The 68,307-nt window shown below is 35.3% G+C and overlaps 1 protein-coding gene across 3 annotated transcripts; it reads left to right on the top strand.

Moving 5' to 3' along the window:
* Positions 1 to 21,604: 21,604 nt before the first annotated feature.
* PSMD14 (proteasome 26S subunit, non-ATPase 14) lies at positions 21,605 to 68,012 on the top strand. Of its 3 annotated transcripts, XM_014880887.2 has the most exons (13): positions 21,605 to 21,826; positions 24,988 to 25,037; positions 26,624 to 26,711; positions 29,524 to 29,575; positions 43,905 to 43,976; positions 44,302 to 44,421; positions 45,494 to 45,564; positions 46,542 to 46,692; positions 58,489 to 58,596; positions 61,726 to 61,800; positions 64,108 to 64,233; positions 65,373 to 65,435; positions 67,582 to 68,012. In XM_014880887.2, exons 4-13 carry the CDS (start codon positions 29,528 to 29,530, stop codon positions 67,678 to 67,680), a joined length of 933 nt encoding a protein of 310 aa, XP_014736373.1. In that variant the 5' UTR covers positions 21,605 to 21,826; positions 24,988 to 25,037; positions 26,624 to 26,711; positions 29,524 to 29,527; the 3' UTR covers positions 67,681 to 68,012. The 3 variants fall into 3 exon arrangements, with proteins under 3 accessions (XP_014736373.1, XP_014736374.1, XP_088024271.1); XM_014880888.2 differs by lacking the exon at positions 24,988 to 25,037 and having other exon boundaries at positions 21,710 to 21,826; XM_088168145.1 differs by lacking the exons at positions 21,605 to 21,826; positions 24,988 to 25,037; positions 26,624 to 26,711; positions 29,524 to 29,575 and adding an exon at positions 43,551 to 43,573.
* Positions 68,013 to 68,307: the final 295 nt, after the last annotated feature.

Raw genomic sequence — 68,307 nt, 5'->3', positions numbered from 1 at the left:
CCGAGTTTTTCTCCATCATGAAAGTTAACTTCAGGGGATTTAAAAAGAAAAGGGGGATACCTTGTAGCTGCAGCTCTCGAAAGTAGGGAATCGTGGCGATTCGCGCTTGCCTCCGCCCCCCACCAAATGTCCAAAAAGCCCTCCCAAAAAGTTAGGTCATTTTGGTTTTTGTTTAGGACGCTTGTCCCATTCCCTGAAAAGATGTTCCGTGCTACATGGGACTCTTGCATTTGTTATGGATACTCTAATCAGCGACAAAGTAATTGAAGGATTAGTTTTATATATTTTCCCCAGGCTGCCGCAGAAAACCAGCTTGCTTTATTTAGCCCAGCATGTATGAATACAAGACTCCCAATTAATGCAGTTGCTTGCTTAAGTCAGAACATTGCCTTTCAAAGGATCCTCACATGATCCTTTTCTTGTAATAGCAAGCTGGAGCTGGAAAGACTTTGCAAGGCTGCTGCATTTCACACCAGCCCGTCCCCAGCGCTTTCCCCAACGTCTGTCTGTCTCTTCTAGGACAGGCGTGGGGTGATTAACTGATGTTTTCGATAATCTGTGAATTCTTAATAGTCTTATTTTCACTATTAAATATCTCAATGTCTTTAGGATTAGGATTCTCCACGAAGGCAGGCCAGAAAGTTTGCTCCTCTCTAGAGGCAGGCGCCTCAGGAAGGGATGGATTTTCGTGGCGCGGTTTGCGCGGCGCCTGCCGTGCGGCGGGAACCTGCCTCCGACCACCGCCACTTCTACCGCCCTTTCCCGCGGCCATGAGCTCTGCCGTGCTGATCCCTCTCCATTCCCCTGCTCAGTAATTCCCGTGGCAGCGGGAACTGGCCGCTCCGCTCCGCCGGCTCCCGGCGCTGGCTCGGCGGCCGCTGCCGACGGACCCGCAGCCGGCGCCGCTCGAGCCGCTCGGAGCCCGGCGCCAGGGGCGCGCCCGGCTGCTCCTCCATCCCTCCATCCCTCCATCCCTCCATCCCTCCATGCCTCCATCCCTCCATCCCTCCATGCCTCCTTTTCCCCAGCCTGCTCCTCCGCAGCTTTCCAAGCAGCGGCCGGGCATTCCGACAAATACACGTTTAGATTTAGACACTAATTCTTCACCGTTCTGTTCCATTATCAAATCAACATCGCACACAGAGGAAAGCGGGGATATAGAAAGATGCACACGTTCTGTTTTTCAGCAGGAACTGGAAAATATACTAATTTAAATTCACAGATTCTTAAAGAGTCAGATCTTTGAGAAGGACAATTTGCCCTGAAATACCAGGGTTCCAAAGGAAGAACGATACAAATCCTCACCTGAAGTTGACTACAGCAAAAGGAAGACTAGTTTGACTAAAATATCTATTCAATCGGACACAGACAGGAAAATCAGTTTCTAGGTTATTCATCAAGCAATTTTTACATTCAGATAGGTTACCATCTCCGTGCTTGTTTGGATTATTATTTGTGATGCCTTTTTCCAGATTGCAACACTTTTGTCATTTCACTCCTTTATTTTCTCCAGTGTCTCACAAAGATATAGAACATAGTCATCCTTCAAAAGTGCTTTAGCTTGTTTTAAAGCTTCCTACTATTAATCCACACCAATATGCCATACTTTGTATAAAACTTAATAGGACCTATTAGTTTCTCCCTTGAAATAATTTGCTTTTCAAGTTTTAGCTGAACAAAGAATGGCCTTCAACTTTTCTCATGAATATATATGTTTATGTATATATAAATAAAATATTTTGCCTTCACACAAATCCTTTGCTTCTTTTGTTTTAATGATGACATAAATGCCATTAATCGGCTAAATTTAAAGAACAAGGCATAGATAATATTGAAAACATAATTACAAACCATGTAAGGCATAACCTAATCAAAATAATTCTGATGTTTACAGTGACATGTTAATCTACTGTATCCAGGAAATTCAGAATAAAAATAATGTGGTTATTTTCATTATTAAGGAAAAGAGGGTTTGGACCTTCATCCTGAGTTCACTTAACTAAAACAGCATACTGGAAAACATGTGGTGCTGCACAACTGCATGCACTGCTTTGAGAGTTTGGTGATATCTGGACTTGAAGACCACAACCTCTCTCTTTCAACTTTGGGTTTGGTTTCCACAAAACTGGTATCTGGGAACACTTACATCAGATATATACACACACACAATTGTACAAACAGCAATTAAAAAAAAATTCTGAATACTCTGCTCATACACTTTCATGTGTTCGTTTACTCACTTTAAGAGACAATGTTGTGGTGTTTTTTTAAATTCTCATCTCCAGATAAAAAAAAGAAAAAGTGGGTTTATGGCCTATTGCCTGATAATTTTTAAATTTGTTAGCAAAGTTCAACCGATTTGACTGAAAAATACACATGAAAGTACTGATTTTCCCCCCATTTTTGTAAATAAGAACAACTTATTGTTACTACTATGTGAAAGGTATAAAGAAGTCAACCCTTATCAAAAAACCGGCATAAAGTCCTGGATTTGTCTCACCAAGTGATGCCTCTTACCTAGCTAGTAGGCCAGAATTCAAAACTAGAGGTTAAGTGAAAAGTCAGAAATATTCTGGAGATGTTCCATTAAAGGAACAGAGAGTGTCTAGGAGGTCTTAACATGTAGATAAGGATAACTTGGGATACTGAAGAGATGGGAGTAGGTGGGGCAATACAGGAAACCGAACTATAACAAATCAGTTTAAATGTTAATTGAACAGCTTTTCATTTGAAGTATTCTAATATTTCATCATTGGACTGTTTTCCATGGTTCTGAGACAACAAGTAAGGAAGACATTCACAGTGAATTTCAGAACTTTATCCATCAAATCAGTATTAATTTTTGTGTTGCAGAAAGCAATCCTTCAACTTTTACAGCAGTTCATTGGGGCAGAAGAAAATTTGATGCACTTTTACAAGTACATTCTCCACACATTACCAAAGAGAAGCTGTGAACAGCAAAAATTGAAGAAGAAAGTAAGTTCATAAAATGTGATGGTAAAAGAAGAGTCACAAAGCCAGCAGGCTCCTATGTTGGCTATTTCCATTCAATTTGAGAGACCAATGCAAAAGTCTTTGTTTTCTTCCTTTTGTTTTTCTTACAATATTTAACCATTTTTGTAATATAGTCTTCTAATGTTAAAGGGTGATGCTATATTGTTGCACTTGAAGGATGTGATTTGAACACTGTAGACTAAATTGCTTATTCAAGTTAAAATAAGAGAAAAAATATGGGAGAATTCTGTGAAAGGCAAAGTTGCTCTTCAGTGAGACAGAGTAAACTTCAGAATAAGAAGGAAAGAAGGAAGGAAGGAAGGAAGGAAGGAAGGAAGGAAGGAAGGAAGGAAGGAAGGAAGGAAGGAAGGAAGGAAGGAAGGAAGGAAGGAAGGAAGGAAGGAAGGAAGGAAGGAAGGAAGGAAGGAAGGAAGGAAGGAAGGAAGGAGGGAAGGAAGGAAGGAAGGAAGGAAGGAAGGAAGGAAGGAAGGAAGGAAGGAAGGAAGGAAGGAAGGAAGGAAGGAAGGAAGGAAGGAAGGAAGGAAGGAAGGAAGGAAGGAAGGAAGAAAGAAAGAAAGGAAGGAAGAAAGAAAGAAAGAAAGAAAGAAAGAAAGAAAGAAAGAAAGAAAGAAAGAAAGAAAGAAAGAAAGAAAGAAAGAAAGAAAGAAAGAAAGAAAGAAAGAAAGAAAGAAAGAAAGAAAGAAAGAAAGAAAGAAAGAAAGAAAGAGAACTGAGAACTGTACAGGAAAGTAATTAAGGTGGGACAGAACTAACATTTCTAAATAATATTTGCAAAACTTACTTTGGCTAATCCGTGGCTCTTCCAGCAACTATAGCTATTTCACTGAAGATGTTTTTGCAGAAAGTAAAGACATTGCAGTAGAGATTGATAACTTCCATATTTGAGAGACGAAGAAAGTAATGTGCCTATAGATATAAACCACTACAAGGGGAAAAAACCGCCCTCAGAATACTAAGCAAATTAGATAATATAATATTAAAACATTAAAATTAATTCACTTGGTTTGTATAAGCGATTTGCAGTATTATTCACTGATATAGAACTTTTTCAGCAATAATTCTAAGAAAATTTTGAATGTACAATTCAATATATAACCCACATCCTCCATACATAACTGACAATGAATCAACCTTCCAAGAATAAGTAATGGGAAATTAGGTAAAGGAATAATACAACATACAGTACTCAGTAACTGAAAGGCAAGAACAATATTGTATTAGTTGTAGGACTGCTACTGTTTCTCTCTGCCAGATTTAAAGGGACAGTTCCATAGATGGTATGAGAAAAAAAGTATTATAAACATTTCATCTCAGAGAGACCTTAACAGATCGGGAAAGGTCACAGCAGGAAAAATCCACTTTTGTATGATCTGAATACTGGAGCTGGTCAGATGTTCACAATATATTGCTCACCAAGAAACGGAGCCCAAGAACTATTAAGTTTTTGGTGAATAACTTTGAATAATTAATCCTTCTGAGAAAATCACAATCTGTTCACCAAGAGTTCATGAAAAAAACAAGGTGAATAATTCATTATGAATTATTTGACCAGTTTTAGCAATGAGATTCCAAATCTGTCTTCTTATGGATATTAACCTCTAATACTATTTAGATACAATCCTTAAGGACAATTTAAATTATGAAATACTGCACATCTAATATGATACAATTTAAGCTAGTGACTTTCTTTTCTATTTCTTGTAAATACTTTGGAAATAAGTCTCTATTTATTAAATTTTTAAAAGGCTCTGTGTATCACCTTAGAAGCACCGTTAATTGTGGAACAATTTATGCAATAACAGGACATTCTTAAGTAAGAAGACAGCCTTGATGGAAGACAGATCTAAATGTTTAAAATCTGAGGGGGTATGCTGCTATAACATATAGTTAGGCATCTATAGTAAGATGGTGTCAGTCATGAGTTTTAGGGAATTTGTCAGTATGTCTAATCCTGCTCTGGGAAACAGAACTTCCATGGATTTTAAGGAAAACAGGTTCAGATTCCCATTCTTAAATTTTTACAAAACATTTAATTATAATAATAGCAATTATTGTACCATAATTTAAAAACTGAATAATGTTACAACTGACTTTGAATTGTTTTAATGTGCCATCCTAAATTAACACATTTAAACATTACTACACTATTTCTGTTTAATTATAAACATGATATTGTTTTAAATTAAAAGCTAACATATCCTGAGCCATAATATAATATGTAGCCAACTATACGATTTCATTAGATAAAGCTGCAGTTTCATAACACTTTGAACTGCTCTACATTGGAGCTGCTGCTGTGCTTTGTGCCAAGTGTTTCTGCCTTCTCTCTTGCATCAGAGTATGGAGGCCACTGTCCCTCCACTGCCTTCCCACAGAGTTGAGTTGTTTTATGGCAGAATTCTATTCAGGGTGAAGTTTGACAATGCAGCTATGCTGGTCTAAAATCAATCCCCTATAAAAAGAAATTATCCAGCTTCTGTTTTGTTCCCAAACCTGGCTCCATCCTCCCTGGCATAGGTAATGAGCTGACCCCACAGAGAGGTCAAAGAGACATTAAAAAAACCTTATAAAATATACTTTTCTATACTAGAAGAAGGCCCCTGAGCTAGAAGACATTCAGTTTAAAGTCAGATGAATGAAGGTGCCAGTGAAAATGCTGGAGAAGAGCACAGCAAAGAGAGCTCAAGGGAAAGCGGTGGTAACATATGGCCAAAAGTAGGGTTTGCAGCAATCAACATTTAGATTGGCTTCAGCTTCAGTGGAACCACAGGCTTGGATTTACTGTAAATAAGATCTAATTCTGAAGGAACTTCCTCAAAACAAACATAAGGCGAGTCATTTCATACTCCTCCTCCAAGGAAAAGAAACCCAACAAGCACATCAATTACAGTGATAGTAATAGTAATAGTAACTTACTCCATATAATGTATTTTCAGCCACTTGGCATACAACATGTGAGTCTACCAGTTGATTATACTTGAAGCTGAACTGAGTTTTTCCTATGCAAGATTTAATCTGACCCTTCAAAGAATATTTTAAAAACATTTAAATGTAAATGCAAAGGTATGCATTTTAAAAGTTTTTTACTCTTTACTATGCGCAAACATGTATCACATTACTTTGAAATGTCAGTAAAAGCCTGTTAAAAGAATAGCTCTCTGGAATAAATTTTCCATTTAAACAATTCTGAAAGTAATCCTCTATTGGGTGGTATGATATTAAAATTAGTTTATACATTATGAAACTATTTACTTCATACTATTTATATACTTCATTAATATTTTTAGTACGACTGTTTAATTTTAATATAAAATTTGAAATTATCTAAAGAGATAAAACTTTAAAGCAGTTTTCTTCTTTACATTGCATCAAAATATATGCCACAAAAATATATATAGTAAATATGAAAAACAATCCACTCTTTTACACTTAAAAATTATGCTAAAATGTTTTAATATTAATAAATAAAGCAAAAGTGTCATAGCAGCGTTGGCAGAAGGTAAAAATGTGTACAGGTGGGATTTGGCTATATTGTTCCTATTTACACCAATCATTCAATTGCATATCAGTTCTAGGAATTTTCTTCTTATTAGCTGAGAATTACATTTATCTATCTCTGTGCATTTTAAACTGAAATTAAAGAGTGACTGATCTCTGCCAGTTCCCTCAGATGTGGTATTCAGAAATAGAATCTTCCCAATTTAATTTTTTTATCCTCTGTATAGAAACAGAACTATTACAAGACAGGACTGCAACGATTTAATACTAACGTCTATGCAATTATAGTTACTATTTCAGCTGTACTAATGTTTTAGTCTAATGTTCATTCATATGAACTATAATCATTTAGGAATTTAGAAAGAAAAATTTATTAATTCATAAATCAGAAAATTATGGATTGAATTGACAAAATTTCATAGTAACAAAATTTTAGAGGAAAATGTAGTAAAAAACCTACTACTAGAAAAATGTTTATGGAAGAAACATGAGCAGTATTTGTGTTCATCACTTCTTGCTAACTAATTGTCATACGATCTGGGAAAAACATCGAGCAGATCTCTCATAACTACATTGCAGTACTGATCCTTGCAGTACTGATGTGTTGCCTGATGGAGCTCTATTGCTCTGCCCGACCAAAGAATGAACTTTTCATCTTTGAGGATATGTAGCTCTTTTGAAAGTTTAATTATTTCTTGCTGGTGGATGGGTTTCCTGGCCATGAATAGAGAGTGAGATGAAAGGTCCACAGAAATAAGTAGCAAGTCTAGATGAGCATATCTTGTTGCCTTTCAGCAGGAAAGAAAGGAATTCTAAATGTCAAAAACAAAACCAAACAAACAACCAAAAAACCCTTGCTACAACAATAGATTATCAATTTATTTAGGTAAGAGTGTGAGATGAGACCTCCCACCACCTACGAAGTCATTCCACTTCAGCTTTAGTTCACTAAGCCTTCAGCTGTTTGCTAATCCTCATGGTTTTACTGAATATTTCCCAATATTGTGTGATGGATTTCATGGAGAATCTCAGCTTCCACTAAATCCAATCAAAACATGATTTTTTCACACAAATAACTTAAAGCTTACCTTTAAAAAATACGTGATTTAATAGCACAAGTGTGACAGCAGTAAGAATGAAAATGTATCCCTTTTTGTCTCTTTCTCTAATATCTCTCTGATATTCTGTGAACGATCTAAAGGGGTAAATGAAAATATTTCAGTTTCAGACTTACTTAATTGCCTTAAGCAGACTGATTTTTAATTTTTTTTCAAAGCTTTGTGGTATCTTTCCAGATCTTGTGGTTGAATTAGAGTCTTCTGATTATTATTTTTCCAAAATGATCACATTAGTTATAAGGATAAGCAATTATTATATTTAGTCTCCCCCAGATAGTAATTTCAAATGCTCCAAATACATATATATCAAATCTCAGAAGTTCTTTAAGTGCAGGTACACAGTCTTCTTCCACTCTATCTAACCAGACTTGTACTAAGAACTAAGATGTTATGTAATTTCCATAAAGTGTAGACAGTTCACAACAAAGCCTGTGGTATGTTTTTTTCCAGTACTGTGTTGTTCCCTCTAACATACTTTTTTTTTTAAGGATCAGATAAATATGGGCACTGTGTGCTAAGTAATCAAACTTGCTGCTAAAAAATGGATTTATGGCTTTTGAGATATTATTGATATTATGTCTGCATTTTATTATTTTTAAGGTTTAAATTTTCAATTAATTTATAAAGGAACTATTTTAGTATCTTATTAGCATTGGATTAGTGGTATTTAGTATTAGATTTAACTAGTAGTGCTTTAGACTGTCTACTATGGAGGAAAGAAAACACATAGCATGTAAAAGAGTGAGCTCAGAAATGTTGTTGTTAATACAATGTGCTAATACGAGAGCAGGACTGAAAATTAGGCCATGCTGTTTTCACACTGGGAAAAGCTATTGAATTGTTTATATTTTAGAAGGAGATTATGTTCCTTCTGAAGACAACAGTCTCCCTTTTGTTCTTGTCTCTCTTCTGTTCCTTAAGGCCATGACTTGATCGTGCGTTCCAGCATCCTGTTTTCTCAAAACAGCAATCTAACTCTTTTTTTCAGCAATACTCTTCTTCTTGGAGGAGCAGGCAAGAGAAAGTGGCTGCAAATGTCCAGTAAGGAAGGCCTGTCAACTTCAGATAGCCACAAATATGAGATTTTGATAAAGATTAATGGCAACAGCTGATCTGTAAGCAGCAAAACCAAGTCTTCTCCAGATAAAAGCTTTGTTCAGGAACTCTAGCTTTAATTAAATAATACCACTGCATTGATTTATATAAAAAAGTTTAGGGACTTACTTGCAGGCATATTTAAATTAAGCAACAAATAACATGAAGAAGTTCTGAGAGATAATCAATTGAGTATTTAGTCTCCTCAGTTTACCCATCAAGTGCTCTATGTTTTAAGAGTTTATATTCAAATGTGCATCTTAGATTCTGCAAATTTAAAGACAGTCACTTTGGTCTCACCACATTATTTTTAACAATGTCTTTAGTGTATAGTTTAATATCAAGTAAGATGATTCACTAGTTAGTTCAGCAAAGAATTCCATAAATGGTAATAACTGTGTGATCATTCTTGCCCACCCTCCACTGAAGCAATCAGGACTCCCTGTAAGACAGTTTGTAAGTCGTTGTCCAGTTTAAATCATGCATTTAAGTCATGCATTAGCGCTTTCATCCATCATCTTTCAAGTCCGAATGCGTAGTTTAGAATTAATGAAACTAGGCCTTAGTCTCTTAAAACAACCGAACATTTCATTTTGAAAAGCAGATACATTTTGCAAGCAGCCTGACTTAAAAATACAAGGAAATTCTGGATCCATAATTCACCCTCCACCTTCTGACCCCACCAACCGCCATATTAGTGTGCCCCCACCAAAATACCAGCTTGTGTTTACAGTTTCATTCCTCCTGATGGTGGATGGGCGCGTGTACACGCACTCGCTCTATGTGCACTCAATAGGATCATGATCTGGAGAGCTGAAAATGTAAACACAAGCTGGTATTGTGGTGTGACTAGCGGTTTGTGGTTTCTTTGTTTGAATATTTCAAAAATGGCACACTGGCCAGAACTTAAGAAGAGAAAAGCAGAGCTGCTACTTATACAAAAATTGGATGGTTCCAATGCTCAGATTCAGATAGATATAGCAGGCTGCACAATACTTTATTTTTTATATAGTTGACTACGCTTGAGGGCAGGAATTTTGTTTTTAGGGGTAGATAACATACACTTTTGCCTTTCATTTCGCATAAGGAGGAATATCCTGCTTGTTCAAGTGCCCACCAAGTGAGTTCTTTAGATTAGGAATGCTCTATTCATCCAAAGCTGTCTGTAATCATGTGACTGAAGTAGAGAATGTGGTCAAGCATTAACAGGATTAGCACATTTTAGGTGAGTACAGCTCATTTTCTTTTCATAAAAAGTTATTGCATCATCGAGATGGCCATTTTCTATTATTTAAGCTCAAACATGGATCCATATGTGGACCCCATGGAGAGCTCCAAAATTACATACCTATAGTTACAAGATTAAGCTGGTGTAATTTCAGAATTTTTCTTTCTTTTTGCTTCACTGAAAGTAAGCGAAGCAGAATTACTTTATGAAATCACCATGAGTCCAACAGCTCCTCTATTTCTTTCTAAGTATATCAGCCAGTCTCAATAAAACCTCATAATATCATTTTGCTACTGTTCTGAACATGGAGGGGAGGGAAGAGGGAGGCCTAAAATTCATTTTATAAAGTACTGGATTATATCTAGCTACATTATACTATTTTTGTACATTAAAAAAATTTAATAAGCTTATCAGAAGTAGATATTTGAAGTAATTTTTCCCCCAATAATTTACTTTCATCAGTTGCAGGCTGGTTATAATACCTGTTACACATACCGTAGAAACCCATTGCTGAAAATTTAAACAACAATTGAAAGCAAAATTTAAGAAAAGATGGAAAAAAGTAGCATGGTCTTCTCAAAATAGTGGGAAAAATCTAGAAATTTCACCAGTACTAACGCAACATCTCTTTATTTAAGAGAGAGGCAGTTCTAACATCTATGTTTTCTATAAGAATGGTGGTGTTATTCTTGTAGTACTCACAACTCATGAAAAGAGCATCTAGTTTATAAATACTTATCAGTTCATTTGATTGGAACATATCTGTCCCATTAAAAGCAGGAAATTATTTCTTAAATTATGAAGTATTATATTACACACAAAAACATATAATAATATTAATCAATTTTCCTCTTCAAATACTTTTCATGTGTATTTTAGAAATACTTGATTCTTTACACAAACTGCACAACTGCAATGCCATCATAAGGTAGAACATCTTGACTCTTTTTAATACATTACTCTATATAAGCACCCTCACAAAGACAGCTTGTGAGCTTTTCACAAATTATAATAATGGAACCACCTACATGTATATCAGTGCTGACAGATCTGGATCATCTTATTTTCACCTGCAGTAAGTTCAGAGTCAGCTAAAAACGAAATTATACAATGAACAGCTTTGTTGTAGGAATATGCATGGCCTTATTTTCCACCAACATTTGCAGAACAAACTCATATAGCTAGCATAGATATTTAATGTAAATGGTAATAAATACTAATGAATTTGCAATGTCTTTTTTTCCATGCAAATTGAAGATAAAGTCCATTGCTTAGGGGGTTTTACATGCTGCTTCTATAGATGGATGGTTTTGTCTATGCAGATGCACACCTGTCCAACAGCCATTATCTGCAATAGTTTAATGTACAAAAAGGAGAATGAATACAAAAATATCTTCTTGCTGTTAGTTGAAATGAGTAATAAGAATATAATGAATTAGATGAAGAATTAACTAAAGCAGAATTTTGTGTTCAGCTACTATACAAAATGCCATAAAATTTTGATGACTATGTGCAGTCAAGACCTTTACTATGTGCTCATCTGAAAGGCAGTGGCACTTCTGGTGTAAAATAATAGGACTGCCAGCTGAGATGATCATGCCACTCTGGAATGCCTAGGTTTTAAATACCAAGAGTGAGCAAATACAGACCAATAAGACCAAACACTGATCTCATGTTATGAGATCAAGGAAGGTTTAAACTGGCTATTAGGAAAATATTAGGAAAAATGTCATCACTGAAACTGTGGCCAAGCACTGAAATAGGATGCCCAAGGCATTGGTGGAATCACTGATCAAAAATCATGTTGATGTAGCACTTAAGGACATGGTTTAGGGGTGAAGATGTAAGGTTAACTGGTGGACTTAATATCAGGGTTCTTCTCCAACCTAAATGATTCTATGATTCTGTGATTCTATGATTGATTCTTGTTCCTTGGGCATTGTAGAATGGTTTATGCATGGATGGCTTTAGTCACATAGAACACTTTTGTAACTCAGAAGGGAAAGACAGCATTATTCACAGTGTTTCCTTATGTTTGAAGATGTACCTGAACTATTTTTTCTAAAGAAATAGAAATAGAAATATATACTTAATGAAAGCATGAAATAAATCTGGGTGCAATACTTCATAATAATACATGCTTTCCTCTCTTACTGGCATCAGTCAACGTAAAAATAAAATAAAACTATTGTTCTTCAGTAAGCTCTATGAGAGAGTATATTTAGCACTCTCAGCTTCTGGGGGAAAAAGAGCACCTTCTTCAACTACTAACATGACAAAGACCTCATGAGGCAAAATACTTGAATGTCCAAATTTAGGTAGAGTGCATCTTCCTCCATAAAAATACCACTTCATTCAAGATATAAGAGATAGTTCCTTTTTCTGTCACAAGAAAGACTTGATATTAAGGTTTTTTTCTATTTACGCAGTAAAAATGCTAGAACCAATGAGAAACAAAACTTAACTACATCATAACAGCACATGATTGTAACAACGTAAGCAGAGTAAAAAAACCCTTACACTATTTTACTGATGTTATGAATATAATCCACATCAGCCCAGTATATCTGAAACCATGTTTCAATTACTACAGAAGTATCTAAACTAGCTAGAACTTTACTGGTAAGCAGTGAAGAAAGTTTAACAAATGTTCAGGAAATGAAGACTTGAAAGAAGTACCAAAAAATGAAAAGGCCTACGCCATGTTAATGATGTATGTAGCTCACCAAATTTAAATATAATGGTATATTGAAAACTAATATATCAATATGCAATATCAAAAGTATTTTCAAAGAATTCAAACCACAATTACTTTTCACACAGTAGGCAGCTTATTCTTATGCTTCAAGACAGTTACAGTGGCTTGCATTTACAAATTGTTCCCTAAATATTTGTGTGCATAACAATATCAGTCACATAAAAGTACAGCTCTAGACTGGACAATTTCCATATTGTCAGCAGAATTAAAAACTTAAAACAGCTTCAAACTGTTTTCTCAAAAATTAAAAGTAGAAAGCATTTCCTTAAAGATTGTGTCCCACACAGGTGGTCAGAAGAAATGGTTTAAAATACCTGGGCTTTAGACCAAATTTTTTGCTTATTTGAACACATTATTAGATAGTCTACATGTGATGATCACTACTGGTAATTATTTTTCTCTTACTTATTTGAGAAATAAAAACATAAAAGATTGCATGAAGAAAATTTGAATGAACTGGATTTGCATGTTTTTCAGAGGGATGGAGATCTTAAAAGGTTACTGCTTATGTACACCATTTACAGTATATTTTGCTGTCTTTCATTACAAAGGAACAGAGCTGGTTTACCTACCACTTATTTAAACAATATTAACTATTTGTGTATTACTTCTCTTACAAAATCCCAGATCTATTACCAAGAACAAAGTCAATGGGTAAAGTGAAGCACAACATTTGACCTTTAAAAATATTTGTAAAGTTTTCCTCTTTTTTAGAGGGAGAGAGATATTTTGCTGAGTGGTTAATGAATTCAGACACTGACCATTTGACCTGGGTTTTTGAAAGTAATTAGCAGCTCCGATTACCTGAAAGATGGAGCTAAGATGAGCAGGCAGTTTTAAATCAGCGCATTTCTAATTAAAAATGATGTTATTTACAGTCACTCGATAGACGTTGTAAGCATCTGTGCTCATAAAGAAATATGCAACAAAGGATTGATGATTTTTTAGAGGCTATCCACAGTTCCTGAAAATACCAAGTGAAGGATGTTGAATATAAAAGGTAATTGTTAGCAAGATGAGATTATAGCTCTTGCTTAAACATATTTTTCAGGTAAACTGGAAATGTGTAATTTAATTAATTTTTATACCCAAGTCTTGTGGAGAAAGGAAAGGTTCTCAATAAGAGTATAAAATTAAGCTGAAATGAGCAAATAATTGTATTGACTTGAACTAATACTGAGAAGGGTATCACAAAAGGACAACAGTGTAAGATTTAAGTATACAAACACTATTCAAAAATTCAAGGATCCTGAAGTACACAAAAATAGTATAAGGTTCCGTGGTATGAAGCAGTTACTAGGAAGTATAATTGCTGTTAGAAGATTATTGACATCATCACCGTTGCATTTATTCCACCCCAAATCCCCTATTGCAAATATGCCATATGAATAATTATATTTCAGATATATTAAAACATATATATGAAAACTAGTCAAATAGTCCAAAGTACTTTTAAAGTGCTGACGTTAACTTTGTGACCTGTAGACTATGGTAAAAAAGTGTCTGTGGAGCATTCTTTGTCCTCAAACTATGTTTCTAATGCAATTCCGTGTCCACTGAAATTTTTATGACTTCCCAACTCAAAAGAGTTTAAAAACTACTGCCATACATAATTGGAAAGAAAACAAAATCCAAGGTTTAAGGTTTGAGCTAGTATCAAGTTTGCATACGACCAAAACTAGGTAGCAAATACTGAAGTACTTTCTTGGACTTCAGTAACTGGCCATTTAAGTTACTGCATTAAGTTATTTGGGGTATTAAACCATTTACATTGACTTAATCAGGTAGGTAGAAAAATCAGTGGTCTCAAGACAATTTAAGATATTTCTCTACTATAATAATTCAAATTCACTTTCTTCAGAAGACTGCATACTGGAATTAAAGAATTTGTATTGTATTGCATTTTAACAACCCAGCAACTTATATACCAGCAATACAACCGTTTATAAGATCTAATGAATATTCCTTTTTCATTATTTGGTTTCAATATTTTTATTAAATTACAAAAAGATTTTGTATTTACTTTTGCCTTGAATATTTTTCTTACCTGGATTAAGACTAATTTTTATCCATGAAACAACATATAATAACTTAGTGCTGTGGAGATTAATAGTTAAACAGCAAGAATAAACAAGGGAATCATATTTACTCTTTTTAGCAGAGTAACTAAATATGAAATAAGATAGTAAAATAAAGTTTCAATTTAATTTAAAATTATTTAATTTAATAAAGTATTCAAAGAACAAATCAATGATGCTTTAAGCACCTGATACTGAGAGTTGCCTTATCAGTTCTCAGGAATTAAAAAAAAATTGCAAATAATTTTATAAAACAATAGCATGTGCAAGTGTAATATTTGCATCCACCTTTTCTGCATGGATAAAATGTCTCACACTTTGATCATCTTAGCAAAAAATATCTGGAATGCACTGCATTTTCCACATCCTACATTTGCAGAGAAAAGGCTTAGGTTCAATCGGTGCTTGAAATGATTTCTGGACCTGGAATAAGACAGGAATAAACAGTATTTAGTAGTCAAACTAAAAGAATCACGACCCCCTAAATGAATAAAATATCTGGAGGCATATTATTAAAAAAAAAAAAAGTTGAAATTAGAAATCTGAGCAGTACTAAAAGCTTCTCCAGATCCCTTCTACAATGGAGACTAAAACTGCCACCACATGGACCCAAATATTTAGGTCTCCAAATACCAACTGTTACAACATATAATTAAAGTCAGTTTATAGCCCTTAATCAACTGAATCAAGTAAGCTAGTGAGATTAGATAAATTGCTACTGTATATATTTATGGCACATAGCCAATATAGCTAAAATAAGGATATAGCCTTACCTGAATAGTTTCTTGGCAATTGCGAGTACTGTGCCTATCTAAATTACATGTCTCTTAGTTTTTGTAAGAAGTTTGTCTATTCAGTGTAATAAAGTCGGAAAGAATTACATATCTGGCAATTTGAGTACTACAAGAATGAAACAAACCTTTTCTATGCTCTTCTAATACTTTTTCTCTGATCAACACAGAGAACGAGGCATGATTACAACTCCACAGATTGTGCACAGTCAAAAAACAATTATGTTATATTTTATTTTCCTTTTCCTTCTACCGATGCCTCGTGTTCCACAAAGCTGAACTGACTGAAAACCAATCGAGAAGGAGAAGTATCTAGTTTATCTTAACTAGCTATTAATAAAGTTGTATTATCTCAGAAAAATTCCAAATACAACTGGGCTCCATCATGATTTAGTGTTTATAAAGATAGTAGATAATTCTATGAAGGATGACAGAAAAAAGAGCCAGGGTAATGAAAAGGAAAAAATGCCATGGTGTGCATCTTAAAGGACTGCAAGAACTGAAACCATCCTAAAGAGAAGAGTCAATGTATCTGATTGATAACTTTAATAATTCTAAAGACTATATAGAAGTCACAAATTTAATGTCTAAGTTAGATACATTATTTTGTATTTACCTCCAGTTTCTATTTAAAGAGAGAGTACAGATTCCTCACATCCTGAATAACAGGGTAAATTACAAATGATGAACACACCTTGTTTTGTAGAGGCACCAAGACTTCAAACACTTTATTCTCTGCTATATCTCTCTGATTAGTAGAGTAATGTAATCTCTATAGTTTTATTTCATTAATGTAGAACTCTGTGGAATGAAGCTATTTAGGAATTCTTCATTATTTTTGTGTCATCAGAGAATTTTCAAAGTCTGCAAATTGCAATCCTGTTTATGAGGTAATTTCAAAGGTAAATGTCCTGGTCCAGCAGAAAATCTGATTTGATAGAACAGTATCATCCCTACCATCGTTTTAATCAGCCATTGTAATCACCGTTGTCATCCATTAAGTCCTCCAGCAGCACTGTCACAGATAGCTTTTCTTAGGCAGATCTTTATAAGTTGAGTTGAAAGCAATTTAATTTCGGCAAAATGGCTGCTTTCATTGTATACAGGACACCGAACCTCTTGTGTAGGACCTTTTCACCATGTTGTGATTGATTTTACATCTATTGAAAACAAGTCTGGTCTCTGCCATTTGTTTACCCTTGTATTCTCTCTTTATGCTTTGGTATGCATTTTTAATTAGATACACTCCAGTTCTTTCACCACTAGCTAACACTTTTATTTGGGAAGCAGTCTTTACTAGCCCTGCAAATATCCGCTGTTCTTTGCAATGTCAAGTCCTTTTCTCACCTTGCTTTGACTTGGTTATCACTTATATCACAAGTAATTCATCCATCTGTTAACTGCTCCAATTCACATTACTTGGCTTTATTTTAAAGATCTTAACAATGGTCAATGGTCTCATCTGGCAGCTGGTTTCTTGTAAAAAATGTGCCTTTCCCAAGTGACATTCTTGTGAGGATCAAAATATTCACTGAATGGGTTTTTATCTTGCAGTTTACAGGTCCCTCAGGCTCTCCATAGAACATATTGTATATACCCAGTGCTTTGGGCATGCCATGTGTAGCAATGTGGAGGACTTCACCTTCTTCAATTTTATTTCACTCTTCTCCAGCTTTCTGCCATATTATCTTTACACATTGTTGGTTAATTTTTGTAAAAAAAAAAAATTATGTATGTCATGCATCTACATGATTGTTTAAGTTTGCATTCAGAGTGTGCCTTTAAAGCAAAACTCTCAAAGCAGTTTGGTGCTTTGGTTTGCTCCGTGAAGCAAGTCAAAGTTTGGGATTGCTGGAAGTAGATTCTCTCACTGAAAACATGCTTCCTACAATTTGGTTGCAAATGGGCATTCACCCATGGGACACAAGTAGAGCTACCCAAAGTAGAAAATGCTAACAGAAATGTATCATGCCTATTTAGCCCCACACATTTACTCCTTCTAGTCTGTACTATTCCCTAACAGACATAACCACAGAAATAATTGAAATTGTCTTTGTTGGTTGGCTCTCACTACCCGAAATTGGTGAAAGGCATTATACCAATTACATAGCACTTCTATAAAAGTAATGTTTTGGCCCAATCAGAAATATCTTAAGTACTAAAGAAAGTATAAAATTAATTTTACTGTGTCACAAATAAGGGAAAATCTCCCACTGAATAAAGGGGGAAAAAAAGTGCTGTAGTATTGTTCCATCCCACAGCAATCCAGAAAAAACCCACAGTATGTCCACTCTACATACCACCTTTCTCTTAATTTACAGTTTTCAATTCACAGTCTTCTACACAGTTATTTAAATAAACTGTCTCTCACAGAGTAGCACCTTTGCAATTGCCAGGGACACAAACCCACTTCTCTGTTTCCTCATAAAAATTTTCCATAGACACCCCCAACACAAGCATTTCCAGCAAGACTGATTTTTTTCTTGGCCTTATCTTCTCCAGATGGTTTGTAGATAGTTCTCACAACTCAGCCATCACTTTAAATAGACTTAAAAAGACAAAAGTCCAGTTTCCTTTAGGACTGCGTGTGAAACTTGTGGCTGGTGAAATTTCCAATATAAACAAGATCTTTTGGCACCAATTGGAGGGGGGCTGTGTTTATGGCTCACTGTAAGGAATGTTTGCTTTCTTAACATCCTCTCCCTTCTTAACTGGGATGGATTATATCCAAATACATTGTTACCATTCTTCTCACTCAAACTGACTTTGTACTTGTCATACTTTAATGGGCAGGTCTGTGCTCTGAAAGAGATGCAAATAGTTTTGTTTGCAGGTTTTCAATAATCATATGTTTCATGATTAATGAAGCCTCTTTCAAGCCTCTAACAGCCTTCTGCAGCTGATTGTAGAATTGTTGAGGAGTCTAAAAAAAGTAATCTCACTCATATACTATCTTTAACTAATCCTGTAAAATTCTATTCATTGTTTATGACAAGACTTGCTATTACTCTGCATGCAGCAAGGAGTTGATCGAGCATTGTACAAGCTGTTGGGGATGTCACAGAGGTCACCATCAGCATTTCTAACGGAGTGAGTGCTTGCCAAGGATAACAGAAGAAACCATTTCCCTATTTACAGGTTTGCCAAGACAGAGTTCCAGTCCCTTCCCAGGGTGAAAGGCTGCAGTTTAAAACCCTATTAGTCCTTCATTACTTTTTCAGTGTATAACTACCAAACATAATTCTAAATCAATCAATCATCAATCAATCAATAAAACAGTGTGATTCTGGCTGTATTACCCTCTTACAAAGATGATGTCAGCTTTTGTACTCCTTGATTTATATTCACTCCCCATGCTCTGTTCTACATGTTTAAACATAGAAAACAAAAATATCCACAACTCCAATGTTTTGTTCAACCTAGAGTGTATCAGATTTTCTAACACCAGGCTTTTTGAAACTATCTTCTGTTGGGTTTGTTGGGGGGTTTTGGTGTTGATTTTTTTTTTTTTAAGTATTATTACTCAGTCCTGGAGAATTCCTCCTGTCCTAGCACAAACAGCACTCTCTGCATATACGATTTGCCAGAAAATTGTGTCAAATCTCTCAGTGCATTCTTCATGCCATCCTTACATTTTGCCACTTAGCCATGTAACATTGAATTATTTAATTACAGAGCTTCAGCAGTATTGCTGCTTTAATCCAATCACAAACAGATTCGAAGGAAAAATTATATACCAGGAGTTAGGAAAAAATTATGTGATATCTTAGCAAATCTGATCTGTGTTGATCACTTCACTACAAACGAGGATAGGTTAGCATGGGGAAACCAGGAAAAAAGGAATGGTAAAATCAAAGCTAGTTTTTAGCACTTACGAGAGCCATCCAAGCAATAAAAAGGGAACAAACCTTGGACATTTTATTGCACTGCATTACTGCAAATCAATAAATAAAATCTTCTATAGATTAGCACTGGTTAGACCAAAACAATGAGGGATTCGGTAGCATGCAAGAGAGTGCCCTTCAGATTAAATGACAATTTGGAAGTGTTTAACAACATATGGTCTCTTTTCTTTGACATATACGATTAAGAATATAACTCTTTTATATAAAAATATAAAATACCATCTGTCATAAGTTCCAACCATGATACTGCCTCTATCTATCCAATTAATTCACTATACTTTCTAGTGTAAATATTTCTCCTATTTTCTCATTTTTTCTTTTTCTGTAACTATATTTATTTATAAAATTTCAATAAATGTATATATTTAAGAAGTCAATACTATGACTTGAAATGTAATTAGGAATAACAATGAAAGTCTGTTTCACTTTGTATTTCGAAGAAGGGCCAAATCTTCAAATGGTTTGAAATGCTATTGCTCATTTAAGTCAGTGGATATAGGCATATTATAAATTTAACTATGTTGTTTTTCCTTATTATACACATTAACCGAGAGAAATGCTCACCTTTCACAAACAAATATTTGTGTTTCTTTCTTTTTTCAGAAATGCAGAGTACCTTAAAGACACATGACTGCAGTGAGAACCCTGAATATGAATGAATATTTCTCCTTAAGGTGTCAGAATTGCAGTGAACATGGAGGAATAAACGGATGTACCATGTACCAAAATCATGGTACAAACCAGTAATATATATAATGCATTACAATTCACTGAATTAATACTTCACTTCATTAATTTAATCCAAAAGAAAAATCTTTGACCACATTATTATAATGACTTCTGAGAGCATTAAGACATACAGAAGTCCCAAAATTCAGCCTCAAGACAATACAAGCTAAGTTTTGCCAGGTAAAAATAGGAAGGACCATAACAGCCTGTTTGAAGCAGGGTGCAAGATTTCTCCTGTTTAAGACAAACATTCCCAGATAAACAGACACACATAGGTTTTACTCTTTGTTTCTGAATAATTTGGCTGTGGGTGCACCAATAAATTACTCTGATAGGTTTAGCATTAGTAATGTGAGAAAGAAATTACTGACCCACAATTTAAACCACATTTTAAACCTTTAGATTTTTAAGAATATTTTGGAAATTTTATCTCTGAGATTTCCTCAGTCTAGCAAAGATCTGGAAACAAAATGGAAGAGAAAATTATTTTGCTTTTCAAAAAAGTTGCCCCTCTTAAAGAACAGAATACCATATAATAGTAATTCCCTTTCTCTTTCTTTGGAATAATTTTATACTTCATGGTATAAAAAACCTAAGACTTCTGTATCTGCTGAAGTGTTGTGGAAGTGGTGACTATACCTGTCTGAGTTTATTCCCCTATAATTCATAACTTAGTACCTTTTCACCTGCTTCCACGTAGCTGGTCTGTGAGCAGAAAATGCTGTTTATCTTCTATTACTACATTCTTGGTCTTTAAAGGAGCTTTCAAATAAGCCATGAGGCTCCTCTTTGTCATTCATGGCAGAAACTCTACACAGGGTCCTAATAAATTGCTTGTATAGGTTCTTAAGCTGTCCCAGTACTTTCTAAAATACTTGCAGTATTTCAGTGACTACATATAAATCAACTTCTAAAGGTTGTGGGGTTTTTTGTGTTAGCCACAGTAAGTTTTTAAGGGGCACTGAGATCCACAACTTGTTCACATGCTATCTGGTAATGTACTCCCTTGGCTTTGTGTTTTCCTCTTTTAATGTACAACAGAGTTTTTGCTTCAGGGTTAACATAAGAGTAATAGAAATTCCAATTTGCTTCTCTGTTTTAATCATTCACCAGCATGCATGCTTTTATGTGATTACCTCCCTATTATCTTTGTTCAGCCAAAATTCTCACACTTTTCCATTTCTGCTTGTGCTGGTTTTACAATATGGTCAGTCGTATTTCTCGTCTCTAAATCCTCGTATTTTCTGTAACACTGTTTTTGAGAGGAGTGAATGTGATACTGTTCCTATCACAGTAATCATTCTTTTATTGACTTGATGACTCGTTTAGTGGTTCTTCTTACATCCTATCGTGTCGTTGTTTCAGCACTGGTGACGTTTGGCTGCAAAGGGACAAAGTTAACCCACAGGACTGCTCAGCAGAGCTGCTCGTGGCGCTTCACTCCAGCCCGTTCCGCTCGCAGGCCGCGCCCCTCCGCCACTCGCGGCTCTCAGAAGCTCCTCCCCGCCGGCCGGGGGCCGGAAGCTGCTGCCGGGTGCCCTGTGAACCGGGAAGGGCTCGGTTTGAATGAGATCCGGCTGATTCACCGCGGCCCGGGCGGCTCCGGCCCAGGTGAGGGCCCGGCCGCCTCCGCGCCGTGGTGCTGAGGGGCCCCGCGGTGGCGGGAGCGCGGCCCGGGGAATGGGCTCGAGCGCCGTGAGGGCCGCGGCCGTGCGGGCGGGAGCGGGACGGGACGGGGCGGTTCTGGCGGGCGGCACCGGCCCGGGCGGGGGGGGAGGGAACGCGCTTGGGCCGCTGGGCTTTCCGCTGGGAATTCTGGGCGCTTCAGGGCAGCGGGGGTAGCTTCGAACGGGCTGGGGGGAGGCGGTGAGAAGGGCCGGGAAGCGGCGCGGGGCGGGGGCCCAGGCGCTGGAGCCGGACGGGCCTCGGCGCCCCACGGGCCCCAGGGCTCGGCGTCTCCGCCCGGCGCGCAGCGGCCGCCCTGGTTCGGCAGCACCGGCCCCTTGTGCCCCGTCACGGGCACCTGACGAGCGCTGCTGCTCCCGGACTGCTGCATTGCCGCGATCCCCGGCAGTGCCGCTGAAGTTACAGGGGCACGGGGGGAAGTGAAGGCAAAGCACTGGCTGGGATACCTGAAAGGGAAGGAAGTAGAATTAAGTAGACAAGGAGCGATAATCGAAAATTAACGGCGCTATTTCTGGTACGCAGCTGAGTTAAGCAATGTTTGTGTAACAAATTTGTGTCATACAGTTGGATACTTGTAAACAGTGTGCTGGCGTCATGTCTTAAAGTTGTAGTTGTTTTCGGTATACTGTAGAAAAACAAAACCAGCAGGGATTGAGATTTACTTTTAAAAAAGAAGTTTTATGTAAATGTATCTCAAAGCTATATATAACTGAAGTGGTACTAGGCAAGCTGAAAAGTTAATCTTAAAGCTGTCAGCCCTGGGAGTCCGAGGTGTCCTGTATGCTTCAGGTTGGGAGTAAACTTGGAAAAAGATTCTGTGGAGCAAAGCATTCATTCACTGTTCTTGACCTTATTGAGACAACGAAAAATATCTAGTTTTCAAGAAATTCAGAAACTGGCTTGCATATGAGTTGCTTCTGAATCACTTAGTGTGACTTTGAGCAACAGGGTTTAGCCTGTAGCTTAATGGGAAATATTGTACTATTATCTGTTGTGACATGTCATTTCAGTAATATTCATTTGAAAACTAATTTCGAATATTATAATTTAGAGAATATTTTAAAGATAGCATTAAATAGTACCAGTATATAAATTAGTTTGTCAACTTTCTTGGAAGTGATTTACTCCTGACAAAAATTATGGAGTGTAAACTAATAGTACCTATAACTACCTTGTAAAATTTAGGATGCTGGGAAAGGGCAGATGTTAAGGATACCTTGAATAATAGAGAACTGGTATGATGAGTACTTGCTGGACTACTGCACAGTTCCACAAAAGTTGTGTGTCTGCGCGCCTTTCTGCAGATTACAGAGAAGGCCATTACTTCATATATTACATAAAATTAAAATTAATTCTATTGGTTTCTGTGGTGGTGCAATGACTCTTGTTAATGAATCTTTGCTTATTTGTAAGTTTTATGTGAATGTATTTCAGTAGCTTTAAAGCAGTCTGTTTGAATCTGTTACTGAAGTAACTCCAGCTCAGCAATGGATGTAGTAGAATTAGGTTTGCTTTACTTCTGGAAGTCAGGAAGCAGAGTCTGGGAAGCTGACCTGCAAACCCCCTAGTCCAGTTTGGGTTTATTGAAATTCAGGTCTGTGTGATCCAGAAACAGGATCTGGGTTTATGGAACCGAGCGTGTTATGGAAGCAAGAGTCATATAACTCTGGACTTCCACTACTGAGACTGCATTCATGCATGACAGATTAAACTCCAGCTTTAACGAACAGATTACTTAGAATTGATGGTAACAGATATATTTTTTTCTTCTTTTCATACAAAGTGTATAGGAAGCTAGACAGACTAGCTCCCCCCACCACCTTTTCACATGTGAAGTCTCTGTTCAGGTTTGATGATTTTAACTGCAGTGAGCTTTCTTTCTTGGTGAAATAATGTTTTTCTGCAATACGCAGTTTCTCAGCTGATTTACCTCTCTAGCTGTTTATCATCCCTAGTGAAGCTGAAATGGTCGCAGTTGCACCAGAAACCTTGAGCCACTTTTGAGCACTGTTAATAAAATTGTTGATCATCTGCTGCATGTAAGTCCTCGACAGGAGATCTGGAAGTGCTTGTACAAAGCTTGTTATGTAGTCTCAGGTGGAGAAACGGAGTTACTGAAGATGAAATGATTTGCATCAAGTCACTCAGTGTACAATTGCAAAGTAAATTGCTGTCACCTGTGTGTAGCCTTATATTCCCTCCACTAATAGGGCAGTTTAGTAGCCATTGTTTTCTGTGTATGTCAAAGCTGATTTTGATATTTATTTCTCTAGTAACTCAAAAGTTGCCAAGCCAGGAGAACCCTCTTTCGTTGAAGGATCACATCATGGAGTGTTAATGCTAGATAAAAATAGTGCACTGTAGTGTGAAACTCATGTGTCTCATGCAAGGCGATAGAGTAATTTAAGACCTTTTCAAGTTGATTTCAAAATACATGCTGAAACATGCCAAGTATAAACAAAATAGCTATGGATTTATACCTATATGTATATACACATTTGTGCATAATCCTTTTATGTAACTTCATCCCTAAGAAAAACTGTTTTCATTATTAAAAGTCAGAATTTAAGTGATTTGAAAATACCAATGAGCAGCTGAGTGGTGAAGCAGAGCTCTCCAAATGGCAACTCTTTCCAATTATTACAGTTACCTAACAGTAATAGGAGCAAGTATTTGACATGGTTTTTAAATTTTCTGTTTTAAGATCAATTTTGAGATGCACTTTTTGTACTCTCACTGCATCATTAATTTTTTTTTCCCTTTTGAGGTAAGGACAGTTAAAAGAAAATTGCATTAATGGAAGTTTGGATTTTTAAATAACATCCTATGACCATGCTTATTTTGGTTATGGTGTTTCCAGTCATGGACATACATACACAGAGAAGCTATTTAACTATTTTTTTTAAGCCATTAGTGACCATATTGATTTCAGTGATAAGGGCACATCATCCAAATCCTGCACTGCATCAAAATGCAAGTTTATTATAATAACTGTCCTTCTGTATTTTTTATGATACAGAACTATTTGATACATTTACTTCCTTAAAGTTTTGCTTTAAACAGAGACTGTTAACTCTTCCTTGCAGACAGAAGGGAACAATCAAAATATCTTTTGCCAACTTTGGAAGGAAAAGAGGTGAGATGTATTGTGAACTGTTTGTTTACTTTTCTGGCTTTTATTTATATGTGCATATAATGTAAGTGTGTGTGTGTGCACGAATATAGGGGAAACCCAACAAGAGAAGTTGCTAATCAACCCAGCTTTTTGCACTTTGTAGCAGAGGTAAAATTCTTAGCTGTAAGTTACTGTGTGTGCCTCCCTGGGGAACAGACCAAGCTCATAGAGATTTGTTTCTTTCATATCTTTGTAGTAAGTGGGGATGGGAATGCAAGACCACTGGGTGATGAGGTGGCTGAAGGTGTATAACTTAATCCCAGTTGAAGTGGCTGCAGTTCTGTTGTAGCCTGTGCTGCTGGCTCTTGTGGTCTCTCTTGGATCATTTCCTTCTGCAAAGCTGGCAGAAGGATAGTAACTTTCCATTCAACTTGTTAGTGATTTCCACCCCAGCCTGTCAGTACTGGGAAACTCTGACTTGTTCTTTCTCTTCCACCTTTCTGGGAAGGTGAACACATCTTCCTTTTCTCTTGTACTAATTTGAGATAAGCTTCATAAGGGTCTCTGTTAAATTGCGTCAGTTATTAAAAAACAAAACAAACCCCCCCCCCCCACCCGAACAAAAACCCGAAACCAACCTCGAAAACCCACAGACATTCTTTGAGCAGCTTTAGTTTAAAGAATGATTTGACAGAAATGTCTTCTGGAGCCTGTATTAGTGTTACAAGGAATCAGCTTTTCCAAGACCTCTTTTTCTGTTATGCTAAGACAACTATTTCTGGGATTCAGCGTGAAACCTCTCAGAGAAGTGAACAGGGTTAAAACCAGCATTTTTGATAGCCTCTCAGTTTGCTGCAGGGCTGCACAAATGGCTGTCCTGGCAGTACTGAGAAAGCAGCATCAAGTTGGTGAGCAGCAGCAGCTTCCTCATTGCTCCTTATGTTAACACTGACATTGAAAAAAACGTCTATCAAATCACAGCCACAGATCATTTCACAGATCTGTTTTAAAACACTGCCCTACAGATGATTGATTGGATGCAATTAATGGACAGTGTTCTCAGGGAGGAGGATAACATAAATTTTATCTCCTAAATTGAATGTGAAGCAGCCTTTCTCTACCTGAATTCAGGAAAACCTAATGATCTTTGTAACACTTCCAGTCACACCAACTGCTCTTGTGGAAATAAACAGGAAAGCTTTCTGTACCTGCACACTATTCTTACCCTTGGTGCTTAGGGCATCTTAGCTTCAGCAAGTGCTTCTAAAATAGTCAAAGAAGACCATGGTTTCAGTTTCTAACAGCTTTTAAAATGTTCAATTTGCTTTAAATTGCTTAAATGAATTATTAAAATATTTTTACATGTAACTTTGGCAAAATTGGAAGCTTCTTGCAGTATTATGGATTCTTGAGCAAGACATGGCATGTACCACTTCAAGGAATTGTATGGTAAAAGGAAAAAAAAAACCCAGTAAACATTCTTTGGGTTATTCTTAATGGTGCCTTGTCCTTTTGCAACTTATCAATGTAACATTTCTTTTCACATGTGCCATGGTTTCTAAATTTTACTGGGTTTCTGCCTTTCTCCTTTTTATTTCCTTCTGCAGGAAAGAGATCTACTGTTGTCATCTTTAAAGTCAAAAAGTGGGAGCTGCTGCCGTGTTTGTTCTGTGAGCATCTCTTGCTGGGCATCAGGTTAGAAGTGTACAGTTGCTTTGTTTGTAAAGGCTAAAGCTGGCTTCATTAATGTCTAAAAATTTTGCTTAAGCTGTTTTAAGGTTTACAAAAGCATTGTTTGAGAAATGGAATTAATGAAATAATATTTAGATAGACTAACAAAAATTGAAATCTGTTTTGGTGAATGTAGTTCACTAACCTAAATTTTTCATATGTTTACATCTCAGTAAACAAATATGTTTAGGTCCATATAGACTATAGCCTACTAAAACATATTCAGTCACAAATAGGCAAGTAGAGCATTATTTGCCAAAACTCTAACCAGAATCAAGTCATGGAGCTAGTGCATCTAGAACTGGATTTTGGAGATTTTCTGTCTATGCTGCTGTCTTGAAAATCTGAATATCTCAGTTCAATGACTGTTCTGTGGGAAATGTTACAGACATTGAGGTTTTGTTGTAAAGTTACGCTGATAAATAATCAGTTTGTTTAACGTATTAGTCTAGTCCAACTCTTATATGGCTTTTATAAATGATGTACTATACTGTTGGGTTAGAAACTAGAATAAACTGTATAAATAAAACACTGATTAATTAGTATGAGCTATTGCTTTTCACTTGTATTATTTATTTATTATTTCTTAAATGTACATAGGTGATGTACCTCAACAGTTTATGGAAGTTGCTGTAGTTGTCAGAACTACTAGTTGTAGAGGTGCCAGTTGTGGAGACTAAAAGTTCCTTAAAATAAATGAACAACCATAATGGATTAAAATAATAGTTTTAGTAGCTTAAATATACTTCTCAGTTACTCTTCATTCCTCTTTAGTGTCAGGGAAGATGAATCATTGTAGGTTTCAATGGAGGAGTATCTACCACAGAGGGGTGTAATGAACTGTGGTTGGCGTTAATTTGTGGTAACATTGTGACTGTTTTACTGAAGCCATTTAACATACGCTTACATAATGTCTTTAAACAGCAACTTAACCTTTCCAAGGAAATCCTCCAACTTGGTTTGGAATTTATTGTAATTCAGGATAGAAAAGCATATACGTTGTGTGCAGCTCTTGCTTCTAAAAAAGAAGCTTGGTGTCAATGACTTACTGAAAAAGCATAACCACTGACCCTTTAATAAACTCCTTTTTAATTTATATGGTGCCAGTGGAGCTTTAAGAAAGTACTTAATACTAGGTGAGGCTGTGCTTGTTGGATTTGCAAGTTCTACAAAATCAAGAGAGTGAATCATATTAAACTAATAGCCTGACAGTTCATTGAACTGGGAAAGTGAACTTAGCAAGTAGAGCAGGTATTTCTGATCAATGTATCTTGGATATTGTTATGAAGTTATTAAAGTAGGAGGTAAAATGCTGCTTTTTTTGTGTCTTTAGAAGCTTAAACCATTTGTCTTAAACTTATACTGAAATGAAGCTTATAAGTTTTTAACCAGTGAAAATTCTAGCAAATATCAGAAGAAATTATGAAAATGATGATGTTCACCTTCAGCATGAAGATTTTTTCATATACAAAGCAAATATACTTTTCAAGTTCTTTTGCTATTGAATTTGTATTGTTAATGTAATCCAAAATCATGTACATAATTCTCTTATGTGTAATGTAACTTCCGCTTGGAGGATGAATGTATTTTGGAAATCATACTTGGTGTTCTCAATTGCTTTCATATCACCTAAACAGGCTTTGTTGTGTTGTTTAAAACTTGTCCAATTAAGACCATAATTTTCAATGCTGTACTTTGTATCTATTATTTCACAAATAAAATAAGCCAGTAAAATTTTCTGATTTCTATAAGCCTTGGAAATTGCTTGATTTCCTGAAAACAGCTGTTTAAAAATTAATATTCAGTAGGCTTTTTTTTTTCATTTTATCCATAAGTGTTGTTGTATAGAGCTAAGAAGTTGAAAAAGCCAAGTAAGCATGGTAAGGTTCTGTTAAAGCTGGTGCAGAATTTGCACTTAAGTATCCACCATGAAATTGTAGATGTCTTTTCAAAAACAGAAAGTGAAGAAACTGTAGAGAAAGAAGTAGCAATATAATTTGTTTGGCTGGGCACCTTAACAGCCTTTGTTCCTGGGGATCACCCCTTTGAAAGTTACAAGACATGAAAACTGATGTTTTATTGTTGTTTTCAAGGAAGGTGTTTCATTGATTGGAATAATCTTGCACTAAAGCAATGTCACATGCAACACTGGGAATGTATTAAATGACTGTACTGTCACTAGTCTTCTAACTATATACACATTAAATGTTTACTTTACAGTATTTCTTTTAGTATAATGAGTTCATTAAAAAAAGGCTTTTGATGCTAATTCAGAGATCCATAATCTGCTTAGTGTCTTTCGCATGTAGTTTTGATGATAACTGACAAGCTGTAAGTTAATTAGCGCGGAACTTACTAATGAGGATGCTAAAATCCTTACTTTAAGATTTTTATTGATGATTTCTGAGCAAACTAAAGTAAATTCGGTTGTATAGCTAATAAGTTTTAGGAACTTTCTGGCTGTAGGTACTGATCATAAGCAACACAAATCAAATCAATTGAATCATGGGAAAGTTTTGAGAAGTTTGACAAGAGTGTTCATCTTCAGAAATGGGGATAACCCAAAACCAAAGCACTAAAACAAAGTCTGTTAATTAGCATGGAAGACAGCTTCTTGAATTAATATGTGGTGTTAATTAACAGGAAGTCTGATGTTGTGTTGTAATTACCACCAATATTTTTGACATACTGAGTGACTGAAGGTGAATTATATAGATAACAATTTAGTAAACATTTCGAGCTTGGGAACATTTTTCCTTTGTTTCTGTTTTTCTAGAAATATGGATAGACTTCTGCGACTGGGAGGAGGTATGCCTGGGCTGGGACAGGTTAGTATATAGCTTGTCAATCTTTTCTTTAAAATTAATCAATTCTGGAGTATTCCTTTCATTATACTGTTATATTTTAAAACAGCATCAAAAAACAAAGTTCATAGTAATAATCTTTGACCCAAGAGATTTTATATGTGTATGCAAATCTTTGTTAGAACCTGATTTATTTTTGTAAATATGAATATCTTGGTTGGCACTAAGTTGACGGAATGTTTATAAACCTTTCTTTTTGTGTCTGAGCATTTTAAAATTTGTATTGAAAAGCACTGGAAGCACATAACGCATTTTGATAAAAAACAGTTTCCAATAATACAGAATTTCGGAATGTGAAGGGTATTCTAAATGGCCAAGCACATCCACTGCTCTTACTGAATTATATATTTCAGTTCTTGGATCCCATTGTGAATGGGGCATTATTAGATACTGAAGTATGCATAAATGTCAAGAATCGAATTGAATTTATAATTTATGGGTAGTTGTTGCTACCTGTATGTGTGTTTTATTGTGTCTCCTCTGGTTGATTGTCCTCTCTTCTGTAACTACTCACAGTAAAAAAGCCTCCCTGGCAGCTGTCCTGTTCCAGTGAGAGACCTATTCACATTGTATGGCTTCTCCTACCTCTACAGCAAGTCCTTGTGCTTTTTTCCTTGCAAGTGGCATGGCTAGCAGTTTTCAAAAATAAAATTAAGCTGATCTTGTTACATTGTGATGATTACTGTGGATACAAGGGAAAAAATAATTAGGAACTTCTTTGTTTGAGGTCTGTAGGAAGAATTATTTCCTTAAGGAATGGGCTCCAGTAATTTCCTTTGTAGTCCTTTCCTTTGGTTGGCTGCAGTAGTTGGCCTTTGTCTGTTTCCTCATCTGCCTCCTGGTCTCTTTCTAAATCAAAAATCCAGACTCTTGTTCTTCTGGAGAAATCAGTTCTGTATGCCTTGGGCTTCAGGATGTGTGTTCAGGATTTCTTCTGGGATGGTTAAAATTGCTAAATCCAAAGCTTCTTCTGGTTGTGTATAGTGTGTTTGTGTCCAGCGTAATTACAGGAGTAGTTTAATACTGAAGCATTTGGTGAAATATTCTAGGCTGATCTACAGACTCTAGATGTTTTGCCAAATAAGCTGTAACTTTTGGTGCATAATTTTTTTTCCCCTTTTCATAGCTAAAATTCTATTCACGTTCTCTTAGTGAATCTTCAAGCCGCCCTCAGTTATTTTTAGTTTCACTTTCTTAAACAGTTATTGCTCTTGTTCCTCTGAGCTGCCAGCCTGCTTCATGACTCTTCATTTTTTTAACATCTGTGCAGTCTAATCTCTCAAGCTTTCACTTCTTAGTCCTCTCTGAACTTGACGCATATCAAAGCTGTTTTTCAAATTTATGGTTAACTCTCTGCTGTTTTCTGAATTTTTCATCTTTAACTTAAGGCATGCTAGAAAATTGTGGCAAACAATAGAACATGACATTCAGAGGAAGCTCGCTGAACTCCTCTGGTAGCTTTGGCCTGCAAGGCTGTTCTGTGTTTGTTTAAATATGGAATTGTCTCTTAAATAAGTTGATGAGTATGTGTTGGATTAAAAAAAGGCATAAAACTGAATTGCTCTTTACTCAAGTTGCTGCTTGCAGTGGATGTCTTGGCTACATTTGTAGTCTTTTGGTTTATTGAATCAGCAGGAAGGCTTTTCAAATAGAATATTTTTATGTCCTTAAAATACTGTGTTTCAAAGACCTTGAAAGGTCACTTATATTCTGAGTATCAATTGATGATAATTGAGAGATAATCCAGAGTCAATCAGATGTCTTTGAGATAGAAGAGAGGAAGAAGGTATTTCTTGGATATATTTTCTAATGCTGGAAAGCAAAATTATTACCATTTGTTTGCACTAAAGTGTTTTGAACAACAGTACAAAGCTTTTTGCTCTTATTGCTGTCACAGTTCTAAAGGTTGAACATCGTAAAAACATCTGAGCCATTCTTGCCAGATAAAAATCATCTGTGTATATAGTCTGGTAGAAAAAGAGGCATTTTCGAAGTAATTTTATCACATAGTTTGGAGTTTTCTTTTTCTTGTAGCTTGGGGTCCACTTAGCAAGAGGACTGCATCCCGTAGAGTCTGCTAAGAGTCTGATTTGTGTTGTAACTGATATCAGAGTACCGGCAGATGCTTGGTCAGCACAGTTCCTGTTTGAGCTCTGCCAAGGCATTCTTTCTCAGTGACTTGCTTTAGCTTCTTCAGCAGCTCTTTCCCCTTGGCAAAATTACCTCTTCTGATTATTACCACATTTAGGTTTTCTCAGTCCTCTTAATTTCCAAACTCAGATATGTTGTCCCAAATGCACTTTAGATTCATGTGTTTGCAATATGCTTTTCAAGTCCTTTGGTGTATTACACTTCAAACCTACTGTCACTTAATTTATGATTCTCTTTCCTTACTTCTTGCTCCTTCAGGATGCTATTGAGTGCCCTTCAGGTGTCCAGGATGGTCAGTGCTATCACTATCATAGGTGACTGATGGTCAGTCACCTATCCTAAGCCTGTCTTCAAATGGCTAATAAACAAATCTTTAAGGAAGTAATCTTAAACTGATGCTTCAACAATAAACTTTCCAGTGACATGTGGCTTAGAAATCTTGAGGCATTTCTTCTCTTTTAATCATCGGTGGACAAAGGGCTCTCTTAATAGGGCAGGAGATGGACAAGAGAGGAGAAGGGAAGAGAATCTTTACAACTTTTGGCATCACATAAACCATTCACACTGTTTTCTGACAGTGCACTTGGTCATTAACTGTGTGTTCTTTTTATGGCAGGATACCTATGTTTAGTTTTGAACTTGATGCCAAAAGTATGACCTCCTTTGGAACACTGCATCATGCAGAAATTTTTTGTGTTGTACATGACTGATGGTGTAAACCTGGTTCATAAGTTTGTTTTGTCTTGAATTTATGTTCTCTGATAAGTGTGTAAGATGAATGGATAAACGATTGAAGCCTTTTAGAAAAGATGTGAAAGACTGAATGTGTTGTGATGTCTCAAAGAAAATCTTACTACTTCAATTTCCCTCCTGCAGTTCATGGGAATTAAGATTTTGGCAATGCCCTTGTTCTTCACTTATATGGTCTCCTTTCTCTCTCCTTCTGCCCCTTGTCATGTTGGGTTTTTCTACTTATGTTCTCTTTCCTGATTCATTCTTTTCTGTCTGTCCCTATTTGTCCCTCTGGAATCCTGCCTACCACAGAATTTCACTAGTGGTTAGTACTTCGATTTGCATTGTACATTTGCTGCAGACAAGTGAACAGGTTTGTGGGGTACGTAAAAGCATTCTGCTTATGTAGCAGGCAAGAATTTGGAGCAGCACTCCTCTTCATTTTGTATGCTGAACTATTGTTTGCTGGTGAAATCAGTTCCACATATGTCTCTATTAGGCAATCCTACTGCAAAGGGTGTGAGCAAATTAAGTGCATTTGTAGCTAAGCTTTCTCTCCCTTTCACTTACAGAACAGTAATTCAAGTTAAGCAAGTTCTTGTCCATATTAGCACATGCTGTCTGTTTTTCTGAATCCAGATGTAATAGGAAGCAGTGAAATAATGACACTTTTAAAAGAGGCTTTTGAAGTAATTTTTCATTGCTTGATAGATTTTTGAAAATACTCATTTACACTGCTCTGTTAGTGCCGACAACTGTTCTAGTACAATAGATGAAAAATAAAACTGATTCTGTATTTTTGAATTAACCTATTTGATGACAGAGGGGAAGGGGAAAAATTCCAGTGGGAAGGGAGGGAGAGACAAAGAACTGACCTGTGTCTTATAAGGAGTGTTTACACCTTGACGTGGCATATAGAAAAAGAAGTGCAGATAGCTATTTTATTTGAATCATGGACTTGCCAATTAGCCATCAAGTGCTTCCATCTGTGAAATAGTTGATCAGATGGGTTAGCTGGGATGTTTCCAGATTAGGGCATTGTAAATGGCACTTGAAAACTGTCACTTTGATTAGGAGGTTTCAAATACTGCACTGCTTGGTGCTATGGAACCTTTTTCTCCTCGTAGGATCTTGGGTTTTTTAGAACATGCTTATCCTAGATAGTAAATCTGTGGCACCATGGGAACTTGGGAGATCTGCTGCTGATCTAAAGTTCTGTTTCATGTGCTAATCTAGTTGGGGTGGCAACACAGTGCACTCTTGTGGGGCTTCCAAAGAGGAGTTGATGGTCTAGCAGACAGAGGAGAGTCAGGCTCAGTATAGATCATTTCCAATTAACAATTAGATGCAAATTTCCTTGACTTACTTCATTAAGCGGATGTGTCATTTGAAGTACATGACTTTTTCTTGCATCTCACATCTTCCATGTGTAAACAAAAACATTCACCCACAATGAAAAAACCCAAACAAACCCAGATACCCCAATCCCTCCTCTCCAAAAAAAAAAAAAAAGTCAAACCAAAAAACAACCTAAAAACACACCAACAACCCAAACAGGAAAAACTGCAACACCTGAACATCTTACTGAAAATTATTTTGGTTCATTGATTCTTGAAACAGTTTGTGTTTTAATTTGAATGGTGCAAATATGTTGTCTTTAATTAAGTGCCTTTTTCATTGTAAAGCTGTATTCTGCTATCTCAGTATCTCTTTAGCGGTATGATTTTGTCCTTTCTGTGTCTCCTGAGTATGTGTGCTTTAGGTGATTTGAATTGTGGTGATGCACTATTGTCTGTTTCTCATACATATTTGAAGCTTCAAATATACCTTTTGAGAATATTTTGCCAGAGGAATAAATCTGAATTATAGCTCTTAAGATTGTGCATCATTTCTGTGCCATTGCTTCTGAGACGTTTTTAATCGAAGTTCTCAAGTATGAAGAATGTTACTATTTCTAGAATTCAAATGTAATTCCCAGTAGATGAGATGGTGTACAGTTTGGGTGGGTTATTCCAGTTCTACTTTTTTCCTCCTGGAAGCCATCAACCCATTTAAGGAATAAAAAAATTTTCTCAGTGACAAACATTTTTCATCCATTAAAAATATCCAACATGCAATCCCATAGAAAGTTCAGAAGACTTAATTGTCTGCATTATCTTCTCTAGCAAGTCTCAGCATCAGTTTTTGTATATTCAAAATACATGATTTTGTTTTAAGGAGAAAGAAAAACACCTTAGAGTTGGTAAACTGTGCTGTTTTACTTTCACTGTCCGGGGTGAATGTTTTATTGCATTGATTAATATTTTAGTACAGGGCTGCTCAATGAAAGCTTCATATCAAAAGTAGGGTCCAGGTGTGGCCTGGGTCTGGTTTTGCTGGAGGTGGTAACTCCACGGGTCGTGTTAGGCTTATTTGAAAGTTGCTGGGGGTGGCAAAGGCAGACTATAGTTCTCATACATTTGAAGTGCAGTTGAGTCATTATAATGTGATTTGACTTCTAAGGAGCTAACTGGGAGAGGGAAAGAAACCTGCTAGAATTGGTTTAGGAGCAGTCATATACTTTTACTTAAAATCTCTGTGTAATTTGTGTTATAAAGGCTGTCTTAAAGTAGGATGGGTGCACTACAGACATGTCTTACATATTAATCACAAACAAACATAAAACTAAAACTAAAAAAGCTAGTGGGTTGTGTCCGAGCATTATAGTTTCCTCTGATCTGCTGTTTTTCTCTGGAGAACATTTTTAGCTGCCTCTTCTTGGCCTCAGGTCTTAAACTTCTGTATTTCTAATAATTAGGCAATTAGATTCTCTCTCCTCAATTTAATTGCCAGTGTAGTCCAGCTGACTTTTGGCTTTCCTCAGAAGAGACAAAGGAGCTTGGACAAGGAAATGAGCGTTGCCATAATGAGAAAGAACATGGGGAAGAAAGGATTAAAGAAGAAGAGAGATCTTTGTGCATTTTGCATTATACCTCTTCACTTGTAAAGTTCCTTTCTGCAAGCAGGAAACAGCCGCCTTAAAAGTGTGTGATTTCTTTCTCTTGGAAATTTTATCTTCTTTCTGAAATCCCATGCAATTGAATATGAAGTTGCAATTCTACCATGCAGCACATTTGAACAAGGGTTTCTCTTCTTGCTGTGTGCAAGAGTCCTCTTTAAGTTTTTCTACGAGGTGTTACAGTGGTGTGGTCTGGGGAGGGCGGTGGGTGTTGGCTGATTGGTTGTTTTTCCATGTGCTGCAAACAATTGACCTTGCTGCATGTTGCCACTGAGTGTCTCAGTTCACCTGCTTGTATCCAGAGGACAGCTCTTGACAGCAGTGATCCTGCAGGCATACAGAACCCAGTGCATTCTTCTTCATATTGACGAGATATCTTTAACTGCTTTTCCTCACAAGGTGTACTTTGGGATGAGCTTAGGCAGAACCGGCTAAGGGCTACCCTGCCTTCTTGGTAGAACTGTGTCTAGAATAAGGTTATTAAGAGTCTACATTAGAGCAAGACTACTGGAGGCAGACAAAATTACAGGTGCTGACTCATCATCTGCCTCTCAGTTCTAAATCTCAATACCTTCTGTAATGCTGATGGGAGTAGACAACAGGTTAGTCCTGGCTTTATTCTGGAATGAAACTGATATCTGTATTTTCTTTTTATTTCCAGTCGATTGTGGCTGTGAAAAGCAATAGTTATTTTCAAAAAGATGTACAGTGTTACTGAGAATTTGTTTTATGTCCCTAATCTTAGGGCTTTTTGCTAACCCTGGCAATGTCATAGAATCATAGAATGGTTTGTGTTGGAAGGGACATTTAAAGGTCATTTAGTCTAAATTGTCCTTATGCTTGATAAGGACTATTAACTGTAGTAATACTGCACATCTACTGCTTTGGGTTATGTGTCTCAATGAATGTGTAGATTAAATGGGGTAAAGATAGAAGAAACAGTGACCCAGGGAAGAGTACACTTAAGCAGCCATTTCATGTGTTGGGAACATCGCAGGAAGTCTTCCTATTGCAAATTGCATCAAGGTGATATATGTAAGTAATTTTATATCATGAATACCTGTTAATATTGAGTAGTAAACCTTTATTAATAATGTTGTCTGAGTGTCCCATTAAACTATTTTTGTTTGAAGTTCTGTTTAGTTAAAAACAATCAAATAACAAAACAAACCGACCAAAAAAGCAAACAAAAAAACCCCAACCAACCAAAAAACCAAAACTACCTCCCTGCCCCCTCACCAAAAAACTCTAGCAAAAAACCGAACCAAAACCCACCCCACAGACACAAAAAAAGAAAACCACAGAGCCGCCCCACAGAAACTAAAATCCTAAATAAGCAGAAAAGCTAAGCAGTAGAATTTGGCTCTGTACCAAAGAGGTGTTGGCAAATTTATGATCCCAACCCGTTTAACCAACTGCTCAAAGCTATACAAAGTTCTGTGTTTTGTAATTTTGGTTTTGAAGAGGAAGGGAGATGGGAAATGTTATATTTCAAGTCCATCTATATTGCTGTTCGTGGAGTTCTGTTGTAAATGTGAACCTGGGTAAACTTTTTTTAGGAGATAAAAACTGTCTCAGTATGTTTTACAAAATTCTATCTAGCCTGTTAAGGTGGGTTTTTTTCCAGAGATTTTTCAATTTAAGCAGTTGGTGCCACAATACTTGCTTAGTATCCCTACTCCATTTTAGAGTCTCTGAGACTAAACATATTACTACAATTTTTATTTCATCTGACATATGGTGCAACAAGACAATGTGATCCTTTGAGAAATCTAGGTTGTTTGTTGAGACTTACAGTATTTTGTGGTCTGTTATGCATGCTTAATTATAATTGGTATAAAAATGGACCTAAACATACAAACTGTTTAGACAAAACGGTAGCATCAAAATCTAATCCTGTTGATGTGGAACTAACTACAAAATTGTGTGTAATAGCTTGAAAATAGCAATAAAATTTCAAATTGCTTCTAATTGTAGTGTGTGATTCACAGTGAAAAGTAATATATTTTTCCCTATTTTATTGAGCTCACTGATTTTTAAATATTTGTGTATGACCTCAATAATTTTCTGTGTCATGACTGATCATGTTAACTTCCTGTACTGCAGGAAATGCAATACATGGCCTCTGGTGCTTGTCATGACAAAGTTGTTAGAACCATTGAGATCCTAGAATATGCCTTGTTCCCTTTGCCACTTTTGTTGATGGAACATGAGATGGTAATTTCTAGAAGTGCCTTGTCTCGGTACAGGAAGAAAATGGTTCTACAGTCCGAACTCTGCTTAGATTTTTAGGCTTAGCAATGTGTAAAAAACACTGTACTGATCTAAGAAATTTCTTATTTTTTATATCAATGTATCAGTAGATTGTACCACTTACTGGCAAAAAGTAGAGAAGAGCAATGGTACTCTGAACTTTTAAGGCTTTATTATCATTAATACCTCTACCTCCTCTGCACACTTGCTCATGTTTGCAGCTAGTATCTTGTAATGGGTTTTTTCCCTTGTACCAAGCTATGCACTCAATGTTGGATTTATCTCCACAAAATAGTAGCTTTAAGCTCACTTTGAGTGCCTCATTGTTCCATGCATTTTTTTAATATGATAAATTATTATTTTATAATGGTTGTCATTACATTTATACCTCAGTTATCTTTCTCCTCCATACCTGCATAAAGAAATGTCATCTTTACCTGTAACATGTGTTCTGTGGGAGGTAGAGAAGGGTAGTAAAGAAATATTGTGAGGTGAATAAATTCAAAAGTAATCCAAGAGGGGGGTTTTGTCTTTTTTTGGTTTTGTTTTTTTTTGCTTTTTGGGTTTTTTTTTTTAGCTAATCTTTCTCAATTGTCTTTGGATATAACAGCTGAAAATATGTAGTGAAAGGGTTAAGTCGGCATGAAAGAATTCATTTCCACTTTAATGACCTAGCCTTGCTGGGTTAGGACGATGGGGAACATGCTTCTGACTTGTACTCCTATTGCCAATTAACACCTCCTATAACAGGTTGCCTCAGCTAGTCATTGAAGCAAAGGCAGTAGAAATAGTTTACATGCAGCTTGTTTTTCACACTAGTTGTTTAATACTCACAAAATTAAACTATTAAAAGGTTCTTTCTTAGCTTACTGGGAAAGAAATAAAACATGATAGCAGTCATTGTTTGCTTGTATGTCCTATGTTTGTGCTTAAATTGTTCCAGTTACAAAAACAAATAGAAGTAGTAATCATTCTTTTATTTTACACAGTAGTATATTGTTTGGTTCATTAAGGCTGAGATGTGCTTTACAGCACTTAAGTTCACTGCCTTTGGATTTTTATTACAGTTGCCCCTGCAAAACTGAGTTTCTTTGAAACAGCTATGATGTATTTCAAAATCATCTTTTGTGCTATTAGCATGAAACCAGAGCAGTATTTAAGATCCATTTAAACAATGGAAAGTGTATCTATTTGTGGAATATTTCTCAGTTCCTTGTGTAATTAATCAAGTCCACCTTCTATACCTGTTTGAATAAATCTAAAATAGTACAAATAAAGAGCAGTGCTCTAAAATGACACTTTAGTTCACATTTAATAATAAAACTGGCTAAATAATTTATATCAGTTCACACTAAGAGAAAGGTGAAGTAATATACCTAAAAGTGTTAACAAATTTGCTAAAAGGCCCAAGTAGGTAACACTTCAAGGCGTTAGTTTTTATCCTGTAAGAATGGCAAATGCCTTTAACACTTCGTCAACAAGGACTACCCAAGTAAAGGACTGCTTTTTATATTGGATCATCTCTTTAACTATTTGAAACAAAAATAGTCACATGCATTATTTAATATTACAATGTAATTTTCTGTCCATAACTTGCATGTGATTCTTTTTCCCTTACAAGTTGTACTGAAAAAAAAAAAAACAATAGTGGTAACTTAATTTTATCAATTATTATTGAACTTGGAATTCTGCCATTCTAAACATAAACAATCCTAAAGCTTGGTTAGGTTTTATAAGGTGGCCATCAGGCAGCTTATTTCAATGACTGGAAGCATAGAGCTGATTCAGAAGAAGCATCAATTTTTCAGTAACATACAGCTATTTCTTACAGCAGTTCTTTAATTTTAATAATTATACATGCATAATTGGGAAAAACAATGTTCAGTATTCCTTGCAGTTTCCAAATGTAGTTTTTCTCCAGTTCTTCAAGAAATAATCCAATAAAGCTGTAGGTAGGCAATATTTGCTGTTTTGCAGTGGGATGGACAGTCTGTGCAATGAGATAGCTGTCCTTTGAATATGATAATGTAACCAAAAATACTAGCAGCTCTTTTGCATTGCAGACACAAACACTTTCTTGTCTGGGTTACTGATACCAGTTAATTTAATTTGGTGCTCTGCTTCGTAAGGATGATGCTTCTTTGTTAAAGTTGGCAGGCAGTGAAGTTTATGAACAGTGGTAATAGCACATGCTGTGGAGGGTCAGTGTAAAATATTTGCCTCCATGTAGAGATTAGCTAATAAAATCTTTCTTCTTCTTTGCTTGATGAAAGAAATGCATAAACTTTTGTGAAAGACTACTAGAAACAGGCCAAAGAGATCTCAAAACATGTAACTCGTAGCTGGCTCCCACATACTGTGTAGCTAACAGGCAGAAGCTGGGGCTGTCACTCCAGGGCTGTGTTGGATTATCAGCCATTTGTGGAAAAGGAGGTGATCAGAGATGGAAGAAATTGGTTCCAGTTTCCAAAAGTCTCTGTTTTCAAATCGTTTAAAGTCAAGTAAACTACTTGGAAGACCCAAGTTCCATTTGACTTTATCTGTTAAATTTTTGAAGGTTTTATGTTAAGAATTTCATAAACTTTGGTGTAGAATTTTCTGAAGAACAGCAAATGCATGCATATAGTATTTTATATGGCAGTTTATCTTTGGTAGAAAAATAATGTGAAACTTTACCTATGGATCATTTCCTCCTCAAAATTCCTGAATTTCAGTACTCTTTTGAGCAGTTCATTGTAATTGATATTCAAAACAAAGAAAGTAATATTAATATGAAAATTAATACACGTAATTGGTACGGTGCAATGGGGACTTTAATTTTCCCATAATCTAGCTAGTAATTAAAATCTATAAGAAGAGCAGAGCAGATGGAAAGGAGATAGTGAGGTCACACAAAGAAGCATCAATGACCAAGGAAATACTTGGTATGTGCTGTCTGTTTATAAGATGACTGAGAATTAACAGACCTGCCTTGTGTACTACCATTAGCTAATTTTTACGAGTTCAGGTAAATTGGTTGAACTGCATGGTAAGAGTGGAAATTCATGTTTGATATTTTTACTATGTCTTACATGTGCTTAAAATGAAGTGATGAAGTGTGCAGTTGATATTTCCTAATCCTTTATGTAGTAATTTTTATATATATTTAAACACATTTAGTATGTAAAATCCTTCGCAGTGAATACTATGGCTTTAAGAAAATAGCAAAAGTTAAGCAAGTTGGTTTACACCAATGAAGAATTCCTTTATGAATTAGCAGGATTTACTATGCTGAAAATAAATTGTTGACCATGGGTGCTGGCAACAGGAATTCAATGTAAGTTTTCAAAAAAACCACTATTTTATCTCCTAGAATGCCTAAAAATTTGATGAAGTATGATATTAAGTATCCCCTCTTGTGCACCATCATCAAGGTAAATGAGCATTTGGATGCTCCAAGGAATATAGAAATCATAAGGAAGTATTAGGAACACCCTGCTCTAGTTCCTACCCTTCACTTAAGCTAAAAGTGATTCATTTGCTTTGTTACAGAAACAAAATGTATTAATGTTTGTCTTTGTTTCGTCCCTGTAAGTGGTGAATCTACTGACTGATCCTAAAATGAGAAAGGTTTTGAAGAATAAGCTTTTATAAGTTGAGGGCATAGGCATCCATATAGAGGACAGAGCTGTGATTAATGCCTCAGCTGCAGGACAGGTGTCAGTGTGATTTTAACAGACACTAGAATTCCATAGAGGACAGCTCATCCAAGAGCCATAGTCTGTGGAGTAAGCTTCAGTTCAAGTTCCTGATTTTTGATTAGCTAGTGTCAGTCAACAGCAAGATTAGCCTTCCAGAAATCATGGAACTATTTGTGCTAATCTAGAGGAGATTTTTACTATGCTATTCTTTATTTTTAAAATTACTGAATTGTGTAATGGGATGGTTGCTTACAGTGAAATGTTAAACAAAATCTGGAATAAATGTAGAATGCATTTGGTGATCACAGCATGGGTATTTTGGTTCTTCCTAAAGCGCAAGGTTACTTTTATCTTCCCTTCAGATCATCTCTGGTCTAGAACTGGTGGAAAATAGGGAGAAAATATGTATGAAAAAAGGGTTGTGTTAACAAACTAGTAAGTTACTTTTAAAATTAAAACTCAGCATACCTAGGCTTTTTTATTTGCGTTGATTAAGTGAAAACATGAGTCTTTGTGCTTTCCAAATTCTAAGTGAACATTTCCAAGTGAATAGACTTAAAACAGGAGAGATGCAGTTTAAAAAGTAAACTGATATGTTTATGGAGAAAAAAACATGGGAACAGCATTACAAAATGATTGGGCATTTTAAGCTTTGCCAGTCAAACAATTTAATTGCAGAAAATTTGGGATAAGTAATGCAGGTGCTCTGCCCATCTGGTTCTGGGAAATGTTCTGAAGAACTGCTTATAGAGTTTTTCAGTGTGAGTGCTAGAGGAGGACTTCTCCACTGCAGCATCTCACTGTTGGGCTAGAGCTAGGCCAGAGAAATGCTTGATGAAGGGGTGAAGTTGATGAAAAATGGACCTTTGGTGAGAATACTATGGAAGGTGAAAAGCAGGGAAACCTGCTGGAAGCTTGTTGATGAAAAGGCCAAAGTGACAGAAGAACCAGGAGAGAGTAGTAAGAAGGAAGGGCAAATACTGAGAGATGATGGTCAGCAGTATCAAAGTTGGAAATAGAGATTTGAAGCTGTTAGGAAGCGGATGTGGTTGACAGACCCATGCATATATGTGAGTTTCAAAATACAAATATTGGATTCATAACAAAGATTGGATATAGAACTCATAGATTCATTGACTTTAGACGGGGGAAAACCCACAACTGAATTTTCTTACTGTCTTTAAAGCTTTATTCTGAAGAATGATGTTCTTCTGTGTGTGCGAAAATCCAAGTATGCAGAAAGGATAATTCCTGTGCAAATGTAATGTCTTGATTACTTAAGGATCCGGTTTTATCTTCAGGAGGAAATGCCTTGTGTTGATTGCTATGTCTTGTTTGATGTTGTATGTCAGATGCATGTTGTGTTGAATTTTTTCACTTAAAGTGAAAAATTAAGAATTTATTCAAAACTTTTTTTTCCCCAATTTTGGTTATAACTATGGAATTAGAATTCTAAATCTACAAAATGTTTGTGTAAAGGCACCATTTTTCCTCTTTTAACTTGATGTGGAATATCTTTTTTTTCCTATACTTGTTTTGTTGTCCTTCTAAGTTTATATCACCTCATGCAGAAGTAAGCTGTGCCTTTTCAGTGGAAATTTGGTAATAAAGTAGTGAATGTGCTGTTAATTGGCTGTAATGAATTACACTGATATGGAATTCTGTATATAACAGCAATATTTCTCTTGTTCTTCAAGAAAGGAACATTTAAACTGCTGCCTCCTGTGTTTTTCAATTTCAACAGTACACAGAACCTGTTTCAACCAATCATTCACACCTGGGACAGTTGTGCTAATTTTTGAATAACTACTCATAAGGCAAAGAGCAAAGTATTTTGTTCACAGCTTTTCCACCTAGGGATCAGAGGTCCATTTTTTCTCTCACTGTACCAGTGTATCTGCAAAGTACTCCCATAGCCTTTATCTGCAAGTCCTCTTTAGCTGAAAGCTGATGAAGCAAAGGGAAATTGCTGTTTGTGTTGGTGCCAGTTAATCATGCTAGCCCAGCAGCATTTACATTCACACCACTGTAAGAAACACATAGTTAATTGGAGAACTGGCTATATTTTACAGCTGACGAAGATTAGCATTGCAGCAAGGCTGACTAATGGAAACTTATCTGACTCTTAGCCTGAATGGCTTGTAACAGGTTTGTATCCAGTGTAACACTTGCCTGCTTTATATTTGACTGGCTCTGATGAGGTTGCTCTTTAGACTGTGTTGTTTGGGATGGGGGCGACAGGATGATGGCTGAGTGACCTATTACAGAATAATGTTAGCGACAGAAGGTGCTGTAAAGAAGGGTTTGGGAATTGGGTATGCAATTTTTTTGTTTTGTTTGTAACAACTACATCTAACCCATGAAGTCGCAATTGCATATGCATTTTTCTATAAGTTTTGTAATATACAGAACAAAAGAAAATATTTAGAAACTGCAGAATAACAATGATGGTGAAAATAATTGTTTATTCATTTTATAGGGGCCACCAACAGATGCTCCGGCAGTCGATACAGCAGAACAGGTTTATATCTCTTCCCTTGCACTGCTGAAAGTAAGTGATCTGTGTACGTACTGTGTCTGAATATAATGCTGGAGTTAGAGCACCTGGCAGCAGTCCAGAGTTAATGGACTCGTGTTGCCTAAGTGCTGGCCAGACTTATTTTAAAAATAAGTTAATACTGATTGGAACCCTCAGAAACTTATTTTAATTAGTTCTCTTTTGTTGGCTTTGTTTTTACTGTTTTATTGTTTGTTACATTTTCCAAAAGTGCTACAAGTTGCAAATTAACTAGAGATCAACAAAGGCTGAAAAAACTATCTCAAAGCAAACTTAAAGCTTCTGTTAAACATATGGTATCATTTGGTCTTCATTCCAGATGTTGAAGCATGGTCGTGCTGGTGTCCCTATGGAAGTTATGGGTCTGATGCTTGGGGAATTTGTTGATGATTATACTGTGAGAGTGATTGATGTTTTTGCAATGCCACAGTCTGGAACGGTGAGTTGTTTACATCTAGACCTTGATAATTTTATTTGCTTGTTTGGTTTTTTTTTCTTAGGGTAAATTTATTTTTTAAAAGCTTTTTGTGCTTTACCTCACTGAAGCAATCTGAAGATATAAGATGTGAATTATAATACAAACAAGTCTAATGGTTAAAGGGTTTCAGTAAAAAAAAATGTATTTAAAACTTCTTTTTTAGCTAAGGCTAGTACTTAAGTGTGTATATCAATATATGGAGATATTATATCCTTTTCTATGTATAAATATAGTGTATGACATGACTTTCAAGACTTACAGATTGACAACTTTCAGAACTCATACTATGAGCCAGCAGAAAGATTCAAAATATAAAAGGTTTGCTTAGAAGTGTATCATGCCCTTAATTGTGATGGTGCTATATACTTCAAACTTGATCTTTCACTGATCTTAGTTGCATATCTCTTAAATGATACTTTTGTAATTTGAAAATAAAATGCATTTAAATTTTGAGTAAGAATACCCATTTTATGAACAGATTAGAGACAAAGAGTCAAGGTGCATAATTGGAATTTATGATGCTTTATTTTGTGTAACTAGAATGAAATGTTCTTAAAACAAGCATAGGAGGATTCCTTTGTATCTCAGAGCTGCACTCCATGAAATTTTCCAATTCTTTTGTCCTGAGTTTATTCTATACATGTGCATAATATAAAAATCTGCAAAAAGCCAATATGTGATATTTATCTTGAATAAAACGTGTAGAGCTGAACTTGGGACAAACAACAGGCCACTATTTGCAAAACAGAGGAGGAAAAGGTAAATTCCTATGCCTATTTAATCATGTTTACTCATAGTAAAGATACTTAAATAGCAATTCAAAATAATCTTAGCATTTTAAAAAACACATTGAAATACATTTCTAAAAAATATATTTTGCATTTAAGGGTGCTCTGTCATATCGTACTAAAGTATTCAGGTTGCCTTTTTAAACAGATGCTTATGAATATTTTTGTTTGTGTGAAGTTAGAAGTTAAAAGATAATATTGCTTCATGTACAGCTACTATGATTTTTGTCTGTCTTTTAAATCAGGGTGTCAGTGTGGAGGCAGTTGATCCTGTATTTCAAGCAAAAATGTTGGATATGCTGAAACAGACGGGAAGGTAAGTCACTGTAAAGAGGGCTGACTGTAACAAGTACTCCCTCCACGGTTTTTAGAAGAAACGGCTGGATTTCTCCAAAACTAGTGATCTAAGGGCTATTAATAATGTTTAAAAATAAATATTTGCCCAAAAAATTAGGTGAGTAGCATAGCCTGTAATTCAGTCCCCCTCATGCATTTCAGTTGTCAGGAGATTGTCACTCTTATTAAACCTACAGCTTTGATTATTGTCCAGAAAGACTACAGTGCTGCTCAGTTTAGCATAGACGATTACTACACAGCACCTGCTGAAAAGATTGATTTTTTTTTAATTTAACCCTTTTAAGAATTTTTTTTTTTAAATTTTTGAAGTTATAGCTTATTCATGAGAAATTTTAATGAAAAGAAAGGGAAAATAATTTTGCAAAAGATCCCAGTATTTAAACAAATTTTTATTTCACTCCTGACTCTCAACAGTTGTCGTCTGCTTGCTCAAATTCTTTTACTGTGGGAAAAACTTCAAAATTAATGTTAGCAAAAGGCTCAGCAGCTGAACAGAACAGTGCAAATTGCTTTTTGACTGAGTTCCTAGTTCTACTGCTGGTTTAATTGATATTTAATCCTTTCCCACCGTTGGTTCCCGTTGTCCATGTCTGAAATGGACTTTCTGCCGTGAAAATTCAACCTTCGACGCCAAGGAGTTAAAGAGTAGATATTTACTCAAGTGCTGAAAGGGTAAAAACTGGTTCAGGGAAGGTGTGGTAACAGGGTGAAAAACTGAAAGCATGATCTACCACTGCTAATGTGTATCCCTTAATGATATCCCTCTTTTGTCGCATTTATTCATGTCCATGTTTTCACCATACCATGATGGTAATTTAAATATTACTAACAGTGTTTTTTTTGCAGCTCATCCTAATTTATACCCTGATATCTTCCTATTTCTTCTTGTGATAAGTGTTTATATTTTTAAAAATCTCAATGTCCTCTTTGTTTCAGACCTGAGATGGTAGTGGGTTGGTATCATAGTCATCCCGGCTTTGGCTGTTGGTTGTCTGGTGTAGATATCAATACTCAGCAGAGCTTTGAAGCCTTATCAGAAAGAGCTGTTGCTGTGGTGGTGGATCCCATTCAAAGTGTAAAAGGAAAGGTATAGTAGGCTTGCTTTTTATTTTAAAGTACTTCACTAAGATTTAATACAGAAGCACTGTAAGTATGTGTAAGTACTTGATTTTTGGAGGCCCATATTGTACTTAAAAAAACCAAACAAACCAGCCAAAATCTCATTGTAAATGAAAAGATCACTTCCAGTTTGTTCTGCATCTTACATAAGTAGTCCTTAAACAGGCTGGACATCTTTGATATTGTGTCAATACACATAACCAATCATAATCCTCTCTTAATATTTTGCTATTCAGGTGTCACTCAACAGGTTTACAACTAATAATCCAATTATACATTGTTTTACGCATTACATTTTAGCTACAAAATCTGAGATTATTTACTAACAGACTGAAATAGGTTCAGCCCCTTAATATGGGTACTAAGAATTCATTGATTTGCAGACGTTATGTATGATGATTTTTATTAAAATTTCTATTCCAAATATTTTGAGCAATAAAACTTTACAGAGAAGTTGATATCAAGCATTTGAATTTTTGAAAAGTGTGCAGTTAAATGATTAAGTAGGTTAAATTATTATGAAAAGAGATTAACTTGCAAAGCATATTGGGTTATAGTTGTCCTTTGTTGAAATCTCTTTTGTTCTTGTTTAGTTCTCTTTTTATTTCTTTCTAGCCCCATATGCCATTTTCCTATTTCCTGCCTCATGACAGCAGGGAGCAGCTCTATTATCACCTTCACAGAGCTGTCTGCAAATGTGAGAGGCAATTCGATTTTGCTCAACCACAGGGAGAGTGGATTAGAAAAACTACAGAACGTACAGAAATTGGCTAGGTGGTTTACTGCTTTAAAATACTGCTGAGGTGTTTTGTTTGAGCATGCACTCCCATTGTATTGTGGAATAATTATTGAAATGCATCATAGTATATATGGATGATATTCATGTAAATTTATAAATATTTTAAAAGTGTTCATCTTCTATAAAACTGTAGTATCATATTTCCTGTGAGGCAGATCTTATTAAAAAGACCAAACACTATGGCTTCTCTTAATTTCATAGCAGAATGTTTTGAAGCTACAGTTGCGTTTTCAGTTGTTTTTTTTTTTTAATTCTGAATTTTGCAGCAAATACGTTTATGTAATAGGCAATTAAAAAATTATTATCTTCTGGTTGTTTGGAAGGTATAAGACATCTGTATAAATTTTATTCCTTTTTCAATTGCTTAACGAGTAGAAGAAAATACAGGTACTCTTGGGGGGAGGGAAAGATGCAGTAGAACACTTAATTATTCCTAACTTTTTTTTCCTAGAACTTCTATTTTCCCACTCCTATAGAAATGATGAAATAGGATTCTTTCTGTTTTGTCAAAATATAATTGTCAAGACTGTTACTAGTAATTAATTTAGACCTCACTAGCTATTAAATCCATTAAGAAGAAAAGCCTCCCAATAAGTCACTTTGCTGTTATAATACACGTGCTCACTAAATGCTTCTTTTTAAAATAATTTTATTGCCACTGTTGTTTGACATAGATGTCTATCTTTGAGATCTTTGAGATCTTCAATAAAGTAATCTTTGGCATATTTATTTTGAATGTGAATAAATTTTTGTCCATCTAAGCATTTTTCAGTTACAGCTGCTCTTATGGCATTGCTGCCAGTACTTGAGATTACTGGAAGTCTTGTAATGTTTGTTTTTCATACACATTTTTAGCTGCTACAGTCAGATTAAATTACGTTCTCAGGTTTCACGTTAAAAAAATTTACATCTGTCATGTTTCTGGCAAGTGCATCTTTTAAAGCTTAGAAATAAAAAGAATCTCCCAAATTATGAATACCACTTGTAATTAACTTCTTGATTTGGAAGATGTGGAATGTGTTTGAATTTTATGATCCTGGTTGGCAAGATCACTTACGCTAAAAAGTGTTTGGATTTTAGATGAACTGACAGAAGAGCAGATATATTGGAGTTCAAGGGGGTTTCTTAGGTCAGGTTTCAGTGCTTCATGTGCCTGGCTAACTTATCATGGCACCAGAGCCTCTTCATGTGCTACAGAGCTCGAGCTGAGCCTATTTCAGCAAAGTATCTACGTTTGCCAGCACCAGCAAATGAAGAACCACTTGCAGAGGTAATTTTTGCAGTGTAGTAACCACTATACTGGTGAGCTTTAGCTATGTGAGTCCAAGATCATTGCTCATTATACCTTGTACTAGCAGGACTGTCTGGCAAAAAAATACAGTGAACATGTGGCATAGAAGATTTTAATATGGCATGTTTTGTCTGAGATTAGATGTATTTAAAAGCAATGCCCAAAATAACACATTAGCTAATTTTAAAGCTGCCTCAGGGCAGGTCCATGCCCATATAAATTGCCATAGTTTATGGTCAGTGAAGCAGTCATGGTTGTGCTAGTGAAGAATAACTGGGGCAGAGGTTATTTTCATGTGTCAGGAAGTTGCAGTGAATTCTGATGAGGAACCTCAGGTTCACCTTGACTAGCTAAGACTTTAAAAAGCAGTTTGCCCTGTTACTGTAGAAAATGAAAACTTGTTCTTTGTTAACTGCCTTGTCTCCTTAGGCATTTTCTACATAGCACAGGGATGTATGATTGCAGTTTAAAAATAAACATACCTGTAATTCTTATCATTTAAAAAACTTAAACCAGTCATTTTATGTCTTAAAGCCAATGAGCAAAAATAAAAAGTCATATAAAATCCTTATATAAAAATAAACCCCTCATATGTGGATAAAATGCCAACTGCTTTAACGACCATTTTAGGACTGGAATATTTTGCACACATATAGTAGGACATATGAAGGACAGGTAATTCCAAATAGTGATCTTACTACTCTACATACATATTCTTCCACATAAAGTGTGTTTCTTCATGACTGTGTACTATATTTTGCAATGTTTAGGCTAAGAGTGCTCTAGTTGTCTGTAAAATAAACTCGCAGCAGAGCAATGAGTTTTAACTGAAGGTCGGTGGTCTCAGAACGCAGAGAGGAAAAGCTTTGTTTTGACTTTTTTTTTTTTAGCTTGATTTCTTTGACTGAAGTCAAATTAAACATGCTGAAATATGGCCAGTGGGGCAACCTGGTTAGTTGTTTTTTCATTTTATACTTACTAATAAACTTTTCTTTATCTCCTCCACCTTTCCAATCTGTGCAATGGAAGCTGTAATACATATTTAGAATATTCCACAGAAGCAGTACTTTCATTAAAGATCTGGAATAAAGCTAAATATTGACATTTCATATTTATTTCCAACATACACTTTGAAATGTCTGTACAGAGAACCATAAACCTTTGCCAAATGTTAAAAATATATGTGTTTTTTTTGGACCTTAGCTTAGCAGCTGTTCATCACCTCTTAAGAAAAATTTAACTACACTAAACCCACTGTAACATAGTATCTTTAAGTCCAAAAGCATTAACTTACTGAGTTGCAGTCACTGTATTGTTTTCTTCTATGAAGTGTTTTGAAATTTAAATCTGTATTATAACAAAGTCACCATTTTAAATGATTTTCTCTTTTGAGAGAGTTAACTTGTTTCCCTTGATTAATAAGTGCTTGCATAAGGATTGATAAAATATCCAAAATTGTCCAGATTTGTACATCTGAGAAGCTTGTTGGCGCTTGTGGTGTTTAGCAGGATTTGTAGCAAAATCTCTTGCTCATACAGCAAAATTTCATATCTGTTAGGCTGTATTATTTTCTAGTAAGGCACTGTCAGAAGTACTTGTAGGAAGAACTGTTGGTTTATGGCAAAATTATTCTTTTAATTATTTGCTGAGGAAAACAGTTGTCTTTGCAATAACTTTTTTATAAATTATATTTCAGTCAGACAGATGAGAACAAATATGCTATGCATCTTAATCTTGTGCTTAAACCAGATCCTGCCATGTTCATAAGAGGATTTTCCTGTGGTTCTTTATCCTTATCTTAAACTCATTCAGACGGTAAAAGAAAATAAATATGTATATTTGAGTAGCCTGGTAAGTCAAAGCAATTCTAGGTGAGAATGATCTCTGTAGATCATCTAGCTGAACTTTGTGCTGAGCACAGTTTCAACATTGAGTTACATCAGCTCACTTAGTGTTTTGTCCTCTTGGGTCTTGAGAGTCAACAGACTCGTGGCAATTCCTGTTCCAATATTTTATTTTTCTTGCAGTTGTTTTTTTTTCCCTTTGTATGCATATGGTCAGCAACTCCTCTTTTCAGTTTATTACTACTGTCTCCTGCCACATGCATCATTGAAGAACCTTGTTCTGTGGTCCAAGCAACCTCTTCTGGAATTGGAAGGTTTTTAACTTCCAAGAGTCAGAAGCTCTCGTGAGCTGTCGTCCGAAACCATTTTGTGCGTGCAGTTTCTTTTCATTGGCAGTTGAAAATTGCTTTCTTTTGTTAAACTTGTGAGAGCTTTAGAATTTTATTCTAAAGGGGGTAAAAAATGTGCTGAATTTTATCATTTGTTATTTTAGTAATTTTTGAAGTATGAAAAAAATTACTCTTCTTGTACTGGAGGGAGAGAAAGATACATGCTGGTTTTATCCTCCTTATACAAATGAAGACCCTGAGGAGAGCTGGAGGACTTGTTTTAGCAACCTCTTTCCCCCTTTTTGTTCATTGGTACTTGTAAATCTAAATGACAACCTGTGTGTAATTAGTGATGTATATGAGCATTACGGATTTGTTAATACCTGATTTCAGTTTTTTTACTCTTCAGAGTAATACATGGTCATTCTGTTGAGTGCTGACCATAAAAATAGTGATTTGCAAGTAGTTTTGATCTCTTTCACTACTTTCATGTTCCAGTTTAGATTAATTTGCCTGTATATTACCCTTTTTCAGATTGGTGACTTCTGTTCTTGTGCTGCAAATCTTGCCAGTTTGTCAAGACAAATATGTGTGTGAATGGTTTCATAATTTGGAATTACACGTTAGTCTAAAACACTGAAACCAATAGCAAACAGTGATTTAACAATTAATTTTCTGAATATTGGAATTACCATCTAACTTCAAGATTTTCTTCACCTAAGCATGTTTTACACCAGTTTTTTGAAAGATTGCATTGTTTTAAACCTCCACTCTTTTATCAAAGTGCTATTATTTTCCTTTGAATTTGTCTTTTCCCCTTCTTTGTTTGAATTAACCATGGGATTTAAAGAGACTTTATTTTATAAGAAGGCAGAAAAAGAGCAATCCTTAAGTGAGATTTGTGGAGATACTAGTGTAATGCCTGAAATTTAAAATAGCCCGTTAAGAATTAAGTCTGTGAGGAGTGTAAGCAGATTGGAGCCACCTAACAAGACTTTTTTAGTATACCTAACTGTTCCTCCCCACTTCATGTGCTTGTCTTGATCTTTGCCTTAGTAAGTCTTCCCTAGACACAAGTGAATTCAACAGTCTTTAGGGTACAGTTGAAATTAATAATTAAAAGCAATTAATGACACAGAAAATTGACTATATTGTCACTACTTTGGTGATGCATCTATTTATCGTGAAATATTATACAGATAGCATTTAGAAGAAAATGTGTTTTAAAACGTAGTGCCTACAATTTTGTCAGAATCTTTTATACCTGGAACAACTTTCGTTGTTAGAACTGGATTTGCTAATACTTATCTATCGTAATTGGAAAAATTCTAAAATGGAAACATAACTTTGCAGTATGCAATTTTAATTGATGTATCAAGAGTACATTTCTGGACATTATGCACAGGGTACAGTGCATTTAGATACTCTCACAGTACTATGTTATTTCTTGCCATTGACTGGATAGAAACGTTGTCATTTGATTTAGGCAAGAGCCAAGTTTCAATAGGAGCTTGGTTTGGAGAGTAAGGAAGTTGTGTGTTTGTGCTGGGTTTGATCACCATTGATTCAGAAAAGATTTGTTTTCTTTTGCCGGGAGAATCATATTTGTAGGAGATGAATTGTGTCTGCATGAAAGTATGGGCTACTTGGTATTTTTAGTTCAGGCTGTGTAAACCTAGGCATAAATGACATTGTTGTATTACTGCCAGTGCACCACTGTTTTGTTATGTTTTCTAGAGTGGTTATACATACCCAGATTAACATATTTTGCCTATTTTACATCTTATTTTTTTAATGGAGTGATGAAATTGTTAGTATCAATTCTAATGTCCCAAAAGTTGTTATGTAATGTCCTTTGGACTTGTGATTTAATTAATGTATGTTTGCCTACTAAACCATTTACATAGGTTACTTGAGTTCATGCCCTTCCCTAAAACAGAAAGTTCCAAGACTTCGTTGGAAAGTATTAAATGTTTAATTTCCTTTTACTGTGGTGGTTGGAGAATAGTCCATTTATCTTCATTAAGGCATATAGCTTTAAAACTTGTGGCTCAGCTACATGGGAGTTATGGATGCATGCCCTCACTTGTCAAGATAAATGTATTATGCTGTAGTTCTCTTCCCCTTCCAGTATGGATATTGAAGTTGTACTTCAGATTTGACCACAAGTAAATAATTCTCCAAGGATAGAGAAGGAAAATGCACATACTCCTAGGAATATGTTTTCCAGAGCTAAAATTGACATTTTATAAATAATTTCCATGTTGCAAACTTCAAACTCACAATCACAGCAATTCAGTGATATGCATTTGGCATGAGTCAGTTTCAGTTCTTAGTGCTTTTCATTGGAAATGGCATAAAAAGTACGTTTTCTTTGAATTTTTTATGTTGTGGGCTTGCAGGGGACAGAAGATGTTCTTCACTTGTAGTTGTCTAACAGTGCATGGCAGCATAAATAACGAAATGGTCATAAACCTGAGCTGCACTTCTCTGGTCACATGTTCCATTTCATTTTTAAAGAATCTAGAAACAAACTAAGCAGTTGATAACAGGTCAGTTGCAGGTGATAAAAGAGATTTTAGATGGGACATTACTTCTTTTTCCACACCTGGCATAACCACATTCTATGCTTTGCAGTTGTCTTTAAGTGCTGGTGTGTTTGTTCATAAACATATGGCATAAACAATATATTGCTATTTGAATTCCAAGGACACAAAGCATTTTTAAAGATAGTCACCATATGCCGTAGATTCTTCACTGGAAAAATATTGATGTTAGATTTTTTTCTTTAAATTTAAACAATAAAGGCTGACTTACGCCTAACTGAAGTTTACCACTAAAATATAGTGGAACTTGAAAAACAAAACTATTTCATTCAGTATAATTTGAAAATTTAATATTGGAGGGATTTAAGAATCAAGTGTGTACAGTACTCTTGAATTTATTTTTTTAATGCCCCACAAAGTTGTAAAGACTGTTTAAAAAAAAATGATAATATTGGGTTATTATCAGTGTCTGCTAGTAAGAATCTAAAGAGTGATAGCATTCACACTTTCAGGAGAAGCTGTCTGGCTACTAAATGCCCTATATTTTAATCAAGCCATTATTTTTAATAACTGTGTGGAGACTATAAGAGGCCAGATTCTGTCTGGCTAGCAGTTGAGGAGTCCAGTGTTCATCTTAGATTGTGAGTAAATTTTAATCATATTAATTATAGCTGTCCTGAAATTTACACAGGACGTAATTGTAAATTTTCTTTCTAAAAATATATTCTATGGACTCTAGTGTGGGCTGTTGACCTCAGGCAAATGCTAAAAAAATGCTGTATAGTTATTGTTTTTTAGATTATTATGCATTTTGAAGCTAAGACAGATGTACAAAAAGATGCAGTTTTTATTTTGTATTGGCAGCTTCCAAATATTTAGTATCTATTTCCAAGAACTGCAATTAGTAAAGCATCCATGGTACTGAAATCCACACATCCCACAAGCTAATTATATTTGCAAGGTCAGATTGAATACATATTTTCAGAAAAATAAAGGGTTATATAAATGTGTCTTCTACTTGGCTGTTATATCACAGTTTGTTGATCTGGAGTATAATGTGTACAATTCACAAATTTGTCTGATAACAGAAAGTGGTGTGTGATTGTGTTTATTTTACTAACCAGTATATTCACAGCAATCACTTCCAAATATCTCTCCAGTAAAGATGTGTTAATTACAAAACAGACAAGGTCTTCTATTATATTAAAGCTACTAACAAGAAGACAGCAGGAATCACACATGTAAATAGCATCATCAACCCCTATTTTAGTCCTCTGTTTTGATCTGTGAGTTGCGCATAGACCAAAGGTGCTATTAAAGACTCAGTATATGAAATAGGCAGCATTATATGAACAAAATTTATTCAACAAGAAAACAGACCTTTAACATGAATTTAACAAGCCTGAGAAATTATAAACTCTCATATGCTGCAGATTCATGCAGTGATAATAAACAAAAAAGGAAAGTAAGAGGTTTCCTTAAGCTAGCCAAACTGCTAATGGTTTTGTTATAAGCTGTCTGCTGTTGAAATGACCTCTGAAAAGTCTGGAGACACTTACACAAGGAAAAATTAAATGGTCAGAGTGGTGAAAGAGTTGCACTATGGAAGTGCATTAAAAAAATTACCTTCGAATTTCTGGAAAACATCCGAATAGCATAGACTTCTGGTTAACTTTTTAATGTCTTCCAGGAAAGGAGTTTAGCATGAAGCTTGGAAACAAATTTTAAGTAAAAGAGTGCATGCTGTATTGTATTATATTGGTAATTTAAGTACGATGAAAGCTTAAATTTTTTGGTTGGGAAATACCGTCTCTTTACAACAAAAATCTGAGGCAACTGAGTGGTGATTTGTGCTGGGTTTAATTAATCCTTAGAAGTTCTTTGTTCAAAATACTGTGTCTTAAGTTTCCATCATAAGAATAAGGGGTGACCATGTTTCTGTCATCAGCCTGCATCATTCTGTGCTTCGAAATACACAAACATAGAGGGGGAGACTTCAACTTGTACACACCTCCAAGTGCTCACTGGGGCTTTTTTCTTGGATCTTACTGTGGCATAATTAACACCTACTTCACCCATTGCTCATTAGTACACTGGACATTAATGAGTCTATTTATTTTTATGTAATCTTCTAAAGGTGAGACTGATTTATACTTGCTATGAAAAAAGCAACTACATTTCATAGAAATGAATATGTAGGATTTATTGTTGTATTTATGTTTTTATTGTGTATTAGGTCTAAATTTAGCCTCCAGGTTGCTGAGCATGTTAGTTTCCTTAAGATGGTTGCTATAGTGATAGCAGCAAATTCCTTTAATCTTAGTGTAGTTAAAATATTTAGTTACCATTGGTCATCAGAGTGCAACTAAGACAAAAAATAGCATTTGCACATGTACCTTTTGTACCCCTCTGAGATTGTAGGAATTGTAATTTTATCCCTTTTAAAAGCATAATATTTGGTGTTTGTGATTTGAGTTTTTTATACTGCTTTCTCTTAGATTTATATTTGTTCTACTTAGGAAATACTTGCGTGTCATTCCTTCAGGAGGACAGATAAAGAGTGCAGTGTACTCCCATGCAGCTTATATCCGAAACATAATGGAAGTTACTTCTCATCAAAATTAAGATGTTTGAGCAATATTCAGTATCACTCATAAATAACTCAGGAACTTATTCTCATATTTGAATGTGAAATTTAACTGATCTGGAAACTCTAACCAAAATGTTGAATTTTTTAAATTTTTAAAAAGTTTAATTTCCTTTTTTTTTTTTTTTGCTTTACGTGGCTGAAGCTCCAAAACAAATCCATGCTGGACAATGCCATTCTTTTTGGATAAGCTCAACATTGTCTAGTAAAGTTCTCAGTTAAAATTCAAGTTTAGAAGCAGGGCTGATAGTAAGCTATAAAGCAACTCCATGTCATTCTAGTATACTGACAAGTTCATGTTTCTTGCTCCTCAGGGTAGATTTTTGCTTGCTTGCTTAGTTTTTTTCCTTTATCCAGCTAGTCTCTGGAGAACTGGTGGTGTGCTTTTTTTTTTTTTTTTTTTTTCCCTTGGTTTGTTTGATTTTTTTAATTTATACTGCCTGTTTGTTATGGTTGGGCATTTCCAGGTGTTGATAAATTAGAGCATCTGGTTAAAATGGAATGCAAAGATAGATACAAAAGCTTGTTACAAGCGTTCTAAAATAGAGAAAAATGGTAAAAAAGTAAAAAAAAAATTACTTCTTATGTTATGAGAAAGAATGTAGAGATATATAGTAACTGTTTTAGATATTTTTTAAAATTCTTCTAAATTTAATTTCTTTTTTTGTACCATTGGTATCAGATAACATACTAAATCAGACTGCATTCTAAATCTGAATTGTGGGGTTTTTTTATTGTCCAGGAAAAAAAATTATCACCGGTAGCTCACTTTAATTGGGTCACAACTGAACATTTTTAATAAAGAATATCCTTTTTGGGAGGTTTTCTGCATGCAGTTTGAAAATATGGCATATGCAGGTGGATCTGGCCAGAGGCTGAGAGACCAAGCAATAGCCCTTAGTGACACTCAAGTCAACATCACTGTCTCACTTGGGTCTCAGAAGTGAATCACAACAGGTGATAAGTTTGTGGATTTTTTTCTGTTTACAAATACTTGCCAGTTAATTTCATTTCCACATGAAGAACCTCAATATTTTTTCTTGTCATCCTAAAAACTGCACATTATATAGTTATTAATATTTTTGTCAATGGAGAAGAAAAGGCTGGAACAAAGTAGGAGACTCAGTGTCACTTTCTCTGCAGACTTTCAGTGATAGCGGTTGATTTCTTGTTTGTTCAATGTAAACAAGATTGGAGTCTAATTCTTCAAAATATAAAATCAACCATGTAAATGTATCTGTTGTTGTCCAACCCATAGTACAGAGAAGAAAAGAATAAAAATTATTATAGAAAAGCTGTTAAAAGGAGATTTAAGTTAATAACTCTTCAAACATAGGCAGACAAGTTGCCTGCAAAGTCTGCCTGGTACTGTTTTAGTGGCTGTGCAAGGCTGTACCTGCACTGGTCCAGTTAAAAAACTGGACCCTAAACAAGAATTCGTCTTGCAGGTATGAACCTGTGCTGGTCAGGACACAGCAAGAGTGAGTTTGAGTGAATTGTTAGTACGTTCTTAGGTCTGTTTCAGCTCCTATAGGTTTTGGATAGGTTGGGGTTTTTATTGCATGGGATCATGAATTTCTCTTTCCAAAAATTTTCATAGAGTAATTTAGCACAGGACAGAGTAAGATTCAGTGATGGGTTTACATTATTTGCAAAAAACCAGCACTGAATACTGCCTACCGTCTACCTTTAAATCATAAATGACCTTGGTTTTCTTTTACTCTATTTTTTACTCCTGAGCATGACACTGACAAGGACTTTTTAATCCATCAGACAGTTTATAGACCCTTTCGTAGTCACAAGAAGCAAAAAGCATCTGACTAGAAGGGAATACATGGGGCAAGTTCCTTGCTGGCTATAATTTTGTTGTCATTTCAAGTATTGTGGTAGTATAATTGATGTGACAGGACTGGGCTTTAGACTTGGTCCCTTAGCTTGTGCTCACTTTCAGTTTTAGTCTCTCTCTGTCATTCATTTTGATTGGATAAGATTTAGGTGACAAACATATGCATAATTTTGAGGTTTAGAGTACGTGTACATAAAATTCAATGTTATATGGTGATATAATGTATATAAAACTTATAGTTCCATAGAAAAGGTAATAATTGGTGTCACCTTACAATACAAGGTAGTATAGTGTGCTGATCACATAGCCAGCAGGAGGTTCTTTTTTATTAATATTATAATTAAATGATTTTCTGGATAAAGGCCAAAAACAGATGAGAGTTGATTGTGCCTTGTCCACTGTTGCTTAGCTCTATTAGTTGCATTTTCTAAAAAGAATTGACTTGACATCTTGTTTTTACAGGTTGTTATTGATGCCTTCAGATTGATCAATGCTAATATGATGGTCTTAGGACATGAACCAAGACAAACAACTTCAAATCTGGGTCACTTAAACAAGCCATCTATCCAGGTAAATCTAGTGCTGATAGTCCTGTAAATTGCAAGATTTATTCATCAATTTTTGGGAAAGGTACTTAAAACAATATGTCACAAATTATTTATTGTTCTCTCTATTGCATTTTTCCACATGCATTTATAGTGATTCGTCAATGGACATGTATATGTGAGGGGTTTGAAACTGATCCCTAAATTAACTACCTAAGTGTGATTGCATGTATTTAATGTGTACAGCAAAGATTCAAGTATAAATTTATGGAAATGCAAACTTTTGACAGTGACAATTGATGACATACCATTTGATACAAGACAGGTGCTGTTTTCAGTCCTGCTGAAAAACTGCTGTTTATCAACATCTCCACTTTCTTCAAGATATGTTACTCACAAGTAAATTATGGAAAAAGTTCTCTGTTTTCTTTTTACTCTAAGTTTATAGAGGTTCTTGCTTATTATGTAATCTAGATTAAACCTTGTATTGTGTCTTAAATTGTTAATCTCTGATTTTTATGCAATACAGTAATTTGCTGAAAAAAAAAAGGTGGAGGAGGATATTCAGTGGATAAAATGGATGCCTGATTGGCTTCTGCTGTAATGTTTCTTTTGAATACACATTTGTGAAACCTAAATATTCAAAGTTTGATTTCTGAAGTTGACTTCACTAAAAAGACATAAGTTTTGGTCTTCACTGAAGCAAGCCTTTATTTTGAGAAATAGCTTTCGTCCTGAAACAAGTATCCTCTGGAGTGATTAATACTTTTATCCCTATCGTCCTTCTGCCTCAATGTTTTTTCCTTTAAAGAACTTTTCCCCCCTACTATGTATCCTAAAGGCATGTATCCTTGAAACCATGAAGCCCAGTTCCTGCTTTTTGTTCCATTACTTGAACAATAGAAGTAATATTTTGCTAGGTAAAATGGAAGAAAAAGACCATCCACTGGTCAGAGCAGAACTGAAATAATGGCTGAATTTGTGCTCTAAGAGAGCCGGCCTTTGGGTGGTCCTAGACCACCATACCTATCTTGCAAAAGCTAAGTTGTTTTTTTTGTTACTAATACATTGAAAGTCTTTGCTATTGATAAAAATGCTTGCAAAGAAGCCTCTTAAAATTAAAGAGTTTCTGCTTCAGAAGGCTATGTTTTTACCTTGGATTTTTGAATTGGTCAAAACTGCAAACAATAATGAGTATGAAATAAGCAGCTAATACTCTTGATAGGATGTAGGCAAGCCCATGCTTGCATGTTTCAGGGCTTTTCTAACTGGGCTTTTCTAGACCATGTGTAATGCTTTCCCTTGGAAACCCCTGCAGTATTGTTCAGCTTCATTATTTTAAGATCACTGTCACTACAGCATGGCATATTTTGGCCATGGGATTTTGGGTTTCTGTTATTAAAATGGGTAGTTTTTGTTTGTGTTGCTTTTTTGCAAGCTGGCAATGAGCTGTTGCAAATGTCACTGTTAAGATAAAAATCATAATTTTAAATTATACTCTGTTCGTAAAGCTGCAAGAGCTCTTGCAGTGTCGTTTTGCTTTTATTTTAAACCATGAATAAAATTCTGACCCAGTTGAGGACAGAAGCAAACTAAATACTGATTTCAGCTGGGCTAGATGCAGGACATTATAAGACATTATTTAAAATCTCAGGAAGAGGAAGAATAGAATAGTATGTAGAATAGAATAATAGAATGCCTTGGCTTCATTCCCTCTTTGTGTGTGTGGTTTTTTCTTATGTTCCCTTACCAACAGTTTTTTTACAGTTGCTAACCTTTTATATTTGCCCACTATTTTAAAGGGTAGTGTTTTGGAAGGAGGGAGGAAAGGGAAAGGATAGTGGGAAAAGGCAAACCTGTTGGTCAAATTTTAAGAACTTGAGAAAACTTCTTTAATGATCTCTACACGTGAATTTATACACAAACACCAAAACCTCATATGCAATCATTTTGAGTGAGTTAAGAAAATGGTAGTGGAAATTACTGCTAATAGTTTCAACTATAAATTCCTTTATTGGTGATAAAACCTGTATTTTACAAGTTTGCAAGTATTGGTTTTCTGTAAGTGCTAATTCTCATAACTTTTCAAGTAGTTTTTTATCTTTGTATAGGTGTTTGCAATAGAAATCTGTTTAAAATGTTTGGATGAAAGCATTTTCAGCTTTCATATAGATAATTTTGTAATGCTGAAATATTAGTTTGCATTAGATGCAAATACAGATTGATTTTGTATAGATCTAAATATGTATTTAAACAAAAATAGGTGGAATGATTGAAACAGAAGTATTTATCACTTTAAAGCATACTTTATGTATGCTTTATTGTATCTTGTTTGTAAATGCATATTTCATATGTGAAATCTTATTTGAAAATAGACTCTGTTAGTTGTGATGAGGTTTGATCATGGAATTTTGCATCCCCAAATATTAATGCCACTCACTCTTTAGGTCATAAATGTAAAAGGAAATATCTAATGCATGTGAGCAAAATAGAAAATACATGCATACAGCTATCACTAAAACTAATCTCAGTTGATCAGATTGTATTTGCAGAGGGCATAATTATAATGAAAAAGGTGGTTTGGGTTTTTTTCTTCCTTTACAGTTAAAAAATAAAATTGTTTTTAAAATCCAAGGTTAATTTGATGCACATTTTCTAACTGAGGTTTTTGCTTCAGTTAATCCCTCTTCATGTTGTGCCCTGGAGAATGAGCTTGGGAATGTTGACAGTGATTATAAATAAATAGATAGCAAACAGTCTTTTGTTTGTAGCAGAATATTTTAATAGAATATTTTGATAGGAGTGATAACCAAATGTATTGAGAGAGGAAGGATTTGAGAGAAATATGTTTGTGCATATGTATCGGTCAAATGTTTGAAGGCAGTTGCCATTTTTTCTTATTATAGTTGCTACTGTGTGAAAAAAATCTGTGGTTTAGAAATAGAAAGCATAACTGTCAGTTAATGAACACAAAAAAAGAAATAGAACCAGGTATATTTACTTCATATCTCCTTATAGTCACTGTATTTTTTTTCTTCATGTTTTTCTCTTTTCTCTGAGTGATGTTTAAAGATGTTTATATTGAAATTAGCTTTCTCCTGATATTGCTTCATTTCAGTGGTGGGTGATTTAATTTCTCCCCTAAATTTTGCAGGCATTAATCCATGGACTAAACAGACATTACTATTCCATCACCATCAACTACAGGAAGAATGAACTAGAACAGAAGGTAATTGTTTCAGTTTTAATTCAGAGTACCAAGAGCATTATACAAACTATTTAAAATTTGTGGCAATATTCAGATTTCAACAGCTATTTCTCTCAGTAATTGTTTTAACTCTCTTGGAATAGGTGGCTTCTCTTCCAGAAAGCACTTGAATGTACACTCATATGAAACTTTCTAAAACCACATTCTAATGACTATATGAATAGTTTGACAACATTTTTGGACCTTATGGAAAGTTGTATTGCTGTTCTCTGAACCTAAGTTTGTCCAAAGTTTCCAATGATGAAACTGAAAGACATACTAGCTGCCTTCAGTTTTCACAGGCTAGAATTCCTGAAGCTAGTGGAATTTTTAACTGTGTTTTCCAAAATGGAATGTATAATGAAGGGATGTTGGGTTTTTATTTGCTGTAAAGGTACTTCCAGTTAGTATGATTGGAACTCCCCAAGATGTTACCGTATATCAGGAAGTAGTGATGTCCTGAATTTACAGAAGAAATATTATGGAGTTACTGACAACAAATGTTTTTTCTTTTTTCTGCATCAAACTTAGTCAAGTTAGATTCAAAATCTAGCTTGAGAGTCTCAACCAGGAAAACAAAAAGGAAGAAAAAAGCTTACATATCATCTATAGAAGTTAATTCTTGAAAAGCCAGGTTCTGTCTTCATTGTATGTTCTCTGATATGTCTGTGCATTTTCATGACCTTGTTAGGGATATAAATTGATCTCAAAGCTTATGATTAAATGGTCAGAATAGTTTTTTCACAGAATTCAGACTTTTTGAGTTACAAGTAATAAGGAAGAAAACCAGTTTCAAATAGTGGAGGAGTATGTGTGCAAATTGAGGAGTTGGAAAGAATGTGTGAAATGTACAACCATTTTTAGTGCAGTATCAGACTTTCAGGACTTCACTGTTACAGAAAAGAGTAACTGATTCCACAAAACCAGCCCTCTCAGGAAATTTTGTTGAGGCTTCCAGGGGGTTATTGTCTCCAGTCAAATGCAACAATTTGGCAAATTCAGTCTTGTCTGAAGTTTCAAGTGTGTAATTTTGTCAATATCTTTACGTAAGCTACTACCTTTGCAAGTGGAAGAATAATCTTGACCAAGTTAGGAAGACTAATTTGTGAGGTAACAACTCCCTCTCACATCTTTCATGAGGCAGCTTCATACATATCTCAAACCCCCCTCGTGGTGGTGGTGATCTGTTATCTCCATCTGTAGTAAGAAGAGTACATGCTTCATGTATTAGATTAGGAGCTCATCACACCAAACCTTAATTTTAAAATCAAGATAGCCTAGCTAAACTGTCCATATGCAGTTTGCCTACGACTCCTTCTGTCAGTAGCTAAGATCTTGCTAACACAAATTATGACACAAACTTTCAACTCAGTTCACATGTTCTAAAGACAGGTTTCTTTGGAAGCTCTGCATCGGATGAAACAGGTACTTTTATTCAGGTGATAGCAATTACAGGGATTACCAGTTCTCAAAAATAACTAGTAGATGTTCACAAATTGAAGGCGAGCTGAAACTGTTTGCTGAAAGGGTCCTCCCTACAGCCATCAAATGTGCAGAAGATCCCACAAAATACACTTCCTTTATTCATGAAAATAAAGAAATTGCTGTTGTAGCTCTTCCTTAGCTCTTTCAAGATGGCATGAAAGTCAAGTCAAAGTAAAACCTTTGTAATAGTGCCTGCATTTATCACTATCAAATCTCTGCATGTTTATCTGATGGTTTTTATGCTTATTTATTCTATATGAGGCAAAGACACACAAGTCATGCTTTGGTCACTTTCAAATTTTATTTTCTCATAACTGCCAGTTGCTTGCATACAGAACAGATAATCAGTGAAGCCTATGTAACTACTTTATGAATTTAATCAAAGCATTAAAATAGTTTTCAACTTCATCAGAGGCCAAAAGCTTCAACTATTCCTCATGTGGCAGCTAAAGTATTCAGTTTTCTCTTAGTCCTGCTACAGGGCAATTGTGCATTCTCAACCTGCAGCAAAAGCAACAAATCACAGTAAACAAATGCACATATTCCTGTCAAAGTAAATGTGACCCATGTTTTCATGCCTCATTTTCATATTTAGGATTCGAGAAGTTCAATCTTTAAAAAGTATGCAAATCTATCTAGCAAAATAGTTGATCATTGTATTCCCACTATTTAAACACTGACATTGTAAGATCAATATTTTTTTTAATATTCTTCTTACTATAAATCAGTTGCCTGTCAAAGAGATCTTCATAATACTCTGAAACTATTTTATGGTGAATGCTGTAAAGAGGTTTTGTCTTGCAGATGCTGCTGAATTTGCATAAGAAGAGTTGGATGGAAGGTTTGACACTTCAGGACTACAGTGAACATTGCAAACTCAATGAAACAGTAGTGAAAGAGATGCTAGAACTAGCTAAGAATTATAACAAGGTATTCATATCCCATAATAATAGTATAACTGTAGCTGTGTTTGTGAAGTGAAGAAATTAGTTGCTTAATTTCAGAAGGAATTGATTATCACAAGCTTTTTTCAGATTGACTGTAGTTCGTACTAATCAAGCTACTTGTGGTGTCTGTGTGAAGTTGCTAGATTAGCTCCTCAGGCACTGCCACCACACTTTTTGCCCTAAACTTTTGTCAAAGTGTTTAGTTATATGCTTTGCTTTGAAATGTGAGTGATCATATCAATTTTGTATTTTTACTTAGTGACGAGAATATAAAATTTCTGTAGATCAGAATGAGCAGTTAGTCATATTTTTCAGTCCTTCAATCAAGGACTGTTTGATCACTGTAGCAGATAAAGGTTGTCTATCTGTACCATGTGGCAGATAGGCTAGAAGTATTTAGAACACATTCCAGAGTCCAACTCAATGTTCTGTTTAGATAAGAAATTTGTTATTGGTGTTATAAGTAAGAGGAATCACAGCTACTTGTACTGTTTTAATACTGACACACTTAGAAATATTTCTTACAAATACTAGATCTCAACAAGCATTCTGTAAATAGTAATTATGTCAGTATTTCTTAACAAGTGTTATTTTTTTAACTCCTTGAAAGTCCTTAAAAACCAAAAGTCAGTATTACATTCACTAGTTAAGTTAGTGGATGAACTTTATGAAGACACTGTATTTGAAGGCAACATAACAGTATTAAAATAAATTACTTTAAACAGGACAAAAATGTTTTGAGATCAAATCTCCAATAGTTGAAACAGTATAGAAAATGTTGGGTTTGGTTCTGTTTTACTATTTTAACCGTTTTCAACCATCTTTAAGTATTGATACCGCTCATTTAAGGATTTTGCTTAATAACATTTTGGTGAATATCTGACAATAAAACCATTCATAAGTATTTAAGTATTTTCCTTGATCTTTTGCACTAACACTCAGTAATTAAAACCACGTCTGCTGAAAAGCTGAAGTACCTTTCCTTTTGACTTTCTGAAATGTGTTGCTGTTTGATTTTTTTTTTTTTTTTTTAAAGAACGGAATTGTATTTTGAGAATATGTGGCTTGGGGAAAAAGTAAACGAAATCTGAAACACTGACCTTTTCTGTGTTTCTTTCACAGGCTGTTGAAGAAGAAGATAAGATGACACCTGAACAGCTGGCAATAAAAAATGTTGGCAAGCAGGTGAGGTGTGATGAATTAGAGTGAGGTGGAATTATATGCTTCGTTCATTCTACATACTAATTTTTTACATGTGCATAGGTGATTTTAGTTCTACGTGCATGATATTCTCAATGCTTCAAATAATAAATTTATTTTTGTTAGGGGTTGTGCAAGGAACGGGGCCTTTGACTGTAGGTAATTTGCAGAATATCTGCAAACTGTGTTCTGCATGTGTGTTTATTATATGCTGAGGAGCACTGTTGAAGTTTAGTGTTCTCTTTTCCTTCTTCATTTGTTTAACTACTTCTAAGAGACATAAAGATATCCAAATCTGTGTCAGAGAGACCCAAACTGGAGACACTTAACAAATGGTGATCATGGAAACAGAGGTGAGGGGAGTGTGATTGTACATTATCCTGGCTAAAGAGCCAGCTCACCCCTGTCTTCAGTTCATGAAGTCAGTGCTTAGCTCTCAGACACACTTGGCAGATAGGCTGAGTTCCTTTGTATTGTTGCTTGAGGAAAACTGTTTTGGACCACAGATGAAACAAAAAATATCCACTCAATTCATTCCATCCCTTTGCAAAGTTAGGATATAATGTCTTTTTAATGACTCAACAAAAAAAACTATTTCTGTATTTGATTTTGACAATTCTTGTGAGCAAGAGGAAAGCAAAGCAAATTTTTTAAGAGCTTGTGTTCAAGAAGGGCAATGGAAACAAGAAATAGCTTTTAAAATATCTGGTGTGTCCTTAAAGAACCAGTACTTGTTGTATTGCTAGTAGCAGTAGAGAATTTAAAAGATTCTGGATTGCTCTTATGTGTCAGCTTCTAGCAGCAATGTCATAACACATCTGCACTATTGTTCAGTCACTCATGTATTTCTGTAGCATTCAGAACAATGGAGTTTATGCACACCTACACATACATAAATATATACATATAAAATATGTAAGAAGGGTTGTATTTTAAGGGTTATGATGTCATCTCAAACAGAACTTGAGCTTCACTAGTTGTTACGCATACGTAAAAAAAACTATTTTGATATAGTTCTTCAAAATGAAAATAATTTATTTCCTGATAAAATTTTAAAGTTTTCTTTAAATTAAAAAATGGTTCAGTGAAGTAATTTTCAAGTGGGTTTTTTATGCAACTTAGGTAAAAAGCTTTGTAAACGAGCAGCCACTCACAGTATGGATATTGTGTTATAAGGTGTATAATTTGTTAGGAACAAAAAGAATACTGGAGAACTATGTGATCTTTGAAAAGTAGTTATTTAAGAAGGGCAGCATACACTGGTTCAGTAGCACTCTTCTATATAAATTTAGATGGATTCATTGCATTTTGACATAATTCCATCTTTTAAAGAAATTACAATTCCTATGCATCATTGTCTTCCATATTTTAATTTCTTTACACACAAGAATTACTACAATAATACTATAATAAAGTTTAGACATCTTTTTGAGGTATGCCTGATATTTTTGCAGTGTTTGGTGCTTAATTATTTAATATCAGTGGTGAAACTGAAGAAGTGCATGGGTATGATTTTCAACCAGAAATAATCTTATTGTTGCATGCAGATGCCCACAAATGCCTACATCAATTGAGTAATAGTGTGTGGGGATATGTATTTTCAGAAAACTGCTCAGGCTTAACATTCAATTCCTAAGAGCATTTGAACAAGGCATTGTTCATGTTTTTATGGGTATAGGTACACTCATTTTCTTGCAGTCAACACAACTATTCAAAGACTGTGTTAGATGATGCTTGAATCTTTGCAGGATTAGAACACATTTGTGCAAAGATCTGAAAACAAATTGCAATCTAACTAAGATTAAAATATTGGCCTTAGTGAGACGTAGAATAAAATTCACATGTTGTGTGTTGTCCTTAAAACTAACTCACAACTGCCACAGTTACTCTTGATATGCTGGATAGAAATTTACTTCCAAAACCTATCCTCAACTTAACCATTAGTATGAATTAATAAAATTTTGTTCATGGAAATTCAGTCATTTGCTAGGTCTTCCTAGAATGGAAAATGTAGGAGCATTACTGGCCTGTGTTCATTTAACTCACAGACATCTTAAATAGACTTTAAGTAAATGAAATTTTTCAGACATGTGTTTCAGTCATTCCTCTCACAGCATTCTTTGTATTTCAGGACCCTAAACGTCATTTAGAAGAGCATGTGGATGTGCTGATGACCTCAAACATTGTCCAGTGTTTAGCTGCTATGTTGGATACAGTTGTATTTAAATAACCGAGTTACCGTTTGTGATACTTCCTGTGTATATTTGTTTATTGTTTCTAATACTCACAAAACAGAGGCTGTTGAGGCTCTATTTGATTAAACGGAGACATCTGACTTCATTTGCAATGTAAGTGCAGCACTATAACACCTCTCAGTCTCTAATTGTGCATTTGCTTCAGTTTCTTTATGTCAGGGTCCTCACAGATTCCCAAGCATTCAAGAACACGATGTGGGAAAAACTGTAGTACATTTTCATTTAATATTTTGGGGGGAGGGCGGCAATCAGTAGTACATATATATTTTGATTGTTGCAACATAATAAAAATATGTTTACAAATCTGTCTTAAGTTCTGGACAGTGTTTTTTAAGAAAGGACAGCTGGAATTAACAAACTAGAAAAAATGTTAGTAAACATTTGTTTCTCCCCACTGTAAAACTAGTTAGATACTAATTGCTAGGAAAGCAAAAATTCTCTGTTGGAATTTGGCTCCCATTGATTACCAGTTACTCTCAAGGAGATTAAAACAAAAAAAATCAGTGCTGAATTCTAAGGATGTACAAAACCAAAATTGCTGAAAATTCCTCTGTCAGCTCCCTTTGACTATTATTCAACTCTAATATCTACAGAAGACAACT

The sequence above is a fragment of the Sturnus vulgaris genome, chromosome 7 (genome assembly GCF_052056855.1).
Source record: "Sturnus vulgaris isolate bStuVul1 chromosome 7, bStuVul1.hap1, whole genome shotgun sequence".
In the NCBI taxonomy this organism is placed as follows: domain Eukaryota; kingdom Metazoa; phylum Chordata; class Aves; order Passeriformes; family Sturnidae; genus Sturnus; species Sturnus vulgaris.
The sequence above is the reverse complement of the archived record's forward strand: the minus strand, read 5'-3'. Positions and strand labels throughout refer to the sequence as shown.

What these genes read in the sequence shown, in the direction of transcription:
- PSMD14 (XM_014880887.2), top strand. Translation starts at nt 29,528, where the DNA reads ATGGATAGACTTCTGCGACTGGGAGGAGGTATGCCTGGGCTGGGACAG. An exon ending in GTATGCCTGGGCTGGGACAG is followed by an intron (nt 29,576 to 43,904) that starts GTTAGTATATAG and finishes TTCATTTTATAG; the next exon opens with GGGCCACCAACAGATGCTCC. An exon ending in TAAAAAATGTTGGCAAGCAG is followed by an intron (nt 65,436 to 67,581) that starts GTGAGGTGTGAT and finishes TTTGTATTTCAG; the next exon opens with GACCCTAAACGTCATTTAGA.